At 42.8% G+C, this 71,228-nt stretch overlaps 2 protein-coding genes and 1 long non-coding RNA gene across 6 annotated transcripts in view; 1 reads left to right on the top strand and 2 right to left on the bottom strand.

The window, feature by feature from the left end:
• The window catches only part of LOC143442671 (uncharacterized), a 20,910-nt gene extending 5,833 nt beyond the window's left edge, over window positions 1–15,077 (top strand). The window contains exon 4 of the long non-coding RNA XR_013111039.1: window positions 10,862–15,077. This is a non-coding gene — a long non-coding RNA (uncharacterized LOC143442671). The remainder of the gene's footprint in view (window positions 1–10,861) is intronic.
• A 14,817-nt stretch (window positions 15,078–29,894) lies between these two features.
• Window positions 29,895–53,301, bottom strand: Smarce1 (SWI/SNF related BAF chromatin remodeling complex subunit E1). Of its 3 annotated transcripts, XM_076935816.1 has the most exons (12): window positions 52,414–52,555; window positions 50,538–50,589; window positions 50,317–50,360; window positions 47,109–47,213; window positions 42,330–42,410; window positions 41,449–41,580; window positions 41,035–41,206; window positions 35,237–35,409; window positions 34,470–34,571; window positions 33,539–33,749; window positions 32,589–32,705; window positions 30,950–31,091 (listed from the first exon to the last, which is right to left on the bottom strand). In XM_076935816.1, the coding sequence occupies exons 2-11, from the start codon at window positions 50,542–50,544 to the stop codon at window positions 32,623–32,625; spliced, it is 1,110 nt and encodes a 369-aa protein (XP_076791931.1). In that variant the 5' UTR covers window positions 50,545–50,589; window positions 52,414–52,555; the 3' UTR covers window positions 30,950–31,091; window positions 32,589–32,622. The 3 variants fall into 3 exon arrangements, with proteins under 3 accessions (XP_034361580.1, XP_076791930.1, XP_076791931.1); XM_034505689.2 differs by lacking the exon at window positions 32,589–32,705 and having other exon boundaries at window positions 29,895–31,091; window positions 52,414–53,301; XM_076935815.1 differs by lacking the exons at window positions 32,589–32,705; window positions 47,109–47,213 and having other exon boundaries at window positions 29,895–31,091.
• A 4,204-nt stretch (window positions 53,302–57,505) lies between these two features.
• Window positions 57,506–68,773, bottom strand: Krt222 (keratin 222). 2 transcript variants are annotated; one of them, XM_034507931.1, is made up of 6 exons: window positions 68,433–68,773; window positions 64,108–64,236; window positions 62,052–62,272; window positions 60,153–60,229; window positions 59,824–59,959; window positions 57,506–58,901 (listed from the first exon to the last, which is right to left on the bottom strand). In XM_034507931.1, exons 1-6 carry the CDS (start codon window positions 68,526–68,528, stop codon window positions 58,676–58,678), a joined length of 885 nt encoding a protein of 294 aa, XP_034363822.1. In that variant the 5' UTR covers window positions 68,529–68,773; the 3' UTR covers window positions 57,506–58,675. The 2 variants fall into 2 exon arrangements, with proteins under 2 accessions (XP_034363822.1, XP_034363824.1); XM_034507933.2 differs by having other exon boundaries at window positions 68,352–68,549.
• Window positions 68,774–71,228: the final 2,455 nt, after the last annotated feature.

Below are 71,228 nucleotides of genomic sequence, written 5' to 3'. Positions count from 1 at the left end.
TGGGGTTGAAAGTTTTGTGGATGGGCCAGTGTCCCTATGGGAAGAGGCCATTTTTTTTTTTTTCCTGAAAGAGCTGGAAGGGTCCACAGAGCACAACAGAATGGCTTTCAAAGCTGTTCCTGCACCCACCTTCCCATCTCCGTTCACCTCATCCTGTCCCTTGGCATGTGCGGATCATGTCCCCAAGCCTGCATGTGAGAAAGACTAAAGTGTAGAATTGGAGGCTTTTCCAGTGATGAAGTGTACCGTGGGGCCTTAGACTCTGGTCTTACTTGGGCATAGAGGTGCATGCACACTTGTGATCCCAGCACTTTGGGACGTAGAGGCAGAAGAATCCATAGTTCAAGGTTACTCTAACCTGCATAGTAAGTTCAAGGCTAACTTGGGCTATATGAGATTGTCTCAACAAACAAAAACAAACAAACAAACAATAACAAAACCCAAAATAAAACAAAACACAACCAACCAAATACCACAGAAACAAACATTTGGTTTCTGTGTTGACCATGTGGGACCTGGGTAGTAGTTGAGCTAGCTTCTTGCCTTGGTCCATAGCAGGTCAGATGTATCAAGCAGCTGTAATGATGAAATGTGTCTTGTAGGTATTATTTAGGCAATCTGTTTCATCCTCTCCACTGACCCTCCCTGGCTCCCTGGCCAGAAAAGGGCAATTCTAACTTTAGATTCTTGCATAGCCCTTAGGACCCTATCACAGACCCGGATCCCCCAGATCCTCCACGTGGTGGCCTATCAGAAGCCTGTCTCTGCTGCTTGTGTATTCCTCTCCTGACATCACTTCCTTTTCTCTAGGGGTGGGTAGCCTTACTAGTAGTGTGATCTTGAATAGTGCTACATGGAACTTACCTGAGGCCCGTGACTACCAAGATGGCAGCTGACTCTTGTTTAAAATGGCTGCCAATGGCCCGCCCAGTACTTTTCTCTATGCTGATTCAACCCAACTTATTTCACCTCCTGATGCCAGGGCTACAAGATAAAGGTGAAGGTGAGAAAGAAAGGATGCCATTGTCCCTGGGCGCCTACTAGGCCATAAGTCCCTGGAGACAGGGACTGTATCTACTCAGTCTCATGTCCTCAGTTCAAAAGACAGAGACACACTGAGACCTTAATGTTTGGCAACTGTGTGAGACAAAGGTGACTGGAAAGCTTTGCTTGTTTCCATGGATGAATGAGAGCAGGGGTAGCTTACCCATGTGGCCCTGGGGCAGGAGATCCACCCAGCACGGGCTGTCAATCCTGCAAAGGCCCCAGAGCCCCCTGGGTGTGGCTCCTGGGCCACGCTTCTCTTTTACCTTTCTCCCCGGGTTGCTGACCCACTCAGGAAGGTGAGGTTTTCCTGCAGAGCCCTGGCTCCTTGCTGTACTGGGTGAGCTTTAGTGTCAACTCAGAGCTCCCCATCAGGGCCCCACAGTGCCATGGTCCAGGATGATACAGTGTGGTACCCAGCAAGGAGGAGCCAGCCCTCTTCCTTTTTTCCTTTTTTAGAAGGGTCATCTATTGTAGCAGAAATTCTACAATTGTGTTCGGGTCTCTAACCTTGGGCGATGAAAAATGAAAAAGGTGAAGGCTTTGATCTATGCTGAAGGTAGATTCTCTTTCATCATTTCAGACACACACAGACACACACACTTACACATCAAAGGCAAGAGACAAAATTCATGCTAAGATACAGCGATTCTCTAGAATCTCAAATGACACTGTGTCACAGACCTGGACACACTCCTGGAGAGGTGCTCATGAATGAATGAACTTGTGTCTTTGGGTGAGGAAGTTCAGCTGAGCCCGGTTCTGAAGCCTACCTCTTGTCCCATAGGTCTTTAAAAACAGTAGGTCAATGAGTGGTTTTCCCTCATTTTCCCTGCTCCCGAGAGCTCTATCTAGTGGGAGAGGCCTCAGGAAGAAGAGGCCAGCTCTGAATTCGGGGTGGGGGGGTGTTGGGGCTGCCATTAACATTGCTGCTATTGACCCAACCTGATGGGTTTCTCTGCTTATCCATATGTATCGACTTGCCAGAAAATGCCGTTCACCCCAAGGGTGAGGGCCAGGGATTGTGGGGTGCAAGCCCCCACAGGAGCTAGTCTCACTTCCTTCTTCAATGCGAAGGCTGCTGTTCTCTGCCAGGATTAGGTGTTTTTGTGTTAGAACTTGACTCTGGTACAGGTTAGGAAGATGCTCTGCCGCTCAGCTCTGTCTCAGCCTCGTTTTGTTTTTCTTTGAGACGAGGGTTTCTCAGTGTCCCAGGCTGGCCCTGAATTTACCTTGTAGCCAAGACGGGTCTAGAACTTGAGATCCTACTGCCTTAGCCTCCTCTACGATGGGATTACAGTATATATTATTACACCCAGAAACTAGGTATAAGTAACTGATGGTGGTCCCAGATGACAGTCTGCAACACGTTCTTCTGTAACTATTTCTAGCCATGGAGATGGAGACCACAAGATACCTGACCTGTAATTTGCTTAAAGCCCCATAGAAAATTAGTGATAGTTTTGAGGCTAGGGTTTTCCCCTCAAAGCCCCGTAAAGAACCTTACATCATAGTATTATGTGCCAGCTTGCCTTCCTGAGGTGAGAACTTCTGGTAGGTAAGTTTCTTTCTCTCTCTGTCTCTGTCTCTGTCTCTGTCTCTGTCTCTGACTCTCTCTCTCTCTCTCTCTGCTTCTCAGCTCAGTTACTGGTACACACTGGGGTCATTTGAGGAGAGATGGGGAGAAAACTGGCTAGCTGAATCTATTCTGAGATCCTTTACTGTGGACGACACCAAGTGAGGGCTAGTGTCCTGCCCCATCCTCTGTACGCAACAGTATCCCGAAGACTTAGATCAACCTTTACCTTTCCAGGATGGCTTAGCCCGCTGAGTCCTGAAGCAATGCCTGCCTGTTCTTTGCAGTTAGCAGTCCTTCTTTGCTTATTTATGTGGGGGAAGGGGTCAGCTTGGAATATCAGTTCTAGGTGTGAGCTGTGAATATGTAAAGCCTGGAAGGGTTAGCACTCGAGCTGGGCTTTGAAAGACAGGCAGTGTCTTTGCTCCGGCACTATAACAAAATACCACAGGCTTAGGTTTCAAACAATAAAGATCCCATAGGTGGGTTGGCATGAAGTCCAAGACGTTGGTGTTGGTAATGTTTGCTTGGAAGACTTCTGTCCTTGCCTGTGTCCATGTCTCTGTTCATGGCTCGAGTTATCTGGGACCCCATTTCCTTTTCTTTTTAAAATTTTCATTTGTTTATTTAAACTGTGTATTCATGTGTATGTGTGTGCTCCTCCTTAGAGGGTGCCTGCAAAGTCAAGAAGAGAGCCTTGGGTCCCTTGGAATTGGAGTCATAGGTGGTTGGGAGTCACCTAATGTGGGTGCTTGGTACTGAATTTGGGTCCTCTATGAGGTCAATAAACACTCTTGACTGATGACTTCTGTTTTCTATGAGGACACTGGTTCACATTGTGTTAGGGTCCTGCACATGAACCCGTTTTACCTTTACTTCCTTAAAGGCCTGGCCCCCAAAGGCAGTCACGTTTAGAGAGGAGTTCCGCATGTAAAGGTGGGAAGGAGGGCTACACAGTCTAGCCAGGTTATTTTCACTTGCTGTTTGTTTAATGGCAAAAACAATTATTGTAGAACATTAAAAGACAGACAAAGGTGAGCAGGAACCATGCAGATATGGCCATTTCTGCCTAGATTTAATATATCTTTAAGATGAGCTTGTGCTTTGAGGTACTGTGGGCCTATGGCCTGACATTTTCACAGAGCAAATGCATCTGGAATGTTCCTCCTTGTCATTAAGCATTCTTCTACAACGTCATTGTTAATGGCTGTACAGTAGCCCGTTATGAGAATGTATTTATTTAACCAATAGATGTGGGCTCCTTTGCTTTATTTTTATTTATTTATTTTTAGATGACGGGATTCTAATTGACGAAGATGGGAAGGATGGTTAGCAATGCATGAGAGGTGCCGGGCGGTGGTGGCGCACGCCTTTAATCCCAGCACTTGGGAGGCAGAGGCAGGCGGATTTCTGAGTTCGAGGCCAGCCTGGTCTACAGAGTGAGTTCCAGGACAGCCAGGGCTACACAGAGAAACCCTGTCTCGAAAAACCAAAAAAAAACCAAAAAAACCAAAAAAAAAAAAAAAAAAAAAAAAAAAGCGTGAGAGGGAAGGATAGAACTCCAAGGGCTCAGTGGTTAGTACATGCTGTCTTAGTTACTTTTCTATCCCTGTGACAAAATGCCACAACCAAGACAACTTACTGGTAGCAGGCAGGCATGGTACCAGAACAGTAGCTAAGAGTTTACATGTTGAAATAGCAACCGTAAAGGAGAGGGAGAGAGAGAGGGAGAGAGAGGGAGAGAGAGAGAGAGAGAGAGAGAGAGAGAGAACTGGGAATAGCACGGGCTTTTTAAAGCCCGCTTCCAGTGACACGCCTCTTTCACCAAGACCACACCCCCTAATCCTTCCTAAACAGTTCCACCAACTGTGGAGCAAACATTCAAGCATATAAGCCTGTGGAGGCCATTCTTACTCAAACCACCACTCAAATGCCAGTCACGGAAACCAATCCACCGAGTTCTCAGAATCAGGCAGACCATGTGTATAAACACTTGAGTTAGGGGAGGGTGAAGGGAAGTAGACTGTGGAGGCTGCTGCTTCTGAGAAGACCTGAAAAGTCCCAAGAATGAGCTGGCTTCATACTTTATGTCTGACTAATTAGAATCTCAACTAGATCTTGCAAAGCTACTGACATCCCAAATAGGACTCTGGGTGAGGCTGGACTTGATGAATAGATCATAGCCTCCCCACCCCCTATCCACAACCACTGCTGTCTGCCTGCACGTGCACATGTGCATGGAGGCCAGAGGTCACATTGGGTGCCAGTCTTCAGGTGCTTTGGTGCACCTTGTATTTGAGACAGGCTTTCTCAGTGAATCTGGAATTCACCCACATAAGGCTAGCCTTAGCCTGGCTGACTAGCAAGCTCCAGAGATCTTCCCACCTCTGCCTCCCCAGTGCTTGGGATGGCAAGCACACATTATGTTTGACTTTTTTTTTTTTTTTTTTTAACATGGATTCTGAGGATCAAACTCAGATACTTGTGCTTGCCAAGCAAGCACTTTTTCAACTGAGCCACCCCTACCCTGGGCATGCTGCTGCCATACTAGATGCTTTTGGTGGCCAGTAGTCACTCACTGCTTTTCCACCTTGCATTGCCTGGTCCATTCTCTACCACTCACCCTGTGTGGGGGTGAGATCTTTGGTAAACAAAGCAAAAGAGATGGGGGTGCTGCAGTGGTTAATGCAGACTGTGAGTACCGCGGGACCTAGAATCGTGGATGAGATAAGCCCCAGATTATGGGCGCATCCAGATTGGGTTAATGGAGGTGGAAGGGTCTACTAAAAACCGTGTGTGGGACTGTACCTTGAGTTGGGGAGCCTGTCGGAACAAAAAGATGAGTGCACGTGGAGAATAAGCAAGCATCCATCTCTCTTTGTTTCCTGACTTCAGATGCAAATGCGACCAACCCAGCTCCTCCTGCCCTGCCTTCCCTGCCTGGTAGACAGTAGATGGTAAGGTCCCCTTGACCACAAGCTAAAATAAATCCTTGCTTCTTTAGGGGGCATTTGTCCAGTATCTTATAGCAACCAAAAAGTAATGTAACGGGAACTTTATTAGTGATGAATTTTCTCATGAAACCCTTGGAAGGATCCTGCAGGGACGTTTTGAAGCTGAGTTGGGATAGCATTTTAGAGAACGAAGAGCTAGAGGAAGGAAGGGAGCCATTGCGCATGCTCACTCCTCACCAACTCTGTGGGTTGCGCACGCCATTCTGTGGGGGGAAAAGTGCTTAACCTTGTTCAATAGCAGAGCCTTTTGAGTTGTGCTCATGAAGCTGGTGGAGTCTCAGGCTTCTCTTGTGCCATTGTGCAAACTAGAAGATGCTAATAACTTGTGATATGATAGAGAAAGAGGTGCAGGGTAGGTAGGATGGATCAGTGGGCAAAGACATTTGTCCTGTAAGCTTGGAGACCCTGAGTATGGTCCCTGCGACACATGTAAAGGTGGAAAGGGAAAATAGACCCAACTTTTACACATGTGCCACAGCATGTGCATGGCATGAGGAGGTCAGAGGCCAACAAGCTTCCGGAGTCAATTCTCTCCTTCCACCAGATTTGTCTGAGAACTTGAATTCATTCAGGTTCTCAGGCTTGGTGGTGAGTGCCTTTATCCAATGAGCTAACTTGCTGGCCTGCCACATTCCTTTTTATTGAACAAATGCATCAAAGGGAGGAATAGATTAACTTTAACTAAGACTAGCTAGGAACGCTGATGAATATTCACGAGTCTACATATGGCCCAGAAGACCAAGATAAATGTTTTTGGACTTCGTTTTTCATGTGCAGTGGTTTTTCTCTCCCAGCTGCAGGGGAGAGAGAGGCCACCTTCTGTACCTCCTTTCTTAAATGCTTGAGTTGATGATAGCCTGCTTTGGGGAAACGATTTCATCAGCTGGCATTATAAGAAAAATAGCAAGGCCTGCCAACTTCAATTTACTGGCAGAAACAGAGAAGGAGGAAGAGGAGGTGACTTATTAACTGAGCAACAAGGGCCATGTAGTGATTTATATTTGGCAATGCTCTCCTTTGACTTTCCGGTGATTGCAGGATCACGTGGCTGCCTTCTGGCAAAGGTTTTACTAGCTCCCCTCCCTCACGAAGTGGGTCTGAAAAGAGTTATGTAAATGACTGCCATTTTCAGAAGCCACCAGCCGCCCCCACCCCAGCTTGGTTAGGATATTGGAGAAGCTGACTCAGGAAGGATGCAATTCAAGCCTTGAACCAATCCAAGCCGTGAACATCCAATGAAGATCGGTTGCTATACACAATTCACCACATCATCATTTTGATTGGCAGGTACTCCTGCATTTTATAGCAATCGTTTTCCTTCACAGAATTCGGCTTCATGCCCACCTCTGTAGGAAGCCTCTTTGGCCAGGTCTCTAAGGCTAACACATGCATGCCCCCTCCTTCTTTCTTCCCTACCCTCTATATCTGCTGAGAGTCATGCTACCCAGGAAAGTGGGAGCTGCCTAAAATGGCACCCACATCTCAGAAGTCCCTCAGCCTGGCAGCTCCCCATGCTCAAATCAATCCTTGCAAGAGAAGGTTTATGAGGACTCTGAGCAGAAAACCAGACAACCAGAGTTACATGTGATGTCTGTGAGGAGGAAAGAGGATGATGACACACCAAAGTCCGGTGTTGGTGAGGTGCCCAGGGTGAAGGTGGCATCCCTGCAGCTTTTAATAATGCAGTCCGCTCACATTAAATGCTTTAAACTAAGCTAAGAGGTCAGTTCCACTCAATGGCAAAAGTTACTGTCAAATGATGGAGAATGAGAGGCAGAGCATGGTGGTTTGAAGGAGGTAGCCCCCACAGGCGACTAGATCTGAATACTTGTTCACCAGGGAGTTGGCACTATTTGAAAGGATAAGGAGGTGTGACCTTTTTGAAGGAACAGTGTTACTGGGGGTGGGCTTTGTGGCTTCAGAATGCCTATTCCAAACTCCATTTTAGAGAACTTGACCTAAGTTTGAACTCAGGTAAACTAACAGGCCAGTACCTAAAATGAGTTTCCAAGTTACCCACCTCCCCCAACAAAACCTAAGCCTAGCTCCAGTTTCTAGGCTAACCCCAACAAGACCTACATCTCCAGGTTAATCTCCCCCAAGAAATCCAGCGTTTCCAAGTTAGTTCTCAACAAGCCTGCCCCCTGCCTAACACCCATCAATGCAGAGAGAAACAGAAGTTAAGTTCATGGTTTGACTCCCAGCATCTGACAATTATGCTAAAGGCCATAGTAACCCTCCAATTAGATGCTTGCCAGGCTAGAAACGCTCCCCCCTTCCCCCCTTGCTCCTTTCTATAAAACCTTAGCCTGGTAGATGTTCAGGGCTCCTCTCCACCAAAACCATCCTGCCTGTTGGCATTGGGCTAGCTTGAATAAAGGCCCTGGTGTGATTTGCATTGGGTCAGCTCCTGGCTTTTTGGGGTTCACTAACACTTCCTTGGCATTACAGTAGAACTCTCAGCTCCTTCTCCAGCACTATGTCTGCCTGAGTGGCACGTGCGTCACACCATGATGATAAATGGACTAAACCTCTGAAACTATAAACCAGCCCCAGTTAAATGCTTTTCTTTATAAGAGTTGCTGTGGTCATGGTGACCAAGGCACAATGTCCTCCAAATGTGCCCTGGACAGCGGACATCAAACCCTTTCCCCCTCTAGTTATGTTTTGGGGCACACTCATCTCTCAGTGATTTTCTTTTTATGGTACTGGGCTCAGAACTCAGGGTCATGCACAAAGCACTCTACCATTAACCTACTTTCTCCATCTCTTATTATTGAAGAACACAGGTTCTTGAAAGAGAAGGTATTGAGGTTCTGTCTTTTGCTGTCTATTGTAATGTTAAGTGCAGGTCCCCAAGACCTGGAGTCTGCGTGTAGCCCCTGGGACCTTGACCTCAATTAATTCTGATTGGTGAATAAAGATGCCAATAGCCAGTAGCTGGGCAAAAAAGACATAGGTGGGGTTGAGGTTTGGGGGGTTGTGGGGTTGGAGGGAGAGAACTATGAGGAGGAGAAAAAGGAGAAGCCACTATGGAACAGAAGAAGAACATGCAAGAGAGAGAGGAGAGCCACCATGGGTTAGGTGAACCTATAAACACATGGCCATGTGGGCTGGCCAATCAGAGTTAAGAGCAGCCCAAATGAAACAGTAGTATTGAAGGAAAGGAGATTCTAACAGCGAGGAAGGCAGGCAGCTGCTCAGCCACTGTGCTGTCTAAGGCATATTAAAAATATGAAGGCTCTGTGTGTCTTCCATCCAGGAACATAAACAGTCTAAAGTTGGGAGGAAGCCCTGGGCCAGAATTTTTAATATTTTATACTAAAAAAGGCATCACTAAAATTTTAAATCCTGGAGGCAGGTGGCCCAGGCCACTTGGTATCTACACCTATATCCATCAACTCATCCATCCACTCATTAATCTATCTATCTATCTATCTATCTATCTATCTATCTATCCATCCATCTATCCAATCATCCATTCATCCATTCACCTATCCATTTACCCATCCACCCATCTATATCCATCCACCCATTCATCCATCTATCCATCCATCCACTAACCCACCCATCCACCCATTCATCTATCTATCTATCTATCTATCTATCTATCTATCTATCTATCTATCTATCTATCCATCCATCCATCTACTCATTCATCTATCAGTCCACCCATTCATCTATCCATCTATCCATCTACCCATTCATCTATTCAATCATCCATTCATCTATTCATCTACCCATCCACCCATCTATATTCATTCACCTATCCATCTATCTATCCCTACATCACCCACCCACCTATCCACCCATTTACCCATCTACTTTTTCATTTTCCTAGATTCTGTTCTCGAATATATGATGTATATTCATTCTTGGGAACATAAGGATAGAACTTGACTAAATTTTTCCCCATCTCTGCCATGAGTCAGGTTATGAGGACATATGTTGACCACATCTTTAGGTAGAAGACACAAACATGGAACATCTCTCTGTAGTTGGAAGTAGAGGTTTGACAAAGTATTTGGTTGCATCTCAACATCAGGGTAGCCATTCATCAGATTGTTGTAGTTCGTATCCAGGCAGAATATCAGCAGGTGATGAAGCTCAGTGTCTCTCACAGGTGAGCCAGGGCCACTTTTCAGCCACGACTCATGGCCTTCACACTTCCCAGCCCCTTGGAGGATGCCCTGTCTTTTGAACTTTGCTAACCCTGGAGGATGAGTACACAGCATAACTGTTTTTTATGATTCTCAGTAGATGGGGTAACTCTTTCCTAAGCTTAATGATGTCATTGGTGCCAATGTTGCTGGAGTTATAGAGGACCCCTATTTTTTTTTCTATTGGTTCCTTGGTCTGGTTTCCCTGGGACCCTGTTGCAAGGGAAGCAGGGTGGGGGCATTCCTGGGTTCTCTGTGCAATTGAAATGCCAGCACGGCCATACTGAGAACCAGTGAATGGTAGGCACAGGTGATGAGCATAACATCGGGGTCAATGTCTTCACCAGGGCTGCTGGAATAGGTTGTCACTGTCCCTTCCTGGAAGCATCTACGAAGGGCTGTATGGTGGACTGTTAGGCTGGCAGGCCTTGGGTTTTCTTCTAATATCAACATTTCTTCTGACCCAGTGATTTTGTTTGTTTGCTTGTTTTGTTTTCGTTTTTCAAGACAGGGTTTCTCTGTATAGCCCTGGCTGTCCTGGAACTCGCTCTGTGATCCAGGCTGGCTTTGAACTCACATAAATGTACCTGCCTCCTGAATGCTCAGATATAAGGCTCCTGTCCCCCAACCCCCACCCCCCACGACACAGTGACCCAGTTTTTTTGTTTTGTTTGTTTTTTGTTTTTTTGGCCTTATGATAGGACCATCAGAACCCAGTTTTGTAGAGGCTTTCAGAAAATCTTGGGGGAGACTATAACTCTACGAGTGTTGTCATGGTTCTATTATGTCAGCTGCTAATCCGTAGGATTTTCCCCTTCCTGGGCCTGAAACAGAGAAGAGGAAGTGAGAGGAAGAGGGGAGAGTTCTCTCACAGTACTTCATACAGTACAACAACAACCAAAACCCCCTTGGGTTTGAGGAGCACTTAGGACTTTTCTGTAGCCTGCTCCCCATTCACAGCCTTTCTTATTTAAGTCTTCAGAGCTCCCTCAGTGGGAGGAAGACTTCTGATCTGCCCCAATTTTACTTTTCTTTTCTTTTTTTTTTTTTTTTTTTCTTTTTTCCAGACAGGGACATTCCTTGGGCTGCAGGAAAGGAAGGGTTCAGGTCTGACGGTCATCGTCGGGAAGGAGGGGATGATGTAGTCATTCTGGGAAGACACTGGGGTTTCTGAGATACCTCGCAGGATCACAAACAAGAGGTGGCATTCTGCGTCACTTAGATTGGGCCCCGATCATTAAGAAGGAAGAAAGATCACCAGGACAGGTTCTCAATTGCACAAGGACCCAGGCCTACTTAATGCCGACAAGAGCCAGCCCTACACCACAGCTCTGACAACTCCTTCATGGCACCTCACAGAGGCTTGAGAGCATTAGCGTAAGGCCACAAACAACTGGATGCTTCTTGTCCATCCGGTCTCCTAGGCCATCAAGAAATTCACTGTCTCAATTTCTCCACTCAACGCCTATCTCAGCACTCGAGGCTTCTCCCCAGAGAAGGCAGCCCTCGACAGGGAAGCACTGGTCAACCTAAAGGAAAGAGAATAGAAGTGAAACTGGAACACAGAGCATGCACTAGCTTTATCTACTTGGAAACAAGGCTCTGGGGTCAGAGGATATCATCTTCAGCGGTCACCCTTCCCCCCCATGCCCCATCATTCACCCCACCCTGTACTAACAGAGACAGAAGTCGGCTGGCACAAGCTTGTGTAGAACCTTTCCAGTCTCACCCTAAAAACTAACCCTCCTCCCAGCCCTACAGGCTTGGTTGATTTCTATAATGTCATGGCCCATTTACAAAGCTTTCTGTGTGCTCTCCCCACCTGCCCAGGCCAACAAAGTGGCCTGTCATTCCTAAGTGCCTTGGTTAAGGGTTCCCTGAGTGTAAGATCCTGACCCTGTGAGACTTTAGCTCTCCAGACCCTTAGGAGGAGTTTGCCATGACAACTCCCTCCTGCCTCTTCTTTCACCCCCTCTGTCTTCCCCAGCACAGAAGAGCAGACAGGCTGTCATTCCCCATTTGCCTTCCATCGTATACATCCAGGATTTGCTGTCAGTGTCACAGAGCCAGGTAAAGGGAGACAACTCTGAGCACCAGGAACCTTGGGCCCAGCTCCCAGGAGAATCTTGAAGACTGAAGGAGGAAATGAAAACCCTTGGGTGGCTCTCACATGTGTGGTCCTGTGAGCCAGGGCAGGCAGTAGGAGGATGAGTGGCATTGAGTGGGATGGCTGGTGGAGAGTTCTTAAAACTGGGCCCTTCTGTTTTAGAAAAGAGAGAAGAAGATGGGACAGGGCTAAGCTGGAAAGGGAAGAGGGGAGAAGTGGAGAGGAGGAGCCCGGGAAGAGCTCTGCCTCTCAGCGCAGACTGAATCCCACCCTTGGAGCAGTCATCCTGCTCAGGAGGCCCAGGGCCCTGTCTGGGAGTGTGAGTGGAGAGGGACCTTGAGCAGGGTGCTTTCTTTAGCCCCAAAAGAATGACAAACAGGCCGGGCTGTGGGTGGCGCACGTCTTTAATCCCAGTACTTGGGAGGCAGAGGCAGGCAGATTTGAGTTCGAGGCCAGCCTGGTCTACAGAGTGAGTTCCAGGACAGCCAGGGCTAAACAGAGAAACCCTGCCTCGAAAAACAAACAAACAAACAAACAAGAATGACAAATGGCCCCGCGCTTGACCTATGTTCAGCAGGGTATCTGGCACCTGTCTCTTCTCACCACCCTGACCTCCAGCTACTCCTCCAGTCCTGCGACTCCAAACCCCAACCAAGCACAAGCCCACAGAAAGTAAGAGAGAGCCACCATGATGCGTCCTCCCCAGCCAGTCTCATCTACAATCTGTGTCACAGACCCTTACTCTTAATATGACTAGGGCACAGCACAGTCTTTCCCAAACAGTGACCCTGGAATGTATAAAGACACACTCTTGTCATTGATTTATCCCCACCGGACCCCACCCAGGCCTCCAGGCCTTCAACATTGTTCTGACCCCGAATCACTCTTTTCCAGTGTAAAGTGGAGGGCACTGGACTAGGAGAGGCTACCTTGGGAGTTGGCCCTGGTGGCTCCAGTGTGCAACTCTGAGGCCAGCTTGGTCCTGTAGCTATCTGGGTCCTGTCTTATGTTCAAATAGCTCTTCAACTAAACAAAGCACAGGGACCATACCATACTGCATCTCATGGGTGCCAAGGAAGGCTCTTGGCAGATAATAATGTTGAATGGATGATTAACGGCCCAGAGGAAACTTGTAAATTACCAGCCTCTCTGCCCAGCCTGGGCTGCTGCGGCTGACACAGCGTTCTGTCCCAGTGACTGAGTCAGAAGGTTCCCATTTTCATTCTCTCTTCTCATTTCAACCATAAAGATGAAGGTGGGACGGCACGGGTCCCTGTCTGATCCCTGCATACAGTTTAGGTTCACCTTTATTTAGCGAGATGACCAACTTGTTTCAGTTAGCCCAGGGACTTTCCCAAGGTTGTGGGAAAATGCCCTTCCTCAATCTCAGACTGAGTGGAGTCAGATTTATGTCCGAGCTTCCTGCAGCCAGTTCTTGCCAAGCTCCTGTAGAGGGCGCTGGAGGCCAAGCAGAGGAGGCGGCTCTTAACCTGCCACTTCCAGGTGGTTTGTAATAGCGCACCACAGGCACTACCAGCCCTGGGATTATTGCTTCTCTCCTTAACCTTCCCACCAGGAAGTGCTGCCAGAGAAATGATGCTTGGGAGAGATGCAGTCCTGACGCTTGTAAACTTCTCTGGTCCCGCTCTCCCTTGGCTTCTCCTTTTTTTTTTTTTTTTTTTTCTTTTTCTTTTTCTTTTTTTTTTTGAGACTGGGTCTCACTGTGTAGCTCACGCTGGCTGGCCGGAAACTCACGGAGCCCTCCAGGTTGGCTTCAAACTCACAGCAATCTCCCAACCTCAACTTCCAAGAGCTGAAATCGTACGAGCCCCAGGCCAGGCTTACTTTCCTTTCTTGATCCTAATAAATTGGTTTGTAGGCCGGGCGGTGGTGGCGCATGCCTTTAATCCCAGCACTTGGGAGGCAGAGGCAGGCGGATTTCTGAGTTCGAAGCCTACAGAGTGAGTTCCAGGACAGCCAGAGCTACACAGAGAAACCCTGTCTCGAAAAACCAAAATAAATAAATAAATAAATAAATAAATAAATACATATTAGTTTGTAAATAAATTGGTTTGTTTCAGGCCACCAGCCTTCCAACTGCACTGACCTAGAGCAACTTAGACCCAGAACAAGAGTGGAAAAGTTTATTTTGTAAGCAAGGGGATCTCTCTCACCCAACCTACTTTAATCCTTTTGGGTTCTTGTCCTGAATTCTGTCATAAAAGATAGATTAACAAGAAAAAAAAATCATGCAAAAAATGTAAACGTTTTATAGGACAACAGAACCTTATAAAGAGTGAAGGCTGTACACAAAGGGGGTGCAGTAACTGCCGATGTGGCCACTCCATTAAGGGAAATGTTTTTATTGTGAATAAGGGAGAGAAATTATCCAGAGGCATCTGGAAGAGTCCAGAGAAAGAGAAAGTTTGGCTATGGCCAGGGCTAGAGAGCAGAGGATAAGGAATAGAGAGATGGAGGAGCAGCAGGCAACCTCACCACTACAGGGAGAGAGAAGGGGAGCCTGGGGAGGTGAGGAGAGGCAGTAAGCCGGTAGGGAGGCTTTGAGGTGTCTAACAAGTACTTATGAGTAGGGACTGAGGGAGCAGGAAGCAGAATGGGCTCTGATGTGCTGATAAGTGACACCCGTGTAGTGCCAATGGAGAGCCATTTCCTTTCTGCCAGAGGCAAGGAAATGATGGAGGATTGCTGGCCTTTACCTAACCACTGGAAATCCTTCTATCATCCAGCTTGAGATCTTTCTAGAAACGCCGGATGAGAGACCTAACAAAGACCCCAAGACACAGAGGTGTGTGTGTGTGTGTGTGTGTGTGTGTGTAATAGATTAGTGGGAGTACAAAACCTTCCACACTGCACAGGATGGGGTGGGGGTGGGGACGGGGAACCTGGCAGGGCAGTTTAACCCATCCCCCATGTCCCTCTTTGAAACAAGAATGTTTCCTTACTGAGCCATAGGGAGGACTCCTCTCTGTGCAGTCTCAAGACTTGGTTCAGGAGGAATAAAGAGAGTTCATTTCTCAAATTTGATCTACTAAAATATTCAGTATTTGGGGGACATCATGTTTTTTTAATTTTTCTGTTTTTAAAAACCCTTGTGGAGCCGGGCGGTGGTGGCGCACGCCTTTAATCCCAGGACTTGGGAGGCAGAGGCAGGCAGATTTCTGAGTTCAAGGCCAGCCTGGTCTACAAAGTGAGTTCCAGGACAGCCCGGGCTATACAGAGAAACCCTGTCTCGAAAAAAAAAAAAAAAAGAAAAAAAGAAAAAAAAAAACAACCCTTGTGGAGCACAGCTGACTCCAACTGCATGTGGTAACACTGACCACTTGGTGAAACTGCTCATGCCTCTCTTGCTGCCAAGGTTCTGCCCAAGCTACGGACAGTGTTGGGTTGACAGCCCTATTCTGTCTAAGTCAAAGTGGGGTCAATCTTCCTAAGTTCCTTCTCCCACTGGAAAACCTCTCAATCCTGGGCCTGGGAGCTGAAGGCTGATGTCACTCTTTATGGGAGCTAAAACATAAGTTCTGTCCTGTATGAAGACCAACCAGGGCCCACAGTGAAGCCACCTAGGTAGTGGTAAGTCTCTGTCATTTTAACTGATACATTATTTGGTTTCTCTAAGTTATCCTCAGATTTCTGATGGTGTTGATGTCTTCATTGGTTCAGCAGCAGCTACCTGGTCAATGCATTTCATATATAAAAACCATGGCTTACTTTTCTAGAGCTATTTGGCCACCTGATTGAAAAGGCAAACCAACAGACAGGTTTGCCCACTAACGAGCTTCATATTGAAGGATACACAAGTTCCAGATGTAAGTTTCACTGTTTCAAGGCATGAGTCTGCCTTATCCTTTCACCCGAGTCTGCTTCAGGAAAACACTCTTTCATGTATTTGCTCCGGCAAAATACCATCCAACACAACTGACTCTCCAAAGAACCCTTAAGTTTCCACTTCAGCCTAGTGATAAATAATTGGATAAAAAAAAGTTTAAGGTTTATTATATAAATCATAATAGTCTGGAAATAATTTAAATTATAAACATCTAAGGATACAAAGTCTAAATAAATTATGAGAATCTAAGTAAGTGATTTCAGGTATGTAAATGCGAGTTGCTCTATGATATTATATTGAGATTTCAAAAAGTCGCAATCTTGACCCTGATCAATAGAATTCTAATAAGGCGGTAAAGCACCGACTACTATTGTTAGTCACAAGCTCAAGATTTTGGATTTCTTTGGCTGTCTTCTAAGTGTAGAGTAAAAGAAGTATTTAAAATAGGTAGCCCCAGGGTTGGGTCTTCCACACATTCTTTGTAGATACAGCCTATATTCTGTGTAACAATCGCCGCTAGGAATGCTGGGAGAGTTGCTCTGCCAAGAGGACCAGGCTAGACACACCCACAAAATGACTTCAAAACACACACAGCAGCTGTTTACCACAGGGACCGTCATCGCGGTTTTGTTTCTTTCTTTGCTAAGCTCTAGGAAGCGACTGTGGGATGAGAGTGTCTCTTATTTGATAGAGAGTAGCCATTTGTAAAAGTCATTCACGCTCTGCTCTGAGAGTCCTCCCAGCCGAGCAACCTCCTTAGGGAGTTCAGCTGTGCCCCGTGGCAAAAGCATCAGTCCAGCTGGGCTTGCTGACTGTTTACACTCTTAGGGTTTTATTATTGTGAATAGACAGACGCCAGGACCACAACAACTCTTACGAAGTAAGACATTTAGCTGGGGCTGGCTTACAGTTCAGAGGTTTAGTCCATTATTGTCATGGCAGGAAGCATGGTGACACGCATGCAGATATGGTGTTGGAGAAGACGTTCTATAACTGGATTAGCCAACAGCAGGAAAAGCACATGAGCCACTGGGCCTGGTTTGAGCTTCTGAACCCTCAAAGCCCGCCCCCAGTGACATACTTCCTCCCACAAGGCCACACCTTCTCCAATGAAGCCACACCTCCTAATAGTGCCGCTCCCTGTGGGCCTATGGAACCCGTTTTTTATTCAAACCACCAGACACTCTGTAGCGTGGATCGTTTTATAATACTCCTTTGTGGAGGGTTGAGGAGGGTCATGGGACCCTCACCTGAGTACCCAGCTGCATGCTACTCCCTGACTTTAATTGTGACCTGCTTTAATTGCTGCTACTAGGAAGCCTCATCCTTGCTGGTGAAAGGCTTTCCAGGGGTGGCCTGAAGTGGACAGGAACACTCACCCCTTTAAGTAACTCTATGCTCCATAATGAAGCCCAATAAACTCAGTGGTTCCCCAGGATGAACCTTGCCAGACTTGTGTCTCGGATTTGTTGTTGGGATCTTAGGAGAAGGGGTAGTTGTTATGTCTCCCCCTGGGGAAGAGTTTTAGCAATGTACTCTTAAACGTTTTGTTTGTTTTAGAATTAGATAGGTTACGCAAAAGGTGTTAACGGTTTTTAAATTATGTACTTTAGTGTTTAGTGTTGTTTGTTTTGTTTTTGAGACAGGGTCTCGCTGTGTAGTCTTGGCTTCAAACTCACAAAAATCTACCTGCCTTTGCTTCCTGGGTACTGGGATTAAACAATTCAAAACAATTGAAAAGAGGAAAGGGTTTATTTCATCTTACAGGTTCCACCACTGAGGGAAGCCAAAGAGGCAAGAACTCTAGAGGAACACTGCTTTCCATCTGGCTTACTCCCAGGTTTGTGCTTAGTTAGCCTTTTTATACATTCCAGGGCCACCCAGCCTAGGGATGGTGCCGCCCACTGTGGACTGGGTCCTCCTTCATCAATCATCAGTTATGACTTTGTCCCACAGATGGGTTCAGTGACCAATCTTTTTTTTGTTTTGTTTTGTTTTGTTTTTCGAGACAGGGTTTCTCTGTGTAGCCCTGGCCGTCCTGGAACTCACTCTGTAGACCAGGCTGGCCTCAAACTCAGAAATCCACCTGCTTCTACTTCCCAAGTGCTGGGATTAAAGGCGTGCGCCACCACTGTGACCAATCTGATCAAGGTAATTCTTTCACTGAGGCTCTCTCTTCCCAGGTGACTTTACATTGTGTCCAGTTGACAATAAAGACTAAAAGCCCAGTCATCATAATCTATAATAGTAGCAATTCCAGCTAAAAGTCACCAAATTCTTTGTTGTCAGGTAACAGACAAAGTGCCCTCTTCACCAACTCATGTGTTTCTCATGGTCATGCTAAGAAACTGATACAACAGTTGGGAGTGATACACGCCTTTAGTCCCAGCACTCGGGAGGCAGAGGCAGGTGGATCTCTGAGTTCGAGGGCAGCCTGGTCTACAGAGAGAGTTCCAGGATAGCCAGGGCTATATAGAGAAACTCTGTCTTGAGAAAGAAAAAAAAAGAAAAATTAAAAAAGAAAGAAAATAAAAGAAATATTGAAAGATGTGGATTCAGCTACTTCCTGGCCAGTTTCTAGCTGCTTTGTTTGTTTGTTTATAGTGTCCAGCCTGGTGACAGTGATGTACATATTTAATCCCAGCACCCAGGAGGCAGAGGCAAGGGGATCTCTGAATTCCAGGCCAACCTGCTCTACATAGTGAGTTCCAGGACAGCCAGGGCTACATAAGAAAAACTCTGTCTTGAAAAACCAAAAACCAAAACAACCACCTCCACTACGCACCCCCAACCCCCCAAATAAACCCCTGATACTACAGTTGTTTCCCCTCTTGTACACATGAAAAAACTCAAAACTCATACTGAAATCTGTGTTCTTGACCTCAGCTCTTCACAACCTGCCCTTATAGAGTTGATTATGCATTGGGTTTTTATCATTTCTGCTCTGGAAAGGTCAGAAAACTGTTCCTGGGTTTTGGTTGCCACTGGTTTTGATGTCTGTGGACACTAGGGAGGGAAAGACCATTCTTGGTGCCATCACCTGCTGCAGGAGAGCGGTAGGACCCTGTTGTGGGGAGAAAACAATGAAAAGTCCCCTATGTTGGAGGATGTCAGACTCTTGGCAAGGAACAGCGCAGCCAGGTGTGAACAGTTTTAGTCTTTGTAGCTGGTCTTTGCTGCTTTGTGACTTCTGTCTCTCACCCTCTAACACCCCTTCCCCTTTCAGCACTAGATAGGAGAGAAAGAAGCAGTTTTTCCTTTTGTTTCTTTATTGACCATGGCTACTGTTGTTGGGGGCCGACTTTTAGCAGAAAGCGGCTATCAGCTTTGCAGCCATCTTGAGCCATATACCCTGACATGAGACTTGTATTACAATAGCCTATAGAGCACACTCTGATAACATCTTGCTTTAGATACCCAGGATTTTCCTTGGGTGTGTGAGATTAAAGGTGTGTGAGATTAAAGGTGTGTGTCTTAAGAGTGTGACTTAGAGATCAGATTTAGAGACAAGACCTAAGGGCATGATTAAAGGTGTGACCTAAAGGCATGGCTTAGAAGTGAGACATATAAAAGAGAGAACAATTTGGAGTAACAGAGATTCAGACACTAGGAGTAGGAGTAGACATTAGACACTCGGAAGAGAACACAGGAGTACAACTAGGAACTAGGAACTAGGAACTCAAGACTTGGGACTTGGACTAGGAAGAGAGACTGAAGAATAAACGGGATTGAATCACACTCTGGTCTCCATTCTTTGAGTCCGTCCTCACTCTCTCTCTTGCTGAACCCTGACCCGCAGACCAGAGCGGCAGCTTGGACCGGGAAACAGTTGCCGCCAAGCGTGGAGTGGAGAGGGCCGCAACATTTTTGGCCGCCCAAAGTGGGGCAACTTGGGCCTCAACCTTTTTGGGGCCCGAACGTGGGCTAGTGTGGTTTTCAACATACTGTCACTAGCCTGCCTGAATGACCACCAATCACCAACCTCACTTCTCAGCCCCTCTCCCCCCAGAATTCCAAATGTCACATGATCATAGAAATTTTCTGAAGCTGGCAAAATCGTGCTTCTGTGTGAGTACAAGGAAAATCATGATCACCTGCTTTGGATAGTTCAAAGCAGCCCCCACATCCCGACACCTGGCATTAAAACAAAAGTACATTATTGTAATATTTCTGTGTTTTTTTTTTAAACTAGAAGTCAAAATTCCAGAATTCTACAATTTTTGGTTCTGAAGTAGTTGGACTTGAGATGAATCATTCATATCTTTTCTTTGGGCATTGATGTCTCCCTTGTTCAGATGAAGGGCTTTAGTGAAATCTACCTGCTAGGCTCCTTGGTTCCATCCTGAGCATCTGGGATGCCGTAGTTAACTGTGAGTCCTAGGCATCTTTTCCTAGAGAAATGCTGACTGATGTTCAGTGTGGGAACTTGCACAGAAACTGCCACCCACTGGTATTTAACAGAGGGCTTTGTGGTGGTGGGTAAAGCCATCGTCTCAAGACATAAAATCGGGGAGAGCTCAAGGAAGAAGGCGTATCCTGAGCACACACAGATACTAAAACGTAGCTCAATTTTATTTCTTATGTTTCTAACATAGGGTCTTACCGTGCAACCCAGGTTGACCTCAGACTCTAGATTCTCCTGCTTCCACCTCTCAAGTGTCAGAATTCTGGGCTTGTGGCACCTCAAGAATGCAGATTCACAGGAAAACCACAATAAGGACAAACACAAACAAAACTCACATAAAAACCTCCGTGTTGCCTGTCTTAAATTATCTTAGACTTTCCAAGCTGTTGGCTTTCCAAGCCTCTGTGTGTGTACACTTTTGTTTTGGCAGTACAGACAGCACTGGAGGGCAGAAGATGACTCAGAAGGGAGTCGTTTTTACATGCGTTTCTTCCGGTGTAAGAAGCTGTTCTCTGGGTGGATTTGTCTGCCTTGACTCTTGTCTCTGGGTGAATTTGTTTGCTTTGAATCTTTTGAATTGTTGACTCATATCTTAGGTTACACTTAGCACCTTATACTACAAGCCTGAGGCCATTTTCCTCTTTCTCCAGGAAATGTGTTTTATGGGAGTTTATTTATCAACTCAGGCTAAAGATCACAAACATAGATTGCCTTAGTAGAGTGATTCATTTTACTATTCACTTTAGGATTTAGACATTGAGTCAAGAGGGCTGGGAAGATGGCTCAGTGGGTAAGAGGGCTTGCCGCACAAGTGTGAGGACCTCAGTTCAAATCCCACAGCCTTGGTGAAAAGCTGGGTATGGTCTCATGCATAAACTTGTATGAGCTAGCACTTTGGTGGAGGGGCACAGAGACAGGGGGATCACTGGAACTTCCTGGGGGCTGCCAGTCTAGCCCTAGGTTAACTGAGAGACCCTGTTTTCTTCAAGGACAAAGCAGAGAGTGAGAGAACAGGACACCTGACATCCTTCTCTCGTTTCTTCCTACCTATGTGTACTTACACCAAATACTCATGTACACATAAATGCACACAAAGTAAATCTTTGTAAAAAGCCAAAACAACTAGAAATTGCATTAAAAGCACTCAGGCACAGAGTAGACACTCGTGTTGGCTCTTATAATTATTGGGTGACTATGGAAGCAGCTTCCTCTTATTGACAACATATTAATAACATTTCTCATTGTGTAAACGGGCTGTGCCGCATGTCAACACGGGCAAAAGTGAGGAATAGAATCTTTTAACTAAAAAAAAAATTAAAAAAAAAAAGAATCTTTAAACTATGGCTAATTCAGAGATCCAGAAATCTGAGGAGACAATGAATCACTGTCCCAAGGCTCCATCTTCCATCTTCCAGAGCTCAGAAAGGGCTTTCTGCTCAGGCGATCCACCATGGTTTTTTGAGACTTGTGATTGTTGCGGCCCTCTCCGCTCCACGCTTAGAGGCCAAAATGTCCCAGACCGCTCTGCGGCTTCAGTATGTGGGTCAGGTTCGAGCGAGCAAGCGAGCGAGAGAAAGAGAGAGAGAGAGAGAGAGGATAAAGGGGAAGAGACACGAAGAATGGAGACAAGACAGAGGTTCTGATCAAGTCTTGTTTATTGATGGGAAATCTGGGGTATTTATACACTTTTGCCATGTGCCTTGGAGGCGCGTGGATACCACATGCCTTGCAGGTGTGGATATGATGTAAGCCTTACAGGCGTGGATAGCGTGGATAGCGTGTGCACTGTGCGCCTTACAGGCATGTAAGGTGTGGATAGCACATGCGCCTTGCAGCTGGGGGCACTAAACAGCAAAACAAGATATGTGGAATATCAGAGTGTGCTCAGCTGTTGTAGGCTGTTGAAAAACAAGTCTCATGTCAGGGTATATGGCTCAAGATGGCTGCAAAGCTGATAGCTGCTTTCTGCTACAAGTTGGCTCCCAACATGTGATGTGCCTCCCTTCTTGTTACCACCCATCTTCCCTTCTCTCCTTCTCTGCCTACCAGGCATGGCTTGATACAATGAGTATAGTCAGTATCTGTCAATATCAATGTGTATGAGCAGAGCTGGAGAGAACGTGCATGTGCTTCCTGTTAATAATATGGACCACATGTATATACTCATACTATACTGTATTATACTATAGAATATGAAAGTTTCCCTATGGGTTGCTGTGACAGAATCCTGACAGGAGAAACTCGAGGAAGAAAGAATTTATTATGGCTCACAGTGAGGGTGTAGTCCATTGTGGTGGGAAAACTCGGAGACAGAAGTGGGAGGGAGCTGGTTATTCTGCATTCACGCTCAGGAAGCCATGAGGGATGAAAACTGTTGCATAGCTCAACTCTCTTCTATTTATTATGTCTAGGGTCCCAGCCCATGAAGCACTACCATTCATATTTAGGGTGGGGTCTTCCCACGTAATTCCTTCCACCTAGAACTCTCTTATAGTCGTGTGTTCAGAGGCTTGTTTCCCTGGTGAGTCTAAATTGCATCAAATTGATAGAAATTAATACCTAGCAACAATTTTGTTTTGAGAAGAGGGTCTCATGTAGCCCGGGCTGATCTTGAACTCACTGAGCAGCCAAGGATGACCTTGAACTTCTGATCTTCTTGCTTCTATCTCCCAAGTACCGGGATGATAGGATTTGTGCACCAAATCCAATTTTATGCAGTGCTAGGGATTGAATCCAGGACTTCTTGAATGCCAGACAAACACTCTGCCAACTGGGCTAAATCCCCTAGTCCCCAAGGAACGATTTCTAAGCAGATAATGTTTCTGCAATCCTAGCAACTTTAAAATAGTATATATACTTAAGTGTAAGTACAATTAGTAAGAGATTTGTGTTTAAGACTGTTTTCTTTTACAAAGAGCAATAGTTTTATATTTGTGCTAACTGAAAATTTCCCTTTAAAATAAAGAAGTAGAAGAAGCCAATTCCAAGAAGGCTGTTTAGTAATGACAATAGAGGTAGTACCTAGAAATGCCACTAACTGTGTCATGAGCTTCAGGTAACTGTGACATGAATCCTGGCTCAGAATAAACAAGGTGTGGCTTGTTCCAAAATCCTAGCACTGGAGAGGAGCAGGAGGGGGATCAGGAGTTCAAAACATCCTCCGCTACATAGGGAGTTTAAGGCCAGTGTGGGATATATGGGAGTGTCTTATAAACCACACATATACACATACACACAGAGTCACAGGCACAGACACACACATAGACACAGACATACACACACAGAGGGAAAGGGAAAGGGAGAGAGGAAGGGAGAGGAGAGAAAGAGGGGGGATGAAAGGAAGGAGAAAAAGAAAGGGAGCAAGAAAAAAAGAGAAGAATTGAGTTGGGGAATTGTAGCTGCATGCTCTCCATTTTGCTACTTATGAAAATAACTGTCCCCGGCAGTACCTATCAGTGGCAGATAAAGGCACACTCCTTTAATTCCAGTACTCAGGAGGTAGAGGCAGGTAGATCTCTATGAGTTCAAGGCCAGCCTGGTCTACAAAGAGAATTCTATGATAGCCAGGACTACACAGGGAAATTGTGTCTTGAAAAACAAAGCAGAATATAACAAAGCAGAAACAAAATCTGTCAATATTCATGGAGATTGGTTTAGTATACGGTTAAAAAGCTTCATGTTGGGGCTAAGAGAGATGGCTCAAAGGCTAAAAGCACTGGCTGTTCTACCAGAGGTCCTGAGTTCAATCCCCAGCAACCACACAGTGGCTTGTTGGACTCTAAGATCAAAACCAGGGGATGTGCTTCCACAGGAACACACACAGTCAAGGGATTTGCTGCAATAACATGAGATATAATAACAACAACAACAACAACAACAACAACAACAACAACAACAACAACCAGTGCACTGGGGTTCTCTTGCTCACAGGCAAGAAGAACCCCAAGTTGAAGTTAAGAGCAGTTTTTATACAGTTTAAGGGGTGGACTAGAGAAATAGTGACTAGGCACAATATGATTGGTGGAACAGTGTAACTTTTAAACTGATTGGTCTTTGGGGAATGAGGTGGCAAGGACCTCCCTTGTCTGTAAGTGGCAAGGATTGGTCTGTCCTTCGAAATGTGTCTACATTCTCTGGGCCATCCCTACCAAGGGAAGGTGGGTTCCCTTCCCTGTGGTCTGAGGAATGTTAATCCCTTCTTCCTCTGAATGTTAATCCAGCAGTGTAATCCAGTAGGTGTCCTTGGACTAAGGAATGTGCTCCTCCCAGGATGTGTCCTGGGGCAGTTAATTTTTAAGTTTAACTGAATTTCTACAGGCTCACAACCATCTGTAATGGGATCTGATGCCTTCTTCTAGCATGTAGGCATACATGCAGGCAGAATACTATATACATAATAGATAAATAAATCTTTTTAAAGAAGTTTTTGAGTCATATGGGACCCTGAGATCATCACACGGCGCCCTGCCCCAGTTTATCTGATAATTCTAAGATGTAACCTTGGTTGAGTGCAGACACTGAGAAGAATGATTTTTTCCGTGGTAGAGAAAACCACTTTCAAGGGTCTGGACCTCAGAGGTAGAAAAAGCAGAGTCACATGGCTGGAAAAGTGAGAGGACCATGAAGGCAGAATCTCAAAGGACACCTTCTCCATTTGTCTTGAAATTGTTCATCTTTTCCTGGAAAGGAATTGCCTTGGTTCTATTTCAACCCAAGGTGTATTTGTAACAAGATTTTAAATTATTTTTTAAGGAGGTAATGAGCTGTTTTAAGATGATGGGTTGCCCTAGACTAGAAGTTATTTATTTTAACAGGATGTGATGCCCATGGGGACCTGTGGACCAAGTATTTGGTGGGGACTGGGGGTGGCTTATCTAAGTTTGTCTCCCCTGAATGCTGTGCAGCCTCTCTGGCTTTCAAATGACGCACCAAAGGAAGCCATTGTCTGCAGATGCTATCTGAGTTTTCTGTAAAGAGAAAACTGCATTTGGGAATTTCCCCTCCGAACTTAACATTGTTATTCCTAAGTAAACATTATTGATAGCGAGAATGAAGAAAAACATCCTTTACAGTGAGACCATGTGAGCATTAAATAGGTGGTTTGACTATGTGGCTACTGGGGTATGTTGGGGCTGGAGAGATAGCTCAGTGGTTAAGAGCCATTGTTGTACTTGTGGAAGACTCAAGTTAAGTTCCTATGACCCATATAAGGTGGCTCACAATGGACTGGCCTCTGGTAGTGACTGCACTCCCATGCATATACCCCAATTTAGACATGGACACCTTACACATAATGAAGATTAAAAATAAGTCTTTAAAAAAGATTCGGATGTTAAATACTGAGTGCCTTGGGATTTGAATTTTAATCTGGGTTTCCTTGAACACCCAAACTACATGAGAATGCAGGTTAGTTTGGCAAATTACAAATGTCATTTCACACTCAAAGCTATGGGCAAGCGCTCATACTTGCAGACTAAAATGTGAAATTGCCAGTAAGTTACTGCCATTCTGTAGATAAAACAATGGGGAGGTGGCTCAGCTGGCAAAGTGCTTGTTGTGTAATTATGAGGACCTGAGTTCGAATCCTTCATGTCCATGTAAAAAATATGTGCCCATAATCTTTTTTTGTTTGTTTTTGTTTTTCGAGACAGGGTTTCTCTATGTAGCCCTGGCTGTCCTGGAACTCACTCTGTAGACCAGGCTGTCCTCGAACTCTGAAATCCACCTGCCTCTGCCTCCCAAGTGCTGGGATTAAAGGCATGTGCCACCATTGCCCCGCCATTTTTTTTTTTTTTTTTTTAAGATAGGGTTTCTCTATGTAACAGCCCTGGCTGTCCTGGAACTCTCTTTGTAGATCACATTGGCCTCAAACTCACAGAGATCTGCCTGCCTCTGCTTCCCAAGTGCTTGGATTAAAGGCTATGTATCCTTTTTTTTTTTGAAAAAAAAAAAAAAGTATTATTTATTTTATGTATATGAATATACTGTAGCTGGAGACACACCAGAAGAGGGCACCAGATCTCATTACAGATTGTTGTGAGCCACCATGTGGTTGCTGAGCAGTGAGCTCAGGACCTCTGGAAGAGCAGACAATGCTCTTAACTGATGAGCCATCTCTCCAGCCCCCTGTGAGCTCATCCTTAATGCTCAGGAGGTGGCAAACCCATGACCTTGCTGGCCAGTCAGACTAGTCCACTCAGTGAGCTCCAGATTCAGTGAGAGACCTGTTGCAAAAAAAAAGGTGGAGTGATAGAGGAAGGCATGTGGTCAACCTCTGGTCTTCACGTGCACATGTACACACACACATGCACATACATGAATGTGTAGACACAAAGTACACAATGACAAAAGCAAACAAAACTTATTTGGGCAGTTTTACATAGTTCAAGGTGACTATTAAGATGTCTATAAACAGCTTTAATGATTATTAACAGACTCCTGTCGTTTTTGTACTAGACTGTTTTCCTTACCATACTGATGAAAGAAATATTCTTTCAACTTAAGCCACGTTATAATTCAGCACGGAGTTGTCTGAAAGGACTGAGTTCCTTCAAGCTTGTTGCTGCATAGTTTGCTTTCCATTTGAAAGACATTAAGCTCTCTGCTAGTTGCCCCAGCAAGGTTGCCCTGGGTGAAGGGAAACAAGCTAAAACCCTCGAAGGAAGCAGAGCCAGGTGGAGACTCACTAGCGTAGCAGGGTAGCGCTTGGGCGTAGAGGGGAACAGTTTTCTAACATGGGGATTTAACAAATTATGATATCTGCTTCATTGCTTGTTCACATGCAAAACTAAAGCTTCGATTTAACTGCGGGCAATAGGAGTCTCACACTGTGGCACCAACTGTCTCCTCTCCAGCACTGGTATGGAAAAGGGGTGGATTACTAAAGATCTGGATGCAGATTAGCTACCCTTCAGTAGCTATCCATGACCTAAGCTTCTCTTTTTGGATAGCCCTTGAATCTATAGTTTTCATTTGGCCTTTACATTATCACAAGAAATGAGATAGCTCTTTGCTTCTCCCCAATGCTCTGCCTTAAAGAACATAACTGCCTGATGGTAGGGCCACTCCTTTAATCCCAGCACTGGGGAGACAGAAGGAAATGGATTTCCGAGTTCAAGGCTAGTCTGTATGGAAGCCCTGAGACTCTCTCAAAAACAAAACAAAACAAAAAATTATATATCCATGAATCGTTTAGCAAAAGGTATATTTTTACTTTTTAATATCTATCATTGGGTGATTTTTGTCAGGCAAACACCATGGAGTGCATGTGCACAAGCCTATCCAGCTATACAACTGGGCTAGAGATGACTGCTACTGTCAAGTCTGTGAATAGGGAGGGAGACATAGGCCCCGTGCTGCCCAACGCCTGGGTTCTCTTATCTTTCAGAAACCGGAGATCGTTGGCTTGGCCATAGAAAATAATTTCAGGACTAGACAGTGCAAAGCAGACTCAGGGCTTATTAAAGATATCTTTTTATTTTTTATTTGAGTGTTTTGCCTACATATATGTCTGTGCACCACCAGTGTGCCTGGTGCTCTCAGGGGCCAGAAGAGGACACTGGATCCCTTGTAGCTGGAGCTATAGGTTGATCTGCCATGTTTGTACTAGCAATCAAACCTGGATCTTCTAGAACAGCCAGTGTTCTTAACCACTGAGCTGCCTCTCCAGCCTTGTATTAAAGGTATCTTAATTTAGATTTTATAAGTCATAGTCAGAGGTGTTCAGGAAGAAAAGAAAACAAACATTGGAGAGCATGTGTGTGGGCTTCCCAGAGTCATGTTTCATCATTTTTACAATAGTCATATAGAAAATTTGGGGTTTTGAAGTTATTGTCTTCAAACGTATGCTATGAAACCCAAATGAGATCACAAGGTGGTTCCTGTGGGGCACTGACAGGATTATAAACTGTCAAGGGTGAGAGACAGAAAGTCATTACTGTAACAAAGCTAAAGTGTTGAAATTCCTAGAAAATGCCTGGGTGGATTGAGGTCGGACAAAGTCACATATTCCTGGGCTTAAGCCAGCTTCATCGGTGTCTTCATAACACAGCCATGCTGGAAAGGAATGTCTACTCTGTCAGCCTGTGTCTTCTCAGCAAATGTCAACTGTGCTCTCTCCTTTCTGTCCTGCCTCGTAATTCAGTACAGTGTTACCACATTTAATAAGATAGGCAGACGTAATTCAACAGGATGCCTTTGCACCTAAACATACAAGAGGTACAGTACAAATTCTGAGCAATAGGCATTTCTCAGCCTGTGTCTGTGTGGACAGGACCAGTCTCACACACACCTGACTATTCTCATCAGGTCAGAGTCATTTAGAGAGAGGCTTGTAGGTTATCTAGGCAAGTTGCAGAATTTGACATTTCTACAAAATCACATGATTGTGAATTCCCCTTTGGTTTTCTTAGAACCTAATACCTAATAAGATTTAAACCTACAAATTTTATGCACTTATAAATATAAGAGATGCACTAGATATGAGGGTAGAGAGGCTTAAGATATTTCAACATATTTTATACTTAAAATAGACTGTCTCAGTAACTTGTCCAAGCCTGTGAGGTGCGGGCTGTCAGACCTGCTACCATCCATACTCTTGAACTAAGAACTATTTTATACATTGGTATGTCTGAATGCACTCATCTAACTGAAACCATCGTCAATTCAATCCTTCTCCATCAAGGTTGGTTCCTTTTGTGCAGGTGACAGCAGAGTCCTGTCTGGGCAGCCTTGCTCTAGGCTTCCTTTCCTAGCACTGTCCTCAGTAGAAGCAGGGGTTACTTCTGTGCTGTGGCAACTGATGGTGCTGTAAGAACCTGAGCCCTTGAAAGTTTTCTGATTTGGCAGCTTTTTTTTGCTCCATCTTACCTTCTAGAGGATTCTATCTGTGGCTATCCAATTTGTCTGAAATGAGATGTTTTGAATTCTTAGCCCCTACATGCTCAAAACCCCAAACAGACCCATTGATAGGAAAGTTCTTTGCCAGGATAGTCAAGGCTACACAGAGAAATCCTGTCTCAAACAAACAAACAAACAAACAAAAAAACAACACAAAACTGTCTTTGAATCTCAAGGAACTATAGAACCACGGGAAAGCTGGCTCCATCAGACTTCCTCTCAGGAAACTGCTCATTGCTGTGCCCATAACTGCAGTTACCCTAAGTGGGGTGTGGGTGCTGGCTCCCCATGAGCACAGGCTCTATCCACTTAGTAGCCACACTTTGTTTTTTCAAGACAGGGTTTCTCTGTGTAGCCCTGCCTGTCCTGGAACTCACTCTGTAGAGAGGCTGGCCTCGAACTCAGAAATCCGCCTGTCTCTGCCTCCCAAGTGCTGGGATTAAAGGCGTGCACCACCACTGCCGGCTTTAGCCATACTTCTTTTTTTTTTTTTAAGAATTTATTTATTTATTTTGTGTAAGTACACTGTAGCTGTCTTCAGACGCCCATATGAGGGCATCAGATCTCATTATGGATGGTTGTGAGCCACCATGTGGTTGCTGGGATTTGAACTCATGACCTCTGGAAGAGCAGTCAGTGCTCTTAACCACTGAGCCATCTCACCAGCCCTAGCCATACTTCTTACACACTACTCAAACACAGACTTCTTCACAGTCCTATTAATACTGACAGTTCATGACTGTGGGTTGTTCCATGATGTCCCTGTATCATAGGGACCAAATTAGGTCTGTTTTATCTTCTACAATGCAGTAAAAACTACAGTGCAATAAAAACACTGAGACCTTTGTCTTAATTTCTTTATTATGTTTGGACCTTTAAGAAACATATACCATCATATATACCACTATTCAGTAAAAATCTAAGTCTAGATTTTAGGGTACACACTACAAACTATCTTGTTTCTAGTCTCTAAGACCACTAAAGGGGTTATCAAAAAGGTAGGTTCAGCTCTGATCTATGGATCTCGAGCCTTGAGGTTTTCATCACTGTGAAGTATGGTCACGTGGATGAATGTAATTCCTGTTTTCCTTTTGGAATGGCCAATCGCTGTGAAGTATATAGTCCATCCCTTAAACACTGCTGTCTATCATGTCTTTGGAAAACCAATCTGGTAAAGAAGTCTTTCTTTTCCCCTGTACAGTAAGGATGAGTTTCCCAGAACACATCCCATATCGACTACACTGAGAAGCACTACAGATACGCAGCTCTCATCTAGTGAGGACTCCACAACAGCAACTACTTCCCTTCCCTCCCACGGGAGACATCTCTACACCGTCTGATCTGTGTACTGATAGGTTCAGGCTACACGCTGCCCTGTAAGACATCTCCTGGTGTCTGACACTGGAAATAAAAAGGGCAAGTGAACAGACATCCTCATGTTTTCAAGAGGGCACTCTGTGTAAGTACACCAGTCAGGGGACTCAGAAAGCTGTGGATGGGTTGGGAAGGTGTAAAGCTATGGCTTTGATGAGCACCCAAGTGAGCTGAAGGAAGGCATTTGTAAGAGTAGATTCTGCAGCATACAAGGTGGTTCTCAAAAAGAGATGGGTGTCTTCTTGTTTAATCTCAGTTCTGAGGTTTCACAAGTTGAGAGCTAAGAAAGGTGAGCGGCTGGCATTAGGCTATGATGCTGAGGGCTCAAAGACCTCCATGGTATCAACGGAAAAGGAAATAATTAATACACAGACCACATAACACCATTAAAACCAAAAAAACCTACATTTTTTTCATTTAAAAAAGTTTTAGGTCACATAAAACAAGGCAACAGTTACTCCTTCTTCTTCTCGTCTTCTGGCACTGGGTCTGTGGGCGGCTCCTCCACTGTGGCGCTGTTGCTCTCTGAGCCGGTGTTACTGTCACTGGTCCCTTCCACCTCCATGCTGTCAACCCCCTCCTGCCCACTCTCCTTGTCCTCAGGAGTAGACGTGCCTTCTTCACCATTCTGCTGGCTCTCTGCTGTGTCTTCAAGGTGTGCCTCCTCTGTAACCACACATTTACCACTGTCAGTTCCAAGAAAAACATTCACTCTAAGTACTCTGATCTATACGATGATCTGTCTGATATGGTAGCAACTAGCCATGCACAGACGGATAAGCACCTGAAATAAACCAGTATGATTCAGGAATATTTGAGACAACTCAGGGTACAAAAATCTACATTTTTACCTACAGTATTATGAAATTTAAATACATACCAAACACTTTCGTGGTGAGAACTGACCTTTTAAAATTAGGAAATATATGAAAGGGGCTAGAGAGATGGCTCAGCGGTTAAGAGCACTGATTACTCTGCCAGAGGACCCAGGTTCAGTTCCCAGCACCACACGGTAGCTCACAACTATTTGTAACTCCTGTTCCAGGAGATCTGGACCGACACCCTCACACAGACTACATGTAGTCAAATCACCAATGTACATAAAATAAAATAAAATAAAAATAAATATTTTTTTTAAAAAAAGTATATAAAATATACACCGGATTTCAAAGATTTGCTACGACAAAAGAATGTTAGACAGTTATAGTCTTGTGTGTGTTCGTGTGTCACAGAAGAACCACAAGCATTATGTTCCTCAAGAACTGTCCTTTTTTGAGACAGGATCTCTTACTGACCTGGAAGTGACCAGGTAGGCTTGGCTGGCAGGCCATTGAGCCCTAGGGATCGGCCCATCTCTATCTCCCAGTACTGAATCATGAGCATGTATTATCATGCCTGCTTTTTACATATGAGCCCAGGTCCCATCTACTAAGTCTTCTGTCTAGCCTAGAGTGTTAATAATTTTAAAAATATTGATAACATTTAAATATTTTGGAGACTTGGTTTAAATGTAACATTAAAAGGAAGCCAGAAGCCAGGGCAGTGGCACCAGAAGCTTTGGCTACTCAGAGGCCAGCCTATACAACACAGCACAGCAAGATCCTGCCTGAAGTACACAAAATGAAGGCACAGCAAGAAGCTGAGATGCTCCATTTAAAGTTGTGTTGGGCCACTTCCTTAGGAAGCTGAATACAAGGTTCTGACATCTCCAGTTCTCATTAGTCCCCCCTCCTCTTCCTTTTCCTTAAGCGAGGAGACAGGCATCTGAGTAAACCTTCTAAACACCCAGATGCTGTCAGGGTAACACAGATCTCATTTGGGGCAAAATAAGACTCAAGACTGAGAATATGGTCTGGCTGCAAGATGAGCAAAGAACCATACTCTAATTTACAAGTATCTGCTATAGCCACAAAAATGTGCTTCAGCCCCGAATTTATAGTTAAAAACCAAAGAGAAAACCTAAACCAGGTTCACAAAACCAGAAAGAGGCCCAGACAATGAAGAGTAAAACCAGACTGAAAAGATAACCTGCTGAGTTAAATATTATATAAATGCCTGGTAGAGATACTGATATTTCATTAAACATTGCCAGGAGTTACTGTTTGAGTACAGAAAGTATGCCCATGTCCCTTTTACCAGCAATTGCTAGTGTCCCCTAACTACCTTTGGCTTACTCCTGTTTATCCACTAGGCAGGGTCAATAGTGCCGAAAGGCAAGGTGATCTCGAAAACTCCAAGAATAACCAAGTCCATCAGTATTTGATGTAATTTCTACCTTTTCTTAAAAACAAACAAACAAACAAACAAACAAACAAAATAAAAAACAAAACAAAACAAAATCCCAAACCATGAGGAATGCCTTTATTCAGAAAAACCAAAACATTGTTCTAGGGTGAGGTCGGTCAGCTACCAACATGTAAGGCTTACATAGTCATCACTTTGGGGCTTTGTTGGCCAGGAAGTCGGTCTCAAGACCCAATCTACATACACACAGTACATATCATGCATATACATATGTATTATGCATACATGTACACATACACGCATGTATATATATTCATGTACACGCACACACTGCTGTCACCTCAAAGCTGCCACATACAGTGTGGCAACAAATGAGTGCAGCCATCTTCCAGTTAAACTCTACTTAGAGAATTATGAGGGAAGACTTGACTCGCTGCTTTTACTTCGCCCAATGCATCTTAGGACAAAGACAACAAATCTTGGAGCCAATGATACATCTTATATAAACAGTAGTCATAAAGGTTAAAATAGTATTGCCTATTAATCCCGTGTCAAATCCAGCAGCAGAATGCACTATAGAGGCAGGTAGTTGTTCAAATGAGATGAGCCAGAAAGCTCAGGAAAGGCAGTGTCAGCAACGGGCAAACAGGCAGGACCCTCCACGTCCGTCTCCAGAGCCACACCCACCTACCTGGGTACAAGAGCTCAGACAGCAACAGTAGCAGTGAGTCTACTATGGAGAAAGAGAAGACTGCAAAATCCCAGGGAGTTGACTCAAGAGTGCCAGCTGCTGATAAGCGTCCAGGAAGGACAGCCCGAAGCCGGCTGTCAGGGCCCTCACACCTCCTGGATGTCGAGGAGGTGGTTACCTGTCTCCATCGGGATGTTCTCCTCATCCTTCTTCTCCTCGGCTTTGCTGGCCGCTTGCTCTTCCTCAGGGGCGATGCTGTTCTGACTGCGCTCAGCCTGCTCTGCGGCCTCCTTCTCTCTCTCCTCCTGCCTTTTGCGGGCCTGCTCCTCCGCCTGTGCGATCTCAGCTGCAATCTTCTCCATGTCTACTTCCACCTTCAGACCACATAACTAGTTGTGAAGAACACATCAGTGAGCTCTCAGCAATGTTTTCTTCTTAGAACCTTGGAATCAAATAAGTTGTTTCCTGGCTTATGTAATGATATTTATATGAGGGAGAAAACGAGAGCAATGTCCTGAAACTATAGGACAAAAAAGCTGATCTAGTAGTCACCGGACGGGCAGGGGCAGGGGCAGGGGCTGCTAGGGCACCTCCCAGGACTCAGCCAGCCTTAGAACTCCCCATTCACCTCAGCTACCAAACATGTGAGTTACTTACTTATTATTTATTTATTTTTTTGGCTTGTTTTGCTTTCTTGAGATAGAGTCTCTCTATGTAGTCTTGGAACTCACTACATAGACCAGGCTGGCCTTGAAGTTGAATCCTGTTTCCTCTGCTTGGGATTAAAGGTATGTGCCACCATGCCCAGCTGAGGTTTATTTGATACAAAATGCAACTGAACTACATCTAATGAAGACATCTATGAATAAATTACAATAAAGTGAAAATAATTTACAACTCAAGGTTTTAAAGCACTGGAGGGTTCTATCACCTGTGGGCCTGGTCTCTATATGTATACTACACAACACTGCTAATTTATTAGAAAGGTAGTAAAGTTTGTGCTGTGATGTTAGTATTGTTTCAAAGTAACTAACACTCAATAGAAACATTACTTTAAGAAAAATAGCAACTGGCACATGATAAAGGTAGTCAGCAAATGGAATGAATACCCTTTTAAGTTCATTGTTAAAGGAGTCCGTGCTTTCCAGGAATTTCCTCTTCTTTTCCTGGTGTCGTTCCTCTATCTGAAGGAGCTCGGCTTCTAGTTTCCGCTGTAAGGTGTCAGACCAGATATGTATAGTTACGTGAAAACATGTCATTTTAAAAACAGTTAATGCTTTCAAATAAAATTTTACATTTTTAATTGCGTGTACATGTGTGGGGGCATGTACACCAGTGCAGGTGCCCGTGGAGGCCAGAAGAGTACACTCAATGCCCTGGAGCTGGATTTATAGATGGTTGTTAATCACCTTACATGGGTGCTGGGAACTGAACTCAGGACCTCTGGAAGAGCAGCTAGTGCTCTTAACCACTGAGCCATCTCTCTAGCCCACTAATTTTGCATTAAAAAAAAAATAAATCTAGCTATGATTTTGAAAATATAACACAGAGGAATAACTGTGATTAATAAGATGTTAATGAGTAAATTTTGGGGGAAAACATTTTATATTAATGCAGCAAAGGCTGATGGGGGACCCTAAATTCTTCAGTTTGCATCCATCTCTTAACATATATATTTGTCACCACAATGTTCTATTACAGTTTTCAATGATAAACTTAGTAAGCTTCCTGAATGGTCCCCTTCTTTCAGCCTCATTCTCAAATCATGCACAGGTAGTGCCACTTTGAAGATCTACTTATGACTGTAGCGGAGTCACAGCACCTGGGATGTGTGACACAGACTCCTTCTATTATAATGAACGGTTTCTGAACTTACCTGATGAACCATTAAAGACTGGACTTGTCGCTTGAGGACCTGCATTCTGGCTGTTGTGACAACCGACCGCACATCAGGTACCACGCTCTCACTGAGGATCTCACTGATGAGGCGGTGGTTTCTCTGGAAACGGGCAGTGGCTGTATGCTTCATTGAAAAGCCATCATCATAATCTGGAATGAAGGAAATGTCCTGGAAACTAGGTGACCACTTATCACAGCAATGTTAACAGTAGTCACTTAGTAAGTGAGGTCCTCAGTGCCCTAGCCAGTGGGCTTGCCTAACATCAGGGCATCTGGGCAGGTGACAGTAAGAACCACGCAGAGAAAGAAGACACAACTCACCCAAGTGTTGTTCTCATAAAGCTACTAAGGCAGTGACGCTCAACCTGTGGGTCTTGACCCCTTTGAGGAATTAAACAACCCTTTCACAGGGGGTGCAGGTTGCATATTGGATATCTGGCTTATTAGATATTTACATCATGATTCATAACAACAGCAGCAAAATTTACAGGGTTTTTTTTTTTTTTTTTGGTTTTTTGAGACAGGGTTTCTCTGTGTAGCCCTGGCTGTCCTGGAACTCAGAAATCCGCCTGCCTCTGCCTCCCAAGTGCTGGGATTAAAGGCGTGCACCACCACCGCCCAGCAAATTACAGTTATAAAGTAGGCACAAAAGTAATTTTATGGTTGGGGGTCACCACACCATGAGAAACTGTATTAAAGGCTTGTAGCATTAGGAAGGTTGAGAAGCTGTGTATTAAGAGATGATGTGTGTCTGATATTTGGTTAAAACACAAACAACATATGCTCACATCTCTTTTAGTTCTGGGATCCATGTAAAACCTGCATGTGATGGCAGAACTTGAAATCCTGCCAAATGTTCCGTTCTCCTGGTAATCAAAGGCACTTGATATACACTACACTGAAACTGGGAGGTATTTTATCACAGTTGTTAGAATTAGTGAAAATATCCATTTGTAAAATTAACTTATCACCATCTTCTCTAGTAATATTTAGTATTTTCCAGGTAGTTTTTGTTTTGCCACATTAAAAAATGGTAAAGACCCAAACTAATCTTATAGAAAAAGAACAAAACAAAACAAAACCAAAAAAAACCTACAACTTGATTTAAAGGCTGGAAGATAAAGTGTTTGCCAGTGAAGCATGAGGATCTAAATTTGGATCCTAGCCAGCATCCAAGTAAAAGATGGGTGTGGCAGATTCTGGAGGCTCACTGGTCATTCAAGTTAAAATGGCAAACTCTAGGTTTAGAAAGACAGAGACTCTGTGTCTTAAAATAGTGCAGAGAAGCAATTCAGGAACCATCTGGATGTCATCTCTACCTTCCAAATGTCCCTGGGTAGGGAAGGATAGTGCATGCACCAGACCCAACCTTATCACAAAAGGAGACACCCAACACCAACACCAACACACACACACACTTGATTCTAAACTTATTTTTAATTTTTCCAGTTTATACATGTACATGGCTGTTATTAATGTGTAAAAGTGTCATTTAAACTTAGGTACACACAGTATACATTTGGCTTATGTTTTTTATGTGTGTGGGTTGTTATTACTTTGGTGTGATGCATGCGTGTAGTCTACAGGTGTGCATACATGTGTATATACATGTGGAGGCCAGAAGAGGATAACAAGTATCTTCTCTATCTCTTTTTGCTTTATCCCTTTAAGACAATGCCTCTCACTGAACTGGAAGCTTACCATTTTGGCTAGGTTAGCTGGCCACGGAGGTGCCAAAGTCTACCTGTTTCAGCTCCCCAATGGTAGTGTAAGTGCCAAGACAAGCAATTTACATGGGTCTTGGAGATTTGAACTGAAGTCCTTGTGATCACACAGCAAGAGCTGGCTCCAGGGTGTGTGATCTTTTTGAGACAAAATTTCACTATGTAGCCCAGGCTGGCTTTGAACTCAAAGTAGCCTTCCTTCCTGCCTCAAGTTTCTCAAGAGTTATTTAAAAAGCCCTCACTATCTTGTGTGAATCAAGGCGAGTCTTGTGCTGGGATGTGTAGACCACCACACCCAGCATGGATGCTTATTTCTAGTAACCCCAGAGTATTTCCTTTATCTTGCTGTCACCTCCATATGCATGGTAGCAACCTGAATTACTATTTACTTAATAGTTTTTACACTAACTCATTAAATAAAGCAAGTTTTCCTTCCAATATAAATCAAAACAAAGCTTGTCTCTGAATCACCTAATCCCCCTTTTTAAAAATGATTTATGTATAAATGCTCTATCTGCATGTACAAACGTGTGCCAGAAGAGGGCATCAGATCTCATTAGAGACGGTTGTGAGCCACCATGTGGTTTCTGAGAATTGAGCTCAGGATCTCTGAAAGAGCGGCTGGTGTTCTTAACTGCTAAGCCATCTCTCTAGCCCAGATCTAATCCTTTTAGCATTTCAGACAGGTGTAGGGACCATGCTTTAGGAAAGAAATCCTGCTATATACAGAGGCCTGCATGCTGCTGAAGAATTATTTAAAAAGCCCTGACTATCTTGTGTTAATCAAGGTTAGTCTTGTGGACCTTCTGACACTCCTTTAAGAAGCCAGGGGATGCTGCCCTCGTGGACGAGGCTTCTGTCTCTTGGATTTCTGTACATTTCTATCTTTCAAGTCCTCCTAGACCTGTGGTGTCTGACCCCATGTATATGTCGGACAACCTTTTCACAGGGATTATATACCAGATATACTGCATATCAGATATTTACATTACAATTCATAACAGTAGCAAAGTTGGAGTTATGAGGTAGCAATTAAACAATTGTATGGTTGGGAGTCACCACAATATGGGGAACCGTGTTAAAGGGTTGCAGCATTAGGAAGGCCGGAGACCACTGTCTTGAAGATCATATTCTATTACTATAGCTTCTCAATTATCATGTTCCATGCTACTACTGATGTAAGAGCCTCTCAGACTTAGTCCCTGCTGTTCTATTTTGCTTAGGAAGATTTTTATTTTCTATGTATGATTTCCATGTTGCTAACCTCCATTTCTACTGTCTAGATCTTCATTCGTTCAGTTATTTGCAGAATTGATCTTCTATTGTCTTAGCCATGTTTTTCTTGCACTAATTATTTTTTCTGGGCTGCATATATACCTTTAGCAGTGCTAGTTCTGCTTAACACTCAATTTCTGTTTCTAGTCCACATTTTATTACACTGTATTGCATTTATTGGAACTTCTGCCAGTAACTGCAATGACTCCCTTTGACGCTCACTTATAATTCTTCCTCCTACTCAGGTATTTATTCATGTCTTTTGGTGACATTACTCCTCCACTGTTATCTCCCTAAAATTATCCAGAACTTCTGCTGGTATTTTCCAAGAGGGATCTTAAGTTACATTCCTGCTGTGTTTGTGGCTGGTAGTTACTGCTTACATGATCCATGTCCATGATCCAGCAGGACACAGAGCAAAGTAAACATTTACACAGACAGCATGCTGGGTATGTTGATGAGCATGCTCCTAGTGGAAGTGGCTATCTTGGGACCCATTGCAGCTTCAGACTACTTGGTTGCTGAGGGCCAGAAGAATAATCTGCACATATGCACATGGAATCCTAACTCAGAAGTCTGGCCATCTGTGTGTAATGTGTACTCAAGAGTGATCTTATGGGTGGTATTCTCAGATTCATACTGGATTTTAAAATAATAAGGTTTTTATAATGCATACACTCATTAATTTTTGCTCCTAAGAGCCTTTAATTCAGCAAATGTAGGTAATTGATAAATTGGGTAAGTCTTGATTAAGAGCTTTCCTAGAGGATCAGAGTTCAGTCTCCAGCACCCAAGTCAGGCAGTTCTCAACAACCTGGAACTCCAGCTTCAGAGGAAGAAGCCCTCTCATGGCATCTCCAGGCACTGCACTCACATGGACAAACCTACAGGCTTGCTACATACATTTAAAAAAAGTAACTGAAAGGTATTTAACTTTTTAGAAAAGAACCTGGGTGTGGTGGCACACACCTTTAATCCCCATGCTTGAGGCAGAGGCAGGAAGATCTCTGCATTTAAGGCCAGCTTGAACTGCATAGGGAGCTCTAGGACAGCCAGTGCCATGTAGATACCATGTCTAAAGAAACAAAACCAAATACCAACCAACAAAAAGGAAGTTAAAAGGAAGAAAACAACAACAACAACAACAACAACAAAAACCAAACACAAACAAACAAAACCCCCAAATAAAAGGAAATCATATATTTTATGATTAGGGTGTGTTACGGTTTGTATATGCCTTGTTGAAGGTGTGGCCCTGTTGGAGTGGGGCTTTAAGACCCTCATCCTAGCTGCCTGGAAGCCAGTATTCTGCTAGCAGCATTCAGAAGAAGATATAGAACATTCAGCTCTGCCTACAACATGCCTGCCCAGACACTGTCACGTTCCCACCTTGATGATAATGGACTGAACCTCTGAACCTGTAAACCAGCCCCAATTAAATGTTGTCCTTTTAAGAGTTGCCTTGGTCATGGTGTCTGTTCACAGCAGTAAAACCCTAACTAAGACAAAAATTGGAGCTGGGAGTGGGGTATGGTGTGATAGGCCTGACCATGTTTTTGTTTAGAAGAATGTGGATTTGGGGACTTTAGATTTGGAAAGCATTGGAATGCTTTAAGTGGGGCTTAATGGGCCATCCTCATAGGACTATGGAAGACTTTGTTGCTGAGATTAATTTGAACTGTGCAGACCCCAAGAGGGTTCAGTGGAGAATAATTTCAATATGAGGCCTAGAGACTGTTTCTATGGTATTTTGGTGAAGAATGTGGTTGCTTTTTGCTCTTGCCTGAAGAGTCTACCTGAGTCTAAGGTAAAGAGATTTATATTAATTGCATTGACAAAAGAAGTCTCAAAAAAGCCCAGGAGAGACTGTTCTCTGGTTAAGTCTCATGAAGAACATTTTGAACAAGGGTAGCAAGCTTAGAAAGGAAAAATATAAGATATATGGTTCAGGTATTAAGGGACACCAGGAAGTAAAATGGAGCTGAATCCTATGTTCTAGGAGATAAGAGATTAAGGGATTTGGGGGTAAGATTCCATTCAGCTAAATTTAGATCCAAGCATGTTGGTATATACCTTTAATCCTAGAAGACAAAGCCAAACAGATCTCTAAATTCGAGGATAGCCTGGGACAAAGCAGGTTTCAGGTGAAGAAAAGCTTAAATCCAGGCATGGTAGTATACACCTTTAATCCCAGCATTACAGGAGACAGAGCCATGCAGATCTCTGCCTTCAAGGTCAATCTATATAGCAAGCCAGTAAGCAGCATTCCTCTATGGCTTCTGCATCCATTTCTGCCTCCAAGTTCCTGCCCTGTGTGAGTTCCTGTCCTGCTCCTTTGGTGATGACCAGCAATGTGGAAGTGTAAGCTGAATAGAATAAACCCTTTCCTCTGCAACTTGCTTCTTGGGCACGATGTTTTGTGCAGAAACAGAAACCCTGACTAAGACAGGGTGTGTCAGCAAAAATTTATCCCAGAATTTGGAAGCTGAGACTGGAGAATCAGGTAAATCTGGGCAACACAGTGAGACCCTGTCTTGAAAATCAAACAAATCCTTTATTTTGAGTATAAAGACTTTGAAAAGTAATAAATATAGCTTTTTTTTCCTTAATAATTTTCAAGGAGTATTTTTTTCCCATGGGAAAGTCACACACAAAAATCTTATTATTAAAAAGACTTAAAATTATGGTTTTCCATTTAAAAGAATAAAAGCCTTGAACTAAGATTTCTTTTCTAATTCAGAGAGGATACATACACAAAGCCCCACTTCCCCCTTACCATCTGGGTCCTCTGCAGGCTGAATGCTCATGTAAGGCTCCCCCTTCTCCATGCGAGACTGTCTCTGTCGACTTTCTTCCTCTAATGCAGCTTCCGCACGACTTTTTGCATTAATATACGCAAGGTACGCAGGGGAATTATGATAGGCCTTCATGGACTCATTGTACTCGATCTGAAATTCAAAGGGGTTGGCTTTATAACATACATTCTGCTCTACAGGCCACCATGGGCACCTGCATTGTCCCTCTGAATGTCAGAGGGCAAAGGTAAAACAGGGTGTCGGGACAGCCATCTCCCTTTCTGAACAGAGAACGTGCCACTCGGGTGATGGAGCCTGGTGGACAAGGCTTCAGCCCAGCTGTCTGGCCACGCTTTGTTTCTTTTATAAATAATGAGCCAAGGCAGTCCTCCTACCTTTTCTGCTTCGTATTCGTTTAAATATTCTTGCTTCTCTTCATCAGTGAGATCTCGCCACATGCCACCAATAATCTTGCCAATCTCCCACAACTTTAGGTCAGGGTTGGAAGCCTTTACTTGGTCCCAGACCTTAAAGAGTAAATAGTTGAAAATTCAATATTAGTGCCTAAGTAGATAGTTATTTTAAAATACTCTACTATGGAAACATTTAAACACAAACAAAAGCAAAGTAATCAGCCTGCTTCCAAACTGCCAACAGCTGGCTTACCTCATTTCCTCTTTATTCTGCTGGATCTCACTCACCACTGTCATTTCCTCATAAATACTTCAAACTGATTAAGCTAAGGACACCATTAATCACTAATCACACTTATAGCGAACTAACTGAACTATGTCTCTAATTGTTCAACTGAATTTAGAGGTAGTTAATTTGTATCATACTATCAAACACATGTAATAATTATGATCAATATTTTTACTAACTTATTATTCATTTTGTACTCTTGGAATTGAACCTAAGGGCTCTAATATGTAGGCTAGGCAAATGTTTTACCACTGAACTACCTCCCAGACTTATTATTTTAATAAAAATAAGGTATCAATATATACAGTCTTATGCTCTTCTTTCTACTTAACATTCTTCTCATGTCTTTCAATATTCTCAAAACGATATCACTTTCATGGCTGTAGACTAATCTGTTTAAAAAGATTTTAGCAGTTTATCTAACCATGCTCCTGAGTTCTGGAATTCTGAAATGAGAATAAACTACTTAAAAATGACAAGTTTTCAAATTCTTTCCTCAAGTATGCATAAGGCAGACACCGAGCCAGCCTGAGACTGCAGGCCAGGCCAGTCGGCGGAGCTCTCTGGCACCCACCTTTCTGCTGTACCTCATGTAGGGCATCAGCGGCTTATCTGGTGGCTTTGGAGGCTTTGGAATCGTAATGCCAGAGGACGCCTGTAAAAGAGTGAAATACATTCATTATTCAACGGCAAGGAGCTCACTGACACCTGAAAAGAACGTCCCTTAAAAATTCTATGCGCCTTTCTTCTACTCGTCCATGGATACAAGATTCTTATATTTCCTCCAAAGAAAATAGATATCACTGCAAATTTAGAAATGTTTATATCAGAAGAAAATGACTTTAAACACGTGATATTTAATGTCTTACTTAGCAGTTTATTGCCACTGTTTTGACAAGCTGCCTGCAAGAATAAAATATTATATAATAATTCATACACTGAAAATGGAGTTAAATGCCAAACACCTCAAATTTAGGACGTTACCTGGTATCCTTTTACTTTGCTTAGCACCGTTACACACACAGTCAGCACTGGCTTATCTGCAGACTCTGGCTCTTAGCACTTACCACACACACAGTCTACAGGGGATGTTGTTATCATGTCAGGAATGCACCCTCATAAAAACAGCACAAAGACTATCTCCCAGGTTAAAAAAAAAAAAAATCACCAATAAGAAACAGGAACTAACAAGAAATCTAGCAAAGAAAAAAAGGAAAAAAAAATTTCCTTTAGAAATAGAGATTTATGTTTGTTAAATTCTTAGTCTCATAGTTTTGTTTTCTATTTTTGCAGTCTTGGGCATATTTTCTTACAAGGGATCAAGTTGTGTGAACTCAAGTGATAATTTTCCTGTCTTCAATCCCATGGCCACAGAAATAGCGAACCGTGTAAGTACTGAGCACTGGGATTCCCGGCCTTGCTATGTTACTTTTGAGGCCCAGTCCTCAATGCTGCTTTTGTGGAAAAGCAACAGGGACAAGGAAAGGCAGTCACATGGAAAAAGAAAAATACAAGAAAAGGGACTAAAAATTTTCAGAACGGTAATGAGGAAGTTGGTAAGAGAAAAAGTACAAAAGGAAGCACCGAGAGTTAGGTGACAGGTCCTGTCTGTGAGGAAACATAAGCCAGGAAACACCAGGTGACTTCTAGCAGAAGCCCCATTTAAAGCTGCTATCCCAAGGGCAACTGGTTCTGAACTTCTCTATCTCTTCGTTTTATGAGTGCTTTGATGGAGGAGCCAAAATAATTAACATGGCCAGCCCCACTTGGCTCTGCCATCACTAGGGGAGTCCTGGTCCTTACCCTCTTTGCAAGAATGGGACAGAGGACTGCTTTACGCTAATTAGCAAAACACACACTAGCAAAGCCTTGCTGCTCTGACTCACAGAGGATCTGGTCTTACACAGCTGTGGGCAATGGAGTGGAATGAGACCTGGAGGCAGAAACTGTCCCAGTGGTTAGAGCAGCCACCCAGGGAGGCAGGCACCATGGTTTGAAGGAGTCATAACATGGAAAGCCTGCATCTCAACACAGGAAACAATTAGAAAAGATTTTCTTTTTTCCTTCCTTCCTTCCTTCCTTCCTTCCTTCCTTCCTTCCTTCCTTCCTTTCTTTTTCTTTAAGAGCAGCTTGAAAAAGTTTTATTCATTTACCCTAAAAATTACAGTATTTCTTTGGGCAGTATTTGTACAGATTATTTTTCTTAAAGGAGTTTGAACAGTGATAACCTAAGATCCAGTTTTTAAAAGTATGTGCATGTATTTAAACACTATTTTAAGACGATTTATGACGACCCAGTGAGGCAGGTTTGGCAGGCACCTATTCCTATGTGTGGAATTGTAGACTGAAACTTGGTTGCTTCTCTGAAGATGACCAGCAACAATTCTATACTGTTAAGGTTGTTTATTGCTGATTCTATAAACCTAATCATTTTTACGAGAAAACATTTCCAATCCAGACCCCATACAAACTTTTGGAACACAAAGTGGGTTCCAAAAAAAAAAAAAAAAAAGTTGTGCCAATATTCAATATTTGAAGGTGCCAAAATACTGTTAACAGTTAAAAATTTTAACATGTGTACTTTGTAAGCTTTAAGTATAAATTAAAACATTTAAAAACAAAGTTTAGTAGTATTTGCTCATATGTTCTAGAACATTAATAGATTTGCTAATTCACCCCCTTTCCCAAAGAAATGGATCCAAATAATACTGAATTTGTATTATTGTTACACTATCAGTTTACAAATAATAAAAACAAAACAACACAACACAACACAATGCTCTCCCATTCCCTAAGAATACATCCCAGTTGGTTTGAGGCTCTTTGTCAGCACACACGACCATCTCAGACCTCTTTCTAACTGCCTCAGACACTTCTCTGCCCTCACTGAGTGCCTTGTTTAATCCTTTCTTGTTAAGACTCAACTAGAAACAGCTGCTGGTGTGTGCGCTGTGCAATCGGCTTTCACTAAGTGGCCCAGGAATGAGATTTTGGAGAGTTCAGCTTTGCTTTGTTGATGAGGATCTTTCCTTGTTGCTATGAGGACACCCACCCGCAGCACCACTTCTCCATCTCTCCAATTTCTGTCTTTCCACTTCTGTGAATTGGAGGTGGGGAAGCAAATACTTAATGCTTGTTAAAACTGTTCTTATCTAAGAGTTAGACCCTAGCAATCTGTGGATAAGTCCATGATCTTGTGATTGATTCATCTTAAATAGCACAAAAGGGTTTTATTTTGTTATTTCTTTCTCAATTCTTAGCTGTTTCTCTGATAAGGTCTTATTTATGGATTTTTCTCCTGGAAAGAGGATTTCTATTAGCAAGAAGTAGGCTGCTTTTAACATTTTGTCTCAACCTGTTTACAAACCTGTGTATCAGAGAACATGAACCATCACCTGAATAGAGTGATCAGGCATGGGTTACACTTAACACTGTCCTAAGTCCTCCAAAGGTCTCAATCTGGTCACTAAGTGCTTTATTTTCTGAAAACTACCCACATGGAACAAAGCTCTTGCTTAGGATTGCACAGAATTATTCCACCAAATCACTGTGGCTATTTATAGACAACGACTTACTCAGGAGGTGCATTCCCCATGAGGCAGTGCACCATTGGGGTCATTCTCTACAAACACCTTTTATAAGCAAGTGAGTCCCAAAACGGTAAGTCAGGATAAAGAGAACGCAAACCCCGGGCCTTTAGCAGTTTGACAAGAGGTCAGTCTGGCGATACTGGAACAAAAGGACAAGAACACAAGGAACAACTACAGAGGACAGAAACACCAAACTCCTCAGCCTCATGTCTCCCTATATTGAAGGCTAGAGCTCACTCTCAAAATTTTCTGAGTTCTTCCATTCCCCAGGAAGGAAAGGGTTGAAAACAGATGACCAGCCTAGGCCCAGACAGGGAGTGTCTCTCTCCTTTTTTCTAGTTTCCACTGTATGATCTAACTTTGTGTCAACAGAGAAGTCTCCCAGCTACATACAAACTAAGAGCTGGCTCTTTATACAAACCCCAAACTAAGTTACTCTAGGATCACATGGCTACTCCTGTTCCACTGGCAGGCCACAAGAGCTTTAACCATATAGAGTATTCAGAACCATCTTCCTACTCACTACTCATAAATACACTTCTGCATTAACACAAATGATCCAAAACTAACTGTGCCTACTGTGTGAACTATAATATGCTCTTTGTCATCTGATAACCTTGCCTCTCATTCCACCTGGGAAACAATACATTTAGACCAGGGAAAAACATGTACTGCTGCACACAGAAACTGTGTGTGTCGCACAATGCACACATAAAAAACATTTTGTCAGAACCCTTTTCAAATACTGTGAAATACGTATGGCACACAGAACTTGATATGCTTATGAAGTACAAATTATGCAGAAACAATGAAAAAATTAGACAAACAAAACCTATCCAGCTAAGCAATATGCTTACCAGGACAGACACACAGTTTGATAGTGAGTTTTCAGCTCTAGCTTTACTACAGGGTGAGAGGGCTTTTTTTATGACTATAGAAAATGAAAACCAGATACTAAAAAGTTTACAGCCATCTGAGTTGTATATATTCTCACCAATACCACATTCTAATGGAGGTATTTGACTTTTGGATTTATTACCTTAGATTTCCTTTGAGTTTAAGATAATTTAAAAATAAAAGCTTTGAAGTATATTATCCAATTTTGATTATCTTAGTTGAATTACTGAAATAAAATTCCCCAAGTTTTAAGAATAATCTGTCTACAACAGATTGGAAAGCTATACTTATCTAACACCTGGAATTAATTCTATTCAAGTTTTATTCCAAAATTCCTTGAGGTAACAGTAAAATCTTTTTCTGTACTGAACTGGAAAGAAATGAGTCTTAGATATGTCACTTACTAAATCCAAAAGACAAACAACTAAGTGTAGACGGTTGACAGGCAGGTCTGCCAAAAGTGTTCTAGTCCAGACAAAGTCAGGCCTTCAAAGTTCTAGGATTCCTTAAGAAACTGTGTCCTTGAGAATAACGCCAATTACCTTCAACAATGAGAGATACTCTTCATGTCATAAAGTATTTTAACCAAAAAAATTCTACATCTGTTTACATATACAGAATGAGCATTAAGGGTCCAAGGCTTTATCCCTACTGATCACCAAGTAGAATGGGATTTCTTTCTTCCAGGTATATATCCAGACTTTACTTTTTTTTTTTTTTTCCAGTGTAAGACTGTACAAAATAGTTGAAAAGTCAGGTTAAATTTTTTAAATGGCTGTGCTTCTGATTCAAAAGGACCTAGCTCTGGAGGCATTTCTGGTCAATTCCAGTTGTTTGCCGGAGGCTGTAATAGTTGATTCTCCTACCGTGACCCGGCTGTTGGTGCCCGGGTTCCCTCCCAGCCTGTAGTTGTTGTAGGCGAGATGACTGTATGGATTGTATCCCACAAACCCTGGTGTGCTGGGCATTTGCTGATGGAAACAAATGAGACAAAAACACGAATGAGAAATGAGCTCAAACGAGGGAAACACAGAAATGAAAAATGATCTGCATATGGCATGCAAAAGCAACCTGAATTTAAACAAGCAATGATGTGTTGTAATTGGTTTTTTTGTTACTGTTTTTTTTTTCCCCACTGAGAAACCAGTCTGCAAGTATGCATGTGTATGCGTGTATGCATGTTTTTCTCTTTCCTATTTTCCTTGGTGGGGGTTAGGGATGCTTGGGAGACTGAGTATGTTGTGTTTGTTCTGAGGAAAGCATTACACTGCAGTTGCAAACATAAACATCTACAACTATTTCATGGTAAACAGTATGAGATAATTTAGCAATCTGTGATGTTTGAGATAGGAAAGCTTCAAGTATGATAAACTTTAAAGTCTGAAAACACTACATGCAAACAAAACATGATTTATTTGACAGTTATGTGGATGCCACCAGTGCACTCATTTACTAAAAACAAAACAAGAAATGGATCTGCTTCCAAGACAGCTTTAAATAATTTTATATGTGACAAATGAAAAGAGACTGAAATCAGGAAGCCAAGAATTGTCAATAGGATAGAACATATGCTGGATTCAATGGATGTCACATGCATGATTTCAAAACAAGGACTTGTAAGAAATGCATAGATTTCATACTGGGGTGCTATCTGATCTTTAACCAAGTCATTCTTTCAAGACTTTCTCTTCCATCTCTTCTTTGATCCATCTTCGATAGATAGGTAATCATGAACAGTTTATGCATTTAATTTTAATGGGAACTACTTTTTTTAGTTGACAGACTTGAACTTTTTCATCTGATTTCCTGAAGTCTCTCAGCCTTTCCAAATACAACTGCTCACTGCAGCAACAAAACTCTTGATTTTTGTGAATTACATGTTGATATAATCACAAATGGGTTCTTATGGAATTGTGGTCTTGTGGTTAATACAATGACATCCAGTGTTCATAAAATCAAGGCAAAATGCACAAAAACAATGTGGTAAAGAAGAGACCAAAAGTGTAGTTGACTTAGTGACACTCAGTCGTAACAAGTGATAGCAATGCCATTTTTACATGCAATTAATATAATTCTCCTCAATTCTACAAAAGTACACTTGACACATTCCTGCTAAACTTAGTTGTTACAAAATAAATGCCATTTCCTAAAACATGCCCTTGTATACATCCAAAGACATTCAAGCAGGCAGCACATGTGATACTTTTTAAAGGAAAACAGTGATCAATTTATAGCCCATGTAGTTAGGAAAGACGCAAATTAAGCATATTTAAGTAGCAAAACACAGATGAAATCATAAAGGCACAAGAGAAGGGCGTGTTCCACAGGGAGTGGCTCATTTGAGCAGTGGCAGTGGAAGGGGTGGGTGGTGGTAATGGTGGTAAAAGCAATGACATTTAAAAGAGAAAGACTAACTCCTTTGGTACCCGCTCTGCAGGATGTTATAATCCCTAGCTTCTGGATTTTGTGTATAAATGTGAAATTATGATGAGGGTTAAAAAAGGATCCCTTTCTTTGTATGAAAACCCAGAAGGGAATCTTGGTTTTTAGAATATTTTTATTTAAAAAATAATAGCAACTAGACACTCCTGGAGGTAGTATTTATAAAAAATGATACCTCCAAACACTGATTAAAGAATAATATAAGCAAATAGGGGAATTTAAAAAAAAATGAAACTAGTATTATTGCAATTACACCATTTCTAAAGTTGAGGGGCCTGCTTCTATTTTTGAGGTGAGACTTTTAATCGCTCAACTCAACCTGCACACAACCATGAGCGGAATGTGATGGAGATGGTGGTAAGAAATGCTCTTTAAGAAAGAAAAATAATGAAGCACACGACTTTCCAGTCTACTGGAAGCAACTTTACAGACTGTATATTACATGAAGTGAACTTAAGAATGTATGATATGCTTTTTAAAAGGAGCATCTAAGGAAAAACAAATTGTTGATAAATGTAACTAAAACATTCACCTACGGGTTAGTAAATCAGACTAGTTACCTAGCAGAGAAAACAAAAAAGACACAGGAACTCATTAGTAATAAAAGTAGACTAGCCTGAAATTAGTTGGTAGAGGGTATGGAAGAAAGAGCTAGCAGATATCAAAGAGTTAATTTTGGGCTGGGCATGCTGATAACCCCAGCGTTGGGAGGCTGAGGTAGAAGGATCACCATTTGGAAGCCAACCTAGGCTACATAAAGACCCTGTCTCAAAACAAAACAAAATAAATCAAAATAATCCTGATTCAAATTTTGTAGGATATGGGTATGTTAAGTGGTTTTTTGTTGTTGTTTTAAAATGGCAGGAAATCCGCCGTTTCAGCATTTCAACAGGGCCTGTACTGTTTGCTGTTACATTGGAATTGTGGATTGGACAATTATTTTACAAGCTGTTCAAGAACTTGCTGGGTAAAAACGGTTCACAACCATTAGACACCTTTAAACAGATCAGTTGGCAAACCAAATAGAACACAGTTGAGCAGCAAGACCTGACCCATGGGTAACAAGAGCCTTACTTGACCAGCTTGAAAATAAGATTTATGAGTGTAGTTATCCTTAGAACAACAAACTTTATTTAATGTGAAATTTTTATATACAAGGTTTAATTAAAAAATGTGTGTTGCTGGGGTTCCAACCTAGGGCCTTGCACATGCTGGGTAAGTGCTCTGCCGCTGAGCTGACCCAGGCCTACAGTGACAGAGAAATGTAACCAGTTGAAGGTTAGGTTTAAAAACAACAGAAACGAATCAATGACGCCGGAATGAGCATTCACTCACTGTCAACTGAAAGACCCTTTACCAGGGAAAATGGCAAGAAAGGAGTGTTTCACTGATTTCCCGTTAGGGAAAAAAGAGAGCACAGGAGGTTGGAAGCTCATAGTATGTATTTTTAAATGTTGGGTTTGGTTCAAGGTAGGATGAAAGGAGTTATTTTATTTAGTAGGAAGTGCTGATTTTTAGCTGAATTTTCTATCCTGTGGCGGTGATGACTGAGTGACTGTCAGTGGAAGACATCTGGGTTTTTGTATCAAGGCCAGACTTGGCTATTACATTAACAAGAAAATTAAAACTTACTGTTGCAGGAGCTGGGGTGGGAGGTGGGGCATAAGATGGTCTTTCTGTTTGAAAGAAAATAAATAACTTCTTGTAAACAACTGAGATATAATACTATGCAACAAAACTACCAATGGTCCTGTTTTGAAGAAAAAAAAAATGAGAGTATTTTGGAATTCCCATTTGCTAGGGCATTAGTCTCGTATTAACACAGATTGATAAATATAAAAATTGAAACTTACTTGACATTTTGGAAGATTAAGTTCTCAGTTCCTTAAGAATGAATCTGAGACACTAAAATAAAAAAAAAGAAAAAAAAGAAAAAAAAAGAGAATCAAAACTCAGCAAGCATAAGAGAATGTTTTCCTAAAGAATAGGGTAGTTTTGTATTTCTGAGCAAAATTACTTCACTGTTAATTGCTAGTAATCAAGCCTTTTGCATATTTTTAACTAGTTCTTACAGTCATTTGATTGATCAGAATTAAATGATGAAAATAAATTACTGGGAAATTTAGAGTTATATTAGAGATGGATTTTTAGGTTTTTGCTTATGTTATTGAGAGCCACGTCTTGTATGGAAAACATTTTGCTGATGCCATGCAAACGATTACTTAGACTGATAAAAAAAAATAATGACAATAGAATGTGATGTATTATCAGGGTGACCCCAACAAGGCCTACCAGATACTGACAAATAACCCCTGATCAGAAGCTCTGCCTTATTTAGGGGACATTTTTTATTGAAACAGAGCAATGTCTTATTCCTGGAGGCAGTGTGGAAGATAACTCAGTATGGTAACAAACTTCACATTCTCTTTTGTTGGTAAATAGTTTCATAAGAGCTGGAACAATTTTCTGAGGCTACTTACAGGACACGTGTTCCTTTACAGCCAATTCCAAAAATTATCTCAGGTACTTTCTTGATTTAATTGTATCGTCTCTGTATTCCTACACGGCTTACAAAGACCAGTGGCATTTTCCCTCACACACCATGTGAAAGTGGCTAGGTTTTGTCTCGCAACAGAGGAGGGATGGTCTAATTTATTACTTTGTTACTCAACGTAGCTCACTCAATTCTTTATAAATTTGGTCCTAGCATCACCAGTTCAAAATACGAACATCTCTGAGCTTGCTCCTTACTCAACACAGACCACAAACGGTAATGCATAAAGAGATGAAAATTTATTTTTAGAAAGACGGTGAATACACTTTTTTTTTCCCTTCTAGTTTTCATTTTAAGGAAGTGCCTCAAATCATCAGGGTAAGAGATTCTGATGTGGAAATAGCTAATTTTTTTTCAACCCATCTCTCTTTTCCTTCCATCAACACCCAGTAGGCCTTGCTGTGGGGAGCCCCGACAGAAACTATGACAGGGTCCCTGGTACCTTACGCTTCACTGCTAATACTTACAAATGATCGCTCTCCTGGGCTAAGCATACAAACTCTAGTAGTGAGTGGATCTAACCATAGTGCCTGGCACGGAACTCAGTATCTGCTGAATTTCCTTACGGGTCAGGCTTATAACACAGTGTTGCTCACCAGTCACAAAGACCCTACCAGATACGTAAGGCTGTCCCCATTTTTACAAACGAAGAAAACAGTCTCGGGGCGATTGTCTAAGGCCATAGGCCAGAACTTCCAAGGTGGGTTTAAATCCAACCCACACCGTCTCAGACTTCACTCCAGGCCACCCCGGGAGTCTTTAGCTCGCTGCCTGAACCAAATAAAATAAAAATAAAAATAACGGGGGAACCACCTTCCTGGTGGGTGAGGACCCCCGCTGGCCTTGCCCAGAGGGCTTCCCTTGGTCCTTTCCTTTAAATCTGTGGCGGGCGGAGGGTGAGCTTTTCTGGAAACTCCCCCGCAGGAGGCTGTGCATTGGTGCTCGGCCAGCGTCGGGAGTCCAGCGTAAAGGGACGATGGGCGCCTCCGAGGAGCTGTCCCGGATGGGGCTGCCCCGCCACCGCTAGGCCTCATAGAGGCCGCGCCGGCTCTAGCTCCTGCCTCGCAGCCGAGGCCGAACCCCAGCACCCCGCGGGAACTCGGGGTCCCGCCAAGCCGAAACACCACAGCTCGCCATCCTCCCCAACCGGGTCGGGCCCACTGGGAAACACTCACCCGCGGGCCTAGAAGGCGCCCGCAGCTCCGGCTTCGCTTCTCTTTGTCCCGCGCTCGCCCCGCCCCTCGCGCCGGAGCTTCCGCGCTCGCACTTTCCACACGCTCCGGGAATTTTCGGCCGGCCGCGGCCGGCTCTCCTCAGACGAACAGCCCTTCCAGTGAGCACGCGACAAGGCTTAGTGCGCCAAAAAAATTTTTTTCAGGCTCCTCGGTTTTCTCAGAAGTCTTCCAATTTGGATCCTGTCCCAGCCGGGCGCCGATTCGTCACGGCGAGGAGGGCGGAGAAGGCTGGGCCGCGTTGCGGGCCCTGGTTCGCGGCCCGGCGGCAGGAACTGCGCACACTGCGCGCCGGGGCTTCACTGAGGCGGTGGGCGCCGCTGTGTGAGGCGGGAGTCCGGAGAAGGCTCGCCGGAGCCTCTCCCGGGAGAGGGCGGGACGCAGCTCCCGCACACCCCGCACCCTGGCGTTTCCCTTCGCGCTGGTCCTCAGTACTCCGCTGATGGACGTATGAATGAATGGAGGATGGAGAATGTAGGCGGGGAGGACCTGGGTCCCCGCGTTTAGGTCCTTGCTGGCGCCCAGCAGGGCTCCCTGCCTCCGCCTAAGCGAAAAGCAACACGGGAGTTTTTGTAGTTTTCCAGATGCTTCTAGAGGTTGAGTGATGGCGACGGGTTTCTGAGCCTAGGATCCTCAGATGTCAGTCAGCTCACTCCTTCCAGCTCGCATACCTGTGACAATTCGCATCCCTTCCCAGGAGGGCCAATTCAGCTCAGCCTCGCTTGTCTTTAAATAGTCAGCTCAGTGTTTCTTTGTGATGCCCTCCTGGAACTTTCCTAAGGCTGATCCTGTGTCTGATAACTGCTGTATGGGATTGGGCCATCTGCAATCTTGGAAAGTCTTGAAAACAAAGTTTCAGGCATCTGGGACCGTACAATGTCATAATTACCAATGATTTCTAAGGGCTAGACTTGTAATTAGGTGTTCAGTAAGTGTGCGTGGGGCCACTTTTCTGGACCATTCCAGGGCTTGTTCCCCCCCCCCCCCCCGACCCCCTTTGGTACTTTGGCGGACCATACGAAGTAGAGAATACCTAGGTAAAATGGGTCACATCACGGTGGAGGAAAATTGAGCAGACCATCTGTGGTTATATAAGGACAATGTTAGCATCTAGAGAAATTGGCTGAATGCTGGAACTACCTGTTGGCCTTTATCCTGGTTGTGACAACAGGAAATGAGGTATCTTTAGAAGTCTGCAGAGCATAAATGATAATACTGTCCAGTTCTTCCGTTGCCCAATATTTTTATACTCATGAGGTGAAAGTAACAAAATGAGAGTGTATTGAAAGGAAAGACTAAAGGTTTTTTTTTTTTTTTTTTTCAGATGAATGCACAACATAAAGGAATGTATCTGAAAATGTTTTTTAACACAAAAAGCATAGAGATGAATGGGGGAGCCACACAGTTACAGCAGAGATCCAATGTCTCCTTCCTCTGTCTGCCCAGGAGCTCCAGCTTTGTTACTTCCCTGCCTTAGAAGTTTTAGGATTATGGGATGGTAGAAAAGGGAGTAGGTGGTACAGTGCTTTGGGGCATGTGTGTACATGCATGCGTGCTACAAGGCGCCATCCCAGCTGGCCAGTTCTCTGAAGCTCAACGTTGTCAGCATGCTGTGGTGGGAAAGGGCTGACACAAAAGTGGTTTAAAAAAAAGAGGGAATTGATTGAGTTCTAAGTGGACAGTGGCATGATATTCTTTCTTGTTCTTTTTACTTCTGTGTGGTGCTGGGAATTGAATCCAGGGTTCTGAACATAGTGAGCATCTGAGTTACATCTGCAGCCCTCTCATGTGCTCATGTGCCTTTTATTCCAAGGAAACCTTTTTTTTTGTTGTTGTTGTTGTTTTTGTTTTGTTTTGTTTCGAGACAGGTTTTCTCTGTGTAGCCCTGGCTGTCCTGGAACTCACTCTGTAGACCAGGCTGGCCTCAAACTCAGAAATCCGCCTGTCTCTGCCTCCCAAGTGCTGGGATTAAAGGTGCCAAGGAAACCTTAATAGATCTTCTGCCCTAAAGTCAGACCTGTTTTCCAACCCTTGCTTCCTCTTGATGGCCTGTGTGTGTGTTTTTTTTTTTTCTTTTTTCTTTTTTTAACTTGTTATATCTGTAGTTAAATGTTATATCTGTATGTTAAATTTGTTATATTCTTTTATTTCTTCTTTTTGGCCCCCTGTTGGAGTGGAAGCTTCTTTGTAATGGGGACGTTTGATATCTTTTTAAAATTAATTTTTGAAATTAAAATATAATATTATTCCTCTCTTTCTTTTTCTTCCTTCCAGTCCCTTCCATGTTCCTCTCCGTGCTTCCTCTCAAATCTCATTTTTTGTTTTTATATATAATATTATATATATATAAATGTATAATATATATATTTATGCACACACGTGTGTATATATGTATCACATAACTATATGAATACAACCCGTTCAGTCCATTTAATGTTACCTATGTATATGATTTCAGAGGTGAACATTTGGTACTGAATAGCCAGTTAGGGGTTCATCCCTGGGGAAGACTTTCTTTCTCCTGCTCTCAGCATTCCTTGGTTGCCTGTAGTTCTCTGTCTGTGGGTCAGGATATTTGATATCTTGAACATTGGATGATATACTTAGATATCTGTAAAATTAATGGATGTTGATCTCAGTATCCTCCTTTGGTTCTTTATTCCTTAAGATTTGGTTCTTCCTTTATTCCTTAAGATTTCAAAACTGTATAAAGAGGGCTGTTAAGATGGCTCGGCTGAGCCGGGCAGTGATGGCGCACGCCTTTAATCCCAGCACTTGGGAGGCAGAGGCAGGCGGATTTCTGAGTTCGAGGCCAGCCTGGTCTACAGAGTGAGTTCCAGGACAGCCAGGGCTACACAGAGAAACCCTGTCTCGAAAAACAAAAAATAAAAAAACAAAGATGGCTCGGCTGGTAAAGGTGCCTGCTTTATAGCTTGATGGTCTGAATTCCTTCCTCACCACCCCTATGGTGGAAGGACAGAACCAGTTCCTGCAAGTTGTTCTCTGTCCACATGCTCTGTGTGGACCACATGGAAAAAAAAAAAAAAAAAAAAAAAAATATATATATATATATATATATATATATATATTATACAGAATAAGTAAATAACATACCATATATAATTAATAGAAATCATATTTCTAAAATAATTAATTTTAACTTTAGTGTAGAAATTGTTCCTCTTTTTTTAGACATCACTTGTACTTCAAAGACTGCCTCTCGTGACAGAACAGTTTAAGTTGGTAATTTTCCAGGAAGGAGTCTTTTTTTTTTTAAATAATTAAATTTAAAATAGCTATTGTACTTTGAGCTATTACTTAATCATTGTCAGCTATAATTTTTCTAATACATTCTTTACTCCCAGAGACAGTTTTTATTTAAGTAGAATTGTACATTTGAGTACTGCCTTGCCAGATATTTCCATGTGCATAGTATTTCAGGCAGCAGGGAAGGCAGCAACTAGAAGCATGCATTGCCTTCTCCTTGTCTTCAGAGATGAACGTGAGGCCTGGGAGACACAGAGCGATCGCTCCTCTTAAAAGGCTCATTACTGACAGAGCCAGGGCTACAATCCTACAACTGTCAGCAATTGGAATTACTCTTTATGTTTGTATTTTGTTATGCGCTCATACATTTGAAATATTTCCTGAAGATGGAGGAATATTCATTTCTATTCCTCACTAAATCGATAGTGTTTTGTAGACTTTCTGTGAAGATTCCAAATAATTTGCTGACTGCTGTGATGGAGTCCTGCAGCATTTTGAAAATAATGCTGTTTCCTATCATATTTCCCCAGAATTATAGGATTTTATAATTGTGGTTATGGGGTGTGTGTGTGTGTTTGTGTGAGATCTTACTATGTAGTTCTGGCTGGCCTGGAACTTAAATCTTTCTTCTGCCTTCCAAGTGCTGGGATTGCAGGTGTGTACTGTCAACACTCTCTGGATTTTAAAACTTAATTCTTAATTTATCTTGGACACCAAGTTAAACCCCATCTCCTGTGACTGCAGTTTTCTTTCTTTCTCAAGTGAGCTAGCTTCGTCTGGCTTAACCGCGTGCCCAGACACCTTTGAAATAAGAGAGTTCAAATACAAGGAAGCCTTAGTGTTCACGTTTAATTTTTTTTTATTATGGTGGTATCATTTATTTTGGTAAATTCATAATCTGATTTTAAAATGCCTCAAAGCAAACAAAACTCATTTACAAATTCAAGTACTGCATGTTACACACGTAACAGTCCCACAGTGGGCCTTCTCTAGCAGGCTGTCATTTACAAGGCCCGGTTCTAACACTGTAGTAGATTGCACTAAATGTATCCCTTTATCTTAATCTTGTTGCAGAATGCAGTAACCAGTACAATGGTTTATATGATTGCAGTCAAAGCTTTAATAAAGTCACAGCATTTAATGATGAATAAACCCCCCCTTTTTTTCCCTGAGGTCCAAACCCAGTGTCCCCTGTGTACTAGGTGAAGCTCTGCCACCCTGCCATACCCCCAGCCCGAAAGAAACATTTTATGTATAGGATGCAATTTCATGTCAGATGCTTATTCAAGAATAAGTGCTTAACATACTGTTGTAATCTTGACAAACAACATTATTCTTTTTCACTAACTAGAGTGAGTCAGGCTGAAAGCAACTCGGAGTAATGAAAAAGGTAGCCGTTAAACCCCTGGATTATACTAAAAGTTAATTAACGTATGTTCCTTGTGGCTAAAGTGTATTTACTAGTCAACATATATATGCATATATACACATGTGGAGACAGGGAGGAGGAGAGGGGTTCTGAAGGCCCCACTAAAATGTGAGTATAACTGTAGCCCTTAGATGATACTTCAGCTGCAAACAAAGAACAGTGGCAAATGGTTTATACTCCCTTTTTGTTGTTATTTAGAAAAAAAAAACTATAAATCTCTAATGTCATAAACAAGCATTTATTATTTAAGGTCTTAAAGTAAATGTACCTAAATGTATCTGCATTAAACAAATTTAGTTTTTTTTTTTTTTTTTGTTTGTTTTTTTTTTTTTTTTTTTTAACTTTGCAACGGGGCTAGAGAGATGGCTCAGAGGTTAAGAGCACTGGCTGCTCTTTCAGAGGTCCTGAGTTCAATTCCCAGCAACTACATGGTGGCTCACAACCATCTGTAATGAGATCTGGTGCCCTCTTCTGGTGTGCAAGAATACACATATAGTAAATAAATAATTAAAATAACCCAAAACAAAACCTTTGCAACAATTCTCTTATTCACAAATATATTTTACATCTCTATTTATTATAGTTTGAACAATTTAAGAACAAGTTCTGCAGACACTCTTAGCTGAGATAGCAATACTATGCTGTTAGTTCACAGAAATGACTGCAAGGACTATTTCTCCAAGTTCATAAACTCTTTCCTCTAAGGCCCACAGCAAACACTATTCACATTTCATTTTACAGCTGGAAGTGCAGATGGTGAGCAGCTGGGTAATTCTAGTAACTGGAGTCAACCACCTTTTCAATGTGCTTTAAAAGGTTTGTACAGCTGGAGTGTGTGTGTGTGTATCCTTTATCTTTCAACAAGCTGACTCTCTGATACTGATTTTAAAAAAAGCTTTAAGATACAGAGTAACCCAATTGTATTAATCATCGGAATGCCATGGGGGTATGCGCTATGCTTCATTCAGAATTGCTCATGGAGGGAACGCTGTAATTCCCAGGGTTCAAATGATTGTCTCAAAAGTAAAAGTCCTAAGTGAATGTAAAATCTCCTCCTTAAATGTTTGTTCTTAACTGCTGCCTTTTTAGAAGTAGAACATTCTAGGTTCAGCTGGTCCTGGAGCCACGAAGAATAATTCACTGTAATTCTTCAGTTTTCAAACAAGCTATTCTATTCTCCTTAGGATGTTCAGCCTTTGAGGAAAATTACAGACTAATACTTAAAGTCTCCGATAAAGCTCATCAGAATAAAGACTATTTAGATGAGAAATAAAACAGAATCTACACTGGATTTCTGTTTTATTTTTAAGCAACCCCTCTCAAAAAAAAAAAAGCTCATCTTTGGAGTCCTAGCAACATCACCTCTTCCTTATGTATTCTCTGAAGAGAGTCCCAGCCCACAGCACCTGAACATTCTCCATACATATAAAACACCTTCCACTTGGGACTGGGGGTCTGCATGGCTTACGTAGGTCCATCCTAGTGCCCTTGGTGAATACGATCTCTGGGTTAGTCGGTTGCTGGGGGGGGTTTGATGGAGGGGATACTACAGGACCTTCTCATGATAAGCCTGACTTCGATATCTGGAAGATCTTGTCTGCTCTCTAAACAGCCCTCATCAGTGGCTGCTAAATGCAGATCAAACCGGAGAGAAACAGACTTTTTCCTCAGTCGAGGGTTATCCTTAAAGAATGAACCTTCCCATTCTTTTATGACTTCATCCACTTTCTCTGTCCTGAAATGAGAAAGTAAACTTTTTTTTATAGAAGAATAGACACAATGTATAGTTCATATTCATAAAAGAAATGTATATAATGTATAGGTTGTAGGATTTTTAACTCTTGATTATTTTATCTCATGCGTGTTTTGTCTGCATGTATGTATGTGTACTACTTGCATGCCTGGTGCCCACAGAGGTTAAAAGAAGGCACCAGGTTCCCTGAACCTGGAGTAGTGAATGATTGAGAATGGGCATGTGCTTCTTACCTCTGAGCCATCTCTCCACCCCCAGGCTGTGGAATTTCTAATTGATACAAGTTTAACAACCATAGAATATAATTTTTAATATAGAATTATGTGAAATTTCTACATTTTTTTTGTTTGTTTTTTGTTTTTTGTTTTGGGGGGTGGGTGGGTTTGAGACAGGGTTTCTCTGTGTAGCCCTTGGCTGTCCTGGAACTCACTCTGTAGACCAGGCTGGCCTCGAACTCAGAAATCCACCTGCCTCTGCCTCCCAAGTGCTGGGATTAAAGGCGTGCGCCACCACTGCCCGGCTAATTTCTACATTTTTAAAATAAAAAGTCTTCCTTTTCTTTCCTTTTTTTTAAAAGGCAGGGTCTCTTGATATAGTTCTGCCTATTCTAGAACTCACTATGTAGACCAAGCAGGCCTTAAACTCACATAGATCCTCCTGCTTCTGCCTCCTGAGTGCTGAGATTCTACATAATTCTTATGCTCTGATTTTAGTTTTAGAAAAAAAAAAGTGAATTCTTTACACACTCTTCTTTGTGTTGCTATGTGTGTATATTCACGTCTGCCTGAAAAATCACAGTGTATTGGCAGTATCTGAAATATTTGGAAAAGACCGCTAAGACTGCTCACTTGAAGTGACTTTTCTCATACTTGGTACTATTCCAGAGTCAAGCAGTTTTACTTACTGAATGGTGCCATGGGCCTGGGCGCTCTCCTTCACCGTGTCTCCATTCACTACTGCCTGTTTGGTCACTGACTCCATGGTTTCATTTTCATACTTTTGGGAAACTTTTGTTGAAAAGGATATTTCATTTATAATGGCTGTGAAAATGTTACATTAGGTTACAATGTTGAAAAAGAGAAGGAAAATAAAGTGCATGTCAGTGTTGGGGAGGCGGAGTCACAACATTGAAGAACTGAACATTTATCTTTTTGCTGTGTTGAGGAAATTTCTGTATTGTCTCCACCAATAATACATGTATTTTCGAATGAGGTTATCGTGTCAGAAACTCACCTGAGGGGAGAAGAAAGCCAACTTTACTCTTGGTAAGCTTTTCTTCTTTCTTCTCTCCTTGGATACACCCATAATATCTGAAATGGAAAGAGTCATAGAAAGAACACTGTGGTAGCAAAAAATAAAATAAAATAAAATAAAATAAAATAAAATAAAATAAAATAAAAACAAAAGGAAACAGACAAGAGAATGGTAAGTTGTTATGTCACACAATGGGAACACTATTCAGCATTCACAGTGATGAGCCAGGCCATGCAGCATCTCAGTGAATCTCCCAGGCACAAGCGTGGAGGGAAACTAGGAGCTAGTTTTATAGGGGCTAAAATAATACACAGACCAATTTTCTACATTGTATACAGATGCATCTGTATTACCAAAGGAGCTGGATGAGACTAGTAAATATCAAATTCCGAGCCAGCTTCTAGGTGGGGGATGTAGAGAGTGGGGGAGGGGATGGGGATTAGATGCTCAGAAAATAAAAACAACTTCAGAAACATGTTACTTCTTAGACAGGAAGAACTAGGAGAAGCCTGTTAACAGGTCAAACGCCATAGGGATACAATGTATAATACTTAACCACATTGCTCATTAGATTTTCTGGGTTTTGTATAATAGTTTATTTGCATTTTTCTGTATTTATATCTCAAACAATAGTACAAATATGGAAAAATTATAAAATACTAAAAGCCAGTTTGTCAAAATCTTGAATGCTTAGAAGTTAACATCTACCATCATTATTTAATAACATATTATGTACTATCATATAATAAATTGTGTATTTTTTACACAGCACAATGCACTTGGTAGTGCTTTGAGCCCTTCATAATGTTGACTCATTAAGTCCTCATGGCAGTATTGCGATGTAGACAATAGCATTCCTATTTTGTTGAGAAAACAGAAGCACAGTGACCTTGTCCAAGGTCATTCAGCTAGCAAGTGGTATATTTTGAATTCCATTTATGATTTTTTAAAGATCTCATAGGCTAACCCTATCCCATCTGGTGTTGCAGAAGATTCAGGATTCTGAAACAAGAACAAAGATTTTTTTTTTTTTTATGGGAATATAGAAACTTGGAGGTGATGCTGTTGTTTAAAGATCTAAGACCTTATAAATATTGTAAAATATAATAGTGAATAAACAAGAGTTCCCTGTTAGTTCCCTTTTCTTTCGGGATTGTTTAAAGCCTTACAATTGTGACTTGCGTCAGTATTGTTTATCATGCTTGTGTAATAGGATCACTTGTGTATTATTTTTACTTTTTGAGAGAAGGTCTCTTGTAGCCCAGGCTAGCCTCCAACCTGATATGGAGCTGAGGATGACTTTGAACTCTTGATCTTCCTGCCTTCACCTCCCAAGTGCTGAGATTCCAAGCATGCACATCGTGATGCTGGGGAACAAACTCAGTGCAAACTCGGGATTTCATGCATGCTGGCAAGCCCTGTTCTGGCTGAGCCCCATGCCCAAACTATAGTAGTAGTATTTGTGTGTTTACTGGGGGTTAAGTTTGTGTGTCGGGGGGCTTTGGGCAGGGTTGTGGTGATAATGTGTAAGTCTCCAAACTTCTTTGGGGTGATCTATTAAAGGCAAAGACTAGTCCTAAAAGAGAGAAACAGTGGAGAAAGCGGGAAGACTGAGAAAAGCCACTTTAGTGACCAAGGAGTGTAATAGCCAGCTCTGGTTATTAACGTGTCAGTTTTAGCAGCAGGCAGTTAGTTCTTCTTGCTCTCTGGAGGAGGCATTCAGCCTGTGTCACTACAGGAGCCCAGTGAACAGGCTGTGGTGGTGGTGGTGGTGGTGGTGGGCTTTATTTTGGATTTGATTTCTCTGATGGCATCACCAGTGGCTCTGTGCATCTGACCCCTAGCCACCCATGCCATTAGTGCCGAGGATTTAGGTACCTGATCTCTTCCTGTTCTAGCAGGCGGCGGTAAGTGGCTATTTCCTGCTCCAGCCTCATCTTGGTGTTGAGAAGCATCTCATGCTCTTGAAGCTGCCTCTCGATGCCACGCCTCACTTCCTGCAGCTCCTTCTCTAGTCTGCCAATCACTGACTCCAGATCTTGCAGCTGCATCTGGTAGTGCTGCTCACTGGCCTGCAGGGAGTTTTCAAGGCCCCTTTCCTGTTGACAGACATCCTCAGCAGTGAACCAGCAATGAGACAAGAGCTTCTGAAGTCTCATTTGCAATGTTTTCACCCGTTCTAGTCTACTTACTTACTACCCATTTAATTATTTGGTTTTATGGCATAAGCCGTCAAAGCCAGGAGCTAGAACAGGATAGCCACTGAGTCATACCTGTAGCTCTATCTTTTTTGTTTGTTTTGTTTTGTTTTAATTTAAAGGCTATAATAGTTGTGCTTCAGTTATTCAAGAGGACTTTTTCTTTGTGCTAGTTGATTTTTTTTTTTTTTTTTTTTACATTTTTAACTTGTGTCTGTGAATGTGTATGTGTACATAAACACATGCCGTAGCACACGTCTGGAAATCAGACTGCAGCTTTCAGGAATTGATTCTCTCATTCCACCACGTGGGTCTGGGAGGTCAAACTCAGGGTGTCAGGCTTTGTGGCAAGCACCTTTACCTGCTGAGTCATGCTGCTGGCCCCCCTTTTGCTGTTTGAGACAAAGTCTCATGATGTAGCTAGCCCAGGCTGGTCCTGAACTTGGAATTACGGCTATGTGTAACCAGGCCTAGTTCATTCTTTACTTTAAACTGACCTTGAACTAAGGGCAATCCTTCTTCCTCAGCCTCTTAAATGTTAGATTATAGACGTGAACTACCATGTCTGACTTCCATCTTTCTTTTTTTTTTTTTTTTTTTTGAGGAAATTGTATTCAGTGGTTGAGCATAATGGCACTTACCTGTAATGACAACTATATTCAGGAAACAGAGGCGGGAAGATCACCAGTTCAAGGCTCGACTGGGCAACTTTGTGAGATGATCAGTCACTCACATCAAGGGGTAGGGACTAAGGATACAGCTTCATAGTAAAGCACTTGTTTAGCACGCACAAGGCCCTGGCTTCAGTCTCCAGGACTGGATATTTTCTAAAAACATACATAACATAGCTTTCTGTATTTCAAAATAATCTTGTATTCATTCTTTTGGCAAGAGAAGAGAAGTCCTTTACGCCAGGATTAGCTTACTGCTATTCTGAATTCTTTTATTTTTAAAAAATATTGAAAACAAAATGAATGTCAAAGGTGAGACCGCTAGGGGCCCATGATTTGGCTCTCTGGATAAAGGGATTGTCACTGAGCCTAAACGGCTGAGTTCAAGCCCCTGGTTCCACATGGTGGAAGGAGAGAACTGGCTCATAAAAGTCCTCCTCTGACTTCCACATGTGCACACTAAATGAACAAACAAACAAACAAACAAACAAATGTAATTTCAAAAAGGCATGTTAGGAAAGTGCTTAACTATCTTTTATCTTTCCTTTTTTTTTTTTTTTTGTTTTTGTTTTTGTTTTTCTCGACAGGGTTTCTCTGTGTAGCCCTGGCTGTCCTGGAACTCACTCTGTAGACCAGGCTGGCCTTGAACTCAGAAATCCACCTGCCTCTGCCTCCAACTATCTTTCCATTAGAAATCTCAGTGACATGAATGCATGAAGCCAGTGGTTAGTAGACTATAGATGATAATAACAAAACACAATCCACTTTCTCATATCAACAGTTAGGGAGCCTCAGACCCACAAGCAAGTACAACCAAATTTTTCTGTCTGTATAAATTGGACCCTAAGTGAGCTGATTACAGCCAGTGGGTGGGAAAGAGTGAGGATCCGAGCTAGCCTCTCTCTCTCTCTCTCTCTCTCTCTCTCTCTCTCTCTCTCTCTCTCTCTCTCTCTCTCTGTTGTACACACTGGGCAGGTACTCTGCTATGTTCCCAAGCCCCCTCCTCTCTCTAAACCGCATAGGCTCTGGGGTGCAAGGAGCCAGTTGTCTTGGGATCTTCCTTACCACAGCGTGGAGAGACTCGATTTCCACTTGCAGATGGTGGCACTGCCGGCGCGCCTCCTTGAGTTCAGCCTGAGCTGCCTTCAGAGCTTCTCCATCCTTGTCCATTTTTTTGGTTATATCTTCCTCTAGCTGTAAGAAAGCCAACAATAGCCGGGCGGTGGTGGCGCACGCCTTTAATCCCAGCACTTTGGAGGCAGAGGCAGGTGGATTTTTGGGAGGCAGAGGCAGGTGGATTTCTGAGTTCGAGGCCAGCCTGGTCTACAGAGTGAGTTCCAGGACAGCCAGGGCTACACAGAGAAACCCTGTCAAGAAAAACCAAAAAAAAAAAAAAAAAAGAAAAAAAAAAGAAAAAAAAGAAAAAGAAAAGAAAAAAAGAAAGCCAACAATAACAACAGCGAACAAACAAACAAATAAAAACCCAAAGGGCACTCTTGAAAGGGTGGTGTTCAAAAGCAATCATAGAACAATTATATAGGAATCAAATAACCTTTTCTACTTCTATTAGATTACAAGTGTACACTCTGGGCTGGAGAGATGGCTCAGTAGTTAGGAGCACTGACTGCTCTTCCAGAGGTCCTGAGTTCAATTCCCAGCACCCACACGGTGGCTCACAAGTGTGTGTTCTGGTGCTCCATTACTCATCAGCCAAATGCCTGAGCTGGTCCATTATGCTTTTAGCCCCAGTCTTCTCTGCTATAAAATGATCTCAAAAGTTCCTTCCACCTATGGAATACAGAAAAAAAAAAAAAAAACAAAAACAAAAACAAAAACCCACATCTGTTTTAACAAATTTTGTTGAGACAAATTCGTGACCTCTGATCCTTTCACTTTTCTGACTGTGTTAATAAGAAAGATTGTTTGAAATTTAGTGATAATTTCCCCACATGTTTTGTAGGCTGCTTCATAGAAGCAGATGCACAGCAATTCTTGATGTATGGTCTAGGAGCAGACGCTGAAAAAAAAACATTACTAGACTAGTAAACTGGAAACGTAAGTAGTCGTGGGCATCAATGTTCTTAAATGAAGGTCTGTGTTACAGAAACCCTTTTACTTTTTTCAAGATGATGTTTTTAGAAGGGATCTTCAGTTCGGATATTTGGGGTAATAAAAATGATCGTGTGTGTGTGTGTGTGTGTGTTTATTTATGAAGGTATGTGTGTGTATCCATGCAGGTGGGTGTGTGTCCATGCAGGTGTATGTTTGTGTGTATGTATAGTCTATGTATATTATATGTATATTATATGTCAGCCTCAGGTATAGTTTCTCAGGAGCTTTGTTTTTCTTTTTAATTTTGAGACACGGTCTCTCACTGGGATCCGTGCTGGCTGATTAGGCTAGAATGGCTGGCTGGTGAGCCCCAGGGATCTACGTGCCTGTCTCTAGCCCTCAGTGCTGGGATCACAATGCTCACCACGTTTCACTTTTACATGTAGTCCAGCAGATCAAAATCAGGTCCTCATACTATCCTCCAAGTCCCCAGAATACACCTCGATGATCATTTTTGAACTGTTCTCCTATCATAAAAACAGTTAGGTGAAGATGCGTAGCTCAGTGGTAGAACACCTGGCTAGCCAGCGCTGGGGGAAAGCAGGGTATTTTCTATTTTGCTTTAAATGTTTTCATCCCGATGGAATTAAAAAGAAAACCCGTGTTAACAGCATTACCAACACCGATCTCATCAGGGTCCATGTTTTGAGTTGAAGTATGAAAAAAATGGCAACTTTTTATGTTCTTTTAAATGTGGAAATTTGATTATTTGGTAGATTTTGCTTAAGGGAAGCCAGAGTCAATAAAAATAAAGTGTGACTAAAGTTTAGGGCAAGATATTAGAGAAAAGGGGAGTTGGCTCAGTAACTAAGTGCTTGTCGTGCAAGATTACAGACAGCAGATCTTCAGAACACATGCAAATGCTGAGTCGATATGGAAACCTGTAATTTCAGCCTGGGAAGGTGGGATAGGAAATCTCAATTCTACCAATCAGTGAGCTCTGGGTTCGATTGAGAGACCTTACCTCAACTAACAGTGGAAGACCAATGGAGGCTGATTCTTGAGGTCAACCCTGGTTCCCTATTAGCGTACAGACCAACACACATGTGAATCTCACATAGTTCACCCATACACATACACAGTTCACCCATATACATGTACACACACACACAAAGACCCCCCTTTCTCTAAAAAAAAATGGAAAAAAAAAAAGACGCTATAGGGAACTTTTCCCCTTTCTTTTGTCGGCTCGTTCTTAGTGTTAACTTGGCAAAGTCAAGCCAACATCTACAGCAGCAACTCCAGAACAGAATATAAAGGCTTGGAAACAAGGTAAGGTTACAGGGACCACTGGTCTTTTGAATTCCCATTGGGGAACTGGCAGATAAACTGTGTGTTAGTTTATCTAACAAGATAAACTAGATAGTCTCTAGTGAGCCGTGCCTCTCTCAAGTTCATGTCCTGTGTGATTCAACCTCTTCAGGTTGAATCAGGCTGTCCTGTGACCAGTTGGCTATGGAAGAGGCCATACTGTACCAATTCTAGGCTGAGCCATAAGAAGCCTGTCAGCATTCACGTAGTAATGCTTTTGGGAGCCTGAGGTCGCCATTTTAGAAATCGGGATACCAGGTTAGAGAGGTCACATAGGGAGACTAGGTGGACAGGGACCCACGATCACATGGAGGAGGCAGGCAGCAGGCTCAAGGATCTCAAGCTAGTCTTCCAGCAAGCTCTTGCCAAGGTCCCAAACACATTAGTCAGTCGCTTTAATTATGCCAGTCAGTAGGGCATCAGCCAGTATCTCACCTTGTGTAGCACCAGAGTCCCCAAGCCCCAGCTTCCTCATCCCGTGGAATTATAAGACAGGATACAGTGATCTAAATTTTAGCTTGTTGGGTTTTGGGGGGTGACTTACTATGCAGGTACTTGCTAGCCAAAGCAACTGTATGTTTATTTTCCTTATTGACTTTCATGGGTCTAGGGCTTTGTGGTAATAAACCGACTTTGTGAGTTATTTGGGAAGACACAATTCTCTGAAGAACTTTTATGTTATAAGACATTTTGCTTTTTTTTTTTTTTTTTAAATTCAAAGTCTGTTCAGCATTGGGACTTGTAAACTCAACTTAGATTTCTACTTTGTAAAATATTCGTTTGGTTTATAATTTTCAAAAGTTGACCTCTCTTAATATTTTCTTCTACCTTGTGGAAGGAGAATAAACTTCTCCTGCATCTAAACCAACAGCCCGGTGACCTTGTTTAATCCATGGAACTGACCATTCTTTTTGAAAACCGAGAATATTACCCACAGGCAAAATTTGTAATGATATTGCAATAAGTTACTAATGAAATAGAGTCCTTTTATTTTTTTTTAAACTACCATTTTTTTTTTTTTTTTTTTTTTTTTGGCCCTGTTCATAAGTAAAGTCTTTGCTATGTCTAGGTGCTGGGAATATAATTTGAACCTGGGTATAAGAGGTTAGTTAATAAAAAATGTCCTAAATTTCTGAAACTTTGTTTCTCAGATGTTTGCTTTTAAATTTATTTAAATTTGAGGCCTTAACTATTAAAGGCAAATATCACTTTAAAACTGAGTATAGGGGACTTGAATGGAGCCTTGGTCTGAGTTGGCTGTGTTTCATTTATTTATTTTAAATATCTTGCAAGCTTTGTGTCGGAAGTAAACAGTTCTCATACCCCCAAAGCAAAAATGGGTACTTTTAAGTGTGGAGTCTCTCACTACTCAGCTGGGGAATTTTGATTGTCAGAATTTGTATCCTTGGTTTTAAAAACCATGTTCACATGCTCAGATGATTCTATTTATAACAGTCAGTATAAAACCGAATGCTTGAAAAAGATGATCAAAACCTTCTAGAAATATTTTCTTGCTTTTATCTCCTCCCAGAGTGTGCAAGGCAAACAATCTTGACTATCAAGCTTTGATTCTACAGATGTCATTTAAATTGCCTCTATAATTAACTCCATAATATCTTTGAGGAGTTGTTCGGAATGCTTCCTTCCTGAAAAAAATATCTAAAGAGGTCAGAGAGCACCATTTTACTGCTTGTTGACTCCATGTTTTAGTAATGACAGTCACCTTATGATCTCTATAAAATTCCAATGCATCAATCAATATTTATTGAATGGTCATTCAACAGCACAGCCAAAGGGTTTGCTCCCTGCCTGTCACCCCAGACCCAGTGCAGAAACACCTACATTGCCTCCCCAGTAGATGCTGCGTGGAAAAGGAGATACTGTACCTCAGAGAGGCCGGGACAGGAATCGGGTAGACATGGACTGTCTCCTTATCCTGAAGGTGCCTGGCTGAATGAAATCATTACCTGGATCCGTGTTGACAGCACCGTCTCTATCTGATTTCTGGTGAGGAGCTGTTCATAGTTTGCCCTGATCTCATTGAGGAGCTGGGACAGCTCCATTCTTTTCCCATCCTCCACCTTGGCTAACTGGACCTCAGCGATGGGATGAGTCGCTGCGGCAGAGCCTGCCCTGCCTGCGTCGCCAGAGCAGACAGCCCCGCGGAAGCCTTAAAGATGCAGAGATCCATTTCCCCCACTAGAAGCTGGGCAAACTCCAGGGTTGTTAATTAATTATGCAAATGTGAGGAAACCGTTCCCGCCCATTGTTGTTGGTACAGCAGAAATCTCTGAGTCTCCCAGGAAGAGAGGAAAATGACTCCCACGGGGTCACTGCAAGGGTTTCTTATGTAAGTGAATGCTTTGCCTGTGGGGGCGGGGCATTCAGTTATTTGTGGTAGAGAATGTGCTCGCAACGTTAAGAAAATTGTAGTTAGCCAGTCACAGTGGGCAGGCATGTTATCTTAGCACTCAGGCAGAAGGATCTTGAGTTCAAGGCCAGTTGGGACTTCATTGTGAGACCCTGACTGGGGAACAAAACAAAAAACAACACCACCCACCCAAAGGAACCACCGCCCAAACCCCAAGTAAAACCAATGTTTATTTAGCTTTCCCAAGATATTATGTTTATTTAGCTTTCCCAAGATATTGCATAGAAATTAAACTGGGGGGGGGGGGGGGCTGGAGAGATGGCTGAGCGGTTAAGAGCACTGACTGCTCTTCCAGAGGTCCTGAGTTCAATTCCCAGCAACCACATGGTGGCTCACAACCATCTGTAACAAGATCCGATGTCCTCTTCTGGTATGTCTGAAGTATACTCATATACTTTTTTTTTTTTTTTTTTTTTAAGAAGGAAATAAACTAGGCTCCAAATATGATAGTTTAAACTTGATAGTATTTTTTACAATAAATGTTTTGATTTTTTAAATAGAATGCTAAAGGAGAGGGAAGGAAGAAGAAGCAGGGTTAAAGGAATAAAGGTGACAAGAAGCAGGGAGGGGACTGGTTCAGAGCAGAAAGGTAAGGTTGTGGGAGGTAGTGAAGGGACATGGTGGAGGGGGTGCCTACAAACAGGACAGTGTCATATGGAAGGAAACACAGAAATGGCTTCCCCATGACTTTGTATGCTAATTTGAGAAAATTAATAAAAAAAAAAAACCCAAACGCTACAGAAAGTCATAGAATGTGTTGGCACATGTCAAGCACTCTGCCAGCTACCCTCGAGTGAGGTTGATGATTATCATAAGCCAGATTTCTCAAGCTGGGGTGGTCCGCCAGCCCAAGAGTGGAGTATGAGGGATTGAGGTGAATTCCTGAAGTCACTCGGATTACAGATGAGGCAAGGCTGGAGTCGGGCACTGGGGCACAGTGGGAGCCATGAGTTAATTCTACCAGTGTTGTGAAATTGAGTCCTTCGGTCCCTGCAATGGGGTATCCACTGAGGGAGACTTTGGTTACTAGAAAACAGGCAGAGAACAACAGGTCACACTTAAGAGATTCATCCTCAGCTCTTCCAACAACAGTGTTCCACCCAACCTTTTCAGTCTCTGACATTTGGGACCTGTAAACATGGAAGAACTGTGGTCAGAAGGCTCAAGTGTCCTACCCAAGGTGGCACACTGAAGTAAATGCATTGGGGACTTTGACTACATGCTGAACACTGTATGTGCTTCTTCATTCTCTTCTCACTGGGATCCCCAGTCAAGATGGCAACCTTGTCAGACGCGACTGAAATATTTTTGAGAATGGGCCTGTTGCTGTTTACAGAGTGAATGAATCAGATCTTGATTCTAGAATCCAGAGGGCCTTTGATATGCTTTCAAAAGGTGTGTGTGTGTGTGTGTGTGTGTGTGTGTGTGTGTGTGTGTGGTTTGACATGGGCACAGGTGTGGCGATCAGAGAATAACTTTCTGGAATCATTTCTCTTTTTCCATAATGCGGCTCCAGGGATTGAACTTAGATCGTCAGGTTTGTGGGCCAGTGTCTTTACCAGCTGCCCCATCTCACGAGCCCACTTACTGCTCTTTTAAATTTCTGAGTTAACTTATGAATGTAAGTTTTGTGCATATACACCTGTGTATGTGTCGGTGTGGGTGTATGGATACATGTGCATTCGGATACCCGAGGGGGTCAGAGGAGGGCATTGCACTTTTTGGAGCTGTAGTTAAAGGTGGTAGTGAGGCACACAAAACGGGTACTGGAACTTGAACTCCGGTCCTCACGATTAAGCAACAAGTGCCTTTAACCACCAAACCACCTCTCCAGCCACCAAATTAAGCTCAACCTAAATTCGAGAGTGAAGAACTAAATGCCCCTTGTCATTTCAGGTTGGTCCTGCCCTGAACCCAGAGAGCTGAGCTCCAGGTAGTGGCTGTCCGGCTTGTCAGTCGGCACTTTGAGCGGGTCTCCCAGCATGTTACTGCACCAGAGTCAGTGCCTCTTAGTGAAGTGCAGTGTGAACTACGAATCTAAGCTACGAGTGATGTTTTAAGTGCTCTAGTAATTGTAGCAAAAGATATAAAAAGAAACAGGTGAAATCAATTTTAATATTACACTTTGTTTAATCCCATATACTGACAATATAATAATATAAAATATTTACATTCTTTTCTTTTGAGAATGTCTTTAAAATACGAGGAGTATTATATATCCCATCTCAGTTTGGACAAGTCACATTTAAAGTATTCAGTAGAGGTCTGGGGGTGTGTGTGTGGGGGGGGATGGCTCAGTGGTAATGTGCCTACTGCACAAGGGTGGGGACCT

The sequence above is a fragment of the Arvicanthis niloticus genome, chromosome 6 (genome assembly GCF_011762505.2).
Source record: "Arvicanthis niloticus isolate mArvNil1 chromosome 6, mArvNil1.pat.X, whole genome shotgun sequence".
NCBI classification, from domain to species: domain Eukaryota; kingdom Metazoa; phylum Chordata; class Mammalia; order Rodentia; family Muridae; genus Arvicanthis; species Arvicanthis niloticus.
The sequence above is the reverse complement of the archived record's forward strand: the minus strand, read 5'-3'. Positions and strand labels throughout refer to the sequence as shown.

Bases quoted from the DNA above. Each gene is read 5' to 3' on its own strand.
- Smarce1 (XM_034505689.2), bottom strand. The intron at 47,214-50,316 runs GTAAGTTTTAAT...TGTTTCCATCAG, and splicing joins CCACCCCAGCTCCTGCAACA to CAAATGCCCAGCACACCAGG. The intron at 33,750-34,469 runs GTATTCATTCCA...CTTCACAACTAG, and splicing joins TTAACAATGAACTTAAAAGG to TTATGTGGTCTGAAGGTGGA.
- Krt222 (XM_034507931.1), bottom strand. From the start codon at position 68,528: ATGGAGCTGTCCCAGCTCCTCAATGAGATCAGGGCAAACTATGAACAG. The intron at 60,230-62,051 runs GTACCTAAATCC...TTTCCATTTCAG, and splicing joins CTAGAACAGGAAGAGATCAG to ATATTATGGGTGTATCCAAG. The intron at 58,902-59,823 runs GTAAGTAAAACT...TTCTCATTTCAG, and splicing joins CAGGCCCATGGCACCATTCA to GACAGAGAAAGTGGATGAAG.